Consider the following 72,089-nt stretch of genomic DNA (forward strand, 5'->3'; position numbering starts at 1 on the left):
AGGGTATGGTTATTGTATTACATAGGCAAAAGCAAAGGGAGAGTGGATAGAAACCCACCCAACTAATCATTGGATTCATAGTTTTTCCATGCTAAAGTCTCTGACTTCAATTACATTTCACTGAGTTTGCTTGCCAAGGTGATTTTCTTGAACTATAATCTCTTTCCTACCTGCTACAACAGTTTGACAAGAGAGAGAAGGCCTTACTGTTTGTAAATATTATGGAGGAGATTTTCAATGGGAAAAAGGGCACTAATGTGTATAATTCCCACTGAAAGCCAGAGGGAGCTCGGCATTCAATTACCATTCGTGCCTTTGAAAATCTCCCCTATTATAAGAGGACCCTTATATTTATGTTGCCCTACACTTTCTATTATAAAAGATTCTTGTGATCTTTTTTGAGATGCTTTAACACATCCAATGTTTGCAGCAGGCTTTTCAAATTTAGTAGGGAGAAAGCCCTAAAGCTAGAAAAATCTCTTATCTTTCTTCCATTAAATTCTGTTCAGGTTTAGCAGAGTTATGCACTGGAAATCTTTCCCTCCTGTTGCTTGCATGGTCAGAAAAATTTTGACATGCTGCCAAAATCATAACAACTGCACATGGATAGTCTAATTTATGTCGGGCTCATGCTGCCATAGCTAAAGCAGCAGCAGATAGTGACACTGAACTGGGAACCCTGGGAAGAGAAAGCTCAGCTGCTGCTGGGTAGCTGTAGTGTATCAATGGGGAGGGGCTTCTGAGTATGAGACTTTGCGGCCTAAGTAATGACGATTTTTAATAGTTTTTTCTAAAGTAAATTATCTGTAAGTTGCTAGGCACATCAGTGACACTATAAAACAATAGCTGTGTAGGTTTTTTATATGCAATGTGTATAATGTTATTCATATATGGCACAACAGTTTTTCTCCCACTTAATGATAGCTGCAGTATTTTATTTGTTGATGTGCTCTTCCATAAGGTGCTATGAAATAAAATGGAGGCTGTTGCTTTAAGTAAAGTTTAGGCAGTTGGCTAATTTGGCTTTTTCTCCCTCCTCCATGAGGAGGTGAGTCAATGGATTTAGAGAGAGAGAGAGATAAGAGCTGTATACTTGTATGTGTAGCAGAACTAGGCAGAGACATTGAGGTAGAACTCTGCATTTTGGTCTGAATGTCCTGCAAGGGCATGCTGCACGGGTGTGTTAGAGAAACAGATTGAAGGTGCATCCCAAAGGAATGTGTCATAACAGAATCTTGCCCTGTGTTTTGATCTACAGACAGTTGCAGTCAGGGCTGTCTCTAGAGGGGTGCAGAGCCCAGGACAAATCAGCCCCCACCATAGGCATGGGAATTAGGGGCACAGGGGTGTTGCAGTCCTGGCTGCTGGCCCTGAATGCCGGGGTCCTGGCTGCTGGCCCCGTGCACCTGGGGTTTCGACACAGGCCAATCACACTAGCCTGCGGGGCCCCCCAAAATGCGGGGCCCAGAGCAGTCGCCCCGATTCGCCATACCCAAGGGACGGATCTTGTTGCAGTTGTGCCTTGTGGCTGAGTGGCCACTGCGTGTGAATTTTCAAGGATATGATCTGTTTTCTTATATTAATGTCTGCATGTATTTTTGTAACTTTATATGCAAGTCTAATGTTGGTTGAAGGGGTCTATTGACAAAAAAATTTTCAATAATCTTTATACAGGATTAAATTTGAAGATGATTTCGATGTGCAGGCTGCCTCTTTTGTTACAGTGCTCATGTGAGGTGGCACTCGATGCATGAGAAGAAAGTTATAGTCAAGAAAAGGTATCTTTTGGAATTCACCTTTCTTAGACAGGAATAACATTAAGGAAACGTTAGTGTGTGCACATTGGATGAAATACACAGGCATCACCCCCAGCCCACCTGTGTCCACATTTCTGCAGCCATAACAAGGTAAAAATGTCGTGGAACTACCACAATTCCACTGTGCAGGAGGCCCGTTAAAGCAGAGGCTGTGTATGGAAACATGTCAGGCTGCTGGTCCCTGGAGCTAAGCTCTGCAGTGGCCTACTCCTCAGGAGTAATCTGTATATGTTATGAGACTTTATGGTCTCCGCCAGTTCATACAGAAAATCACAATTTCAGTGGATGCTCATTCAGGCCTTTTACATTCTTGGACCAGAGTTTGGCAATAGCATTCAAGGGGCTGAAGTGGCTCATGGAGGGCAGTGAACTACTAATAATAGCAGTGATAATGGGCCAATTGGTCTGTGAACTGCTCCAGGATCCACTAGCTTCATTCTTTAATAAATAAGTAATTGCTCATTTTAATTTTTATCACGTTCAATCACTTTAATTTGATGAAATTTTTAAAAATGTAATCTTACCTCGATATATTTTTTAATAAGTTTGGCCTTTAAAGAAGGAACTGGGAACCATAAATACAGAACTGGTATGCTGAGTAAGGAACTGGGAATCAACTTCAGCCTCTTCCCACATGAATGTAGTGGGCCTTAGTTGCTATTACAGCACGAGGGCTGTACTAGTGAATGTGATGGTCCCACTCCTGGCATAATTGTCCTGCACAAAGCCTGGTCACTTAGGCTTTTAGCAAGTGTTATTTCTCTCATTAAGATAATCTATTATAACCTTTGGATTTGTTTCTGTGTATTATACACTACAGGATACATGCATTTAACGTCAGTTCTGAGAAGGAAAGTAATATTACCTGAGATTTATCACTGGATCATTAAGGTTCCCATATTCTGGACAGTATATTTTATGCTTTCAATATTCTTTATCTTATGAAAAACTCAGGGTTCTATTTTTCAATCTTAGATATTAGTCTCTTGACAGTTACCTATCAAGTAGTTCCATGTAGCTGGTATAGAAGCTTGGCATCTAAGAACTGTATATTTTTGGAAGGAAGTATTGATTATTTTAGCAACTCCATTGTGCCAGGCACTCAGCAGACAAGTTTGAAGTCAGGGTCCCTGACCTGAAGAGCTTATGATTTAGAGAGACAATGTACAAACAGAGGAGGGGGACAGGATGCTGTTGTAAGCAGCTGGACTCAAGACTAAAGATGAACAGACATTTTGTTAGTTCCTTAGTTTTAAAAAGATGTGCTATGGATTGTGTTATTAATTTTATTTGTCTGTTTGGTTAGTATTGGGAGGACTAGCAATGACAGGCCACTAGGAAGAGATACATTTCAAAGAAGGACTTGAAGTGTGGAGAGGAAGGACTTCAAGGCCTATGGGGCAGTGTGGAAGAAGGCCTAGAGATGAGAGTGGGAGGAAGGCAGGTTCATGATAGTCTCTTTCGCAGCTGGATATACATTCTCTCTCACAACAAGATGCAGTACAGCTGTGAGATAAACAAATTTGGAGCTCAGCACTCACTGAAACAGAGTCTCAGAGTTAAAGTCTGCTCTTATTTTCACCATGGCAATTACGTCGATGACTGCAGGATTGCCCTGGTCTAATTGTGAGCAGAATTTGGCCCTCAAACGGAACAAACATCTGCAGTAATAGGTAGTTTATTTGTATAGCCACAACCCCCAAGTTCTCCAAGGTGCTCGGGGCACTACTCAAGAAAACCATCACAAATAATAAATAAACTAGATAAAAATAAATTAAAACATCATAGAATGCATCAAATATCTTGGAAAGAAAGGGTTTTTCAAAGAACAGCCTCAATTATGTTTGTGGGGCACTGAAGATGAAGTTTTCCTGTGAGCAGCTGCATGTAAAAGCCACAAGAATGGGGAGGGGAGTATGATGAAGCCAATGCAGGACATTACAGTGTGCACTAGGAGATTGGAAGGTGGTAGGAGGGCAAGGAGAAAGGTGTTCATGCAAAGAAAGCCATGAGGAGGTCACTGATTATCTGAAAGTTTGTGATTTTAATCAAGCTATTTGAATAATCAGCATTTACCCATCTATAGCGGCGTGACTTACCAGCGTGGCACCTCCTGCTGGTCATCTCGGGAATTAGCTCTTTCAGCTCAGGAGCACCCTCTTCAGGCCAGTGTCCCATTTGCCACTGGCCCCGGTGTTCCTCCCAGACCCTGGTGTCCTTTCTCTCAAGGTTCTGCCCCTGCAGTCTCTCTGGGTCTCCCCTCCCTCTCCCCTTTCCAGGGCTGCTTTTACCCTTCCAGGGCCAGTGCGGGGTGATCATCCCCCTACACCATCTATTGCATTTAAAATCTATATACCATATCTAACCTAGATAGTTGGCAGAAATCACTGTCTCCAATGGCAAATATTAGAACATTAATCTCTGGGTTTTCATTTTTTCACACATGCTAAATAGATAAGATATGTTGAAACTACATCTTCACTTGTGTCTTAACAATGCTATGAGAGGGGAGGGCATAAAATAATAATCCATTTTACCTCACTTAGAACCATTCAGAGCACTGCTAAAAAAAACCCCAAAATAAAACCTGACTCATTATTTGAAGCATGTCATTGCTCTGTGTTCTTTGACTCTTTCCTCCTTTTCCTCCAGAACAATGTCACTTGCCAAAAGGAGCACCATAGCTAAAAATATCTACTGTATCTCATTGGAGAATTAGGAATCATATCTTTCCATTGGTACACAGCATTAATTTCTTACCCTGATAGGTTACAAGATATCAGATCTTAAAATCATAATCTCCTGAGTCAAAGAATATTTTTTTTAGATTTTCTGTTAGCAACTTAAGTGTCTTAGTACTAATTTTTCTTTCTTTTCATCTGAAAAGTCAAATTCATTATCAGAGAGAGGGATACAAAATGTAATACCAATTAAAAAAATAAAATGCTGGTGTTTATTGTAGCTTAAAAGGTTTTTTTGGCAGTAAAGCACATTGGCAGTTTTTGGCAGTTAAGTACATTGGGATAATCTGGTTTTGCCACAGATAGATAATGCAGTCATCTCACACAATTGCCAATAAAAATGTTCTACTACCAAACAGAGGGTTGGCCTTTGTGTCAGGAATATGCCTTTCCTGTTCCTATGAAAATCCATCCAAATTTGGCTAAATTATAAATCTTTGAAAAAATCCAAGTTTGCACATGCACATGCCTGATATCTAGCCGGACTCTTTGAAGTGAGAGCAGTACAATTTTTTTGAACTGTCCAGTGATTTGAGGGAGCTGAATGACAGGGGGTGAGTCATGCATTCCAGCTATATGTGGGTCTTTAAAAAGCATGCAGGCTCCCAGTGGCTGGTAAGACACATTTGTAACAATAGCACCTTCCTGGCCAAGATGAAGTCTGCTCTAGTGAGCTGGTCTGATCAAGAAAAAGCACATGCAGGAATGCAGCAGGGAAACTTCCTTCTACCCTACTTGCACCTGTTCCAAATCTCCTGGAGTAAATACACACACATACTGGAATACTACAAAGAAGATAGGAGAAGGAAATATTTATTTACAGAGGGGTGAATGGAGAAAAACAACAGGGAGAGAAGATGGGGAGCAGTAAAACAGGGTAACATCCAACATAAGAACCCCCAGTGGTACCACAATATAGAAAGATAGACATTGAACACTGGGTCTAGACTCAGTTCAGGAATCCTGGGCAGAGTTCCAGTCTGGCAGTGAGTCTCGGATGCTCCTGGTGGTCTTTGGTGCCAGTAAACTTTCCCCAGCAAACCTCTCTGGTGCCCTATTCAGCTGCTCTTTGAAAACACACAGAGCCACAACCTGCCCACTTAACTAGCTACAACCTCCTTCTTACATTGTCTCCTCCTTATTCCCAATACAAGGTCACAAACCCCAGTATTTATGGCCCCATACAGTTCTGTACAATGGTGATACTAGATCCAGCTCCGGTTTGTCCTCAGGCGATTCCTTCCTTACACAGTGCTCCTCTTGACTCTGGACTAGGCTCATCCCCAGTCAGCCGCTTTGACCCTCCTGGGCTTTGGGCTGGTTCTCAGCTGCTTTTCTATATGAGGGCCTGCTGGTTGTAGGTCTTCTTGTCTGGAGCTACAGACACACTCCCCCCGTCAGTCTCTCTCCCTTCAGTTCCCTTATGTGCAACAACCAACACTTCCTCTGCCTTAGGATGAGGTTTTAAAGAGGCCATGCTCTCTAAATCCCAAGGAGTTACATGTGGCTGGTGAGATGAAGGCACATGGGAGATTAAGGAAGTTAACCAGAGGAGGAAGGCAGGGAGGTAGGTGCCCATCTCCTTCACCTCCCATTAATTTGCAGTTACTCTGCAAGGAAGAAACTGCAAACAGAGGACAATGGTGTGTCACCAATACCACTCCTAGCTCTTTCTCTGCCTGCACTTGTTGGGGCTCTCAGCAAATAGGCCTGACCATAGATGCATGTACCAAGGTCCTAGTCTTGACTTGTTGGGAATGTGGCCTTCATGTCCCTGCCAAAGATAGCCAGGCAGAGGGAACCACCCAATGTGTGAAGTTTCTGTGAGTAGAATCCCTTCAGCAGCAAGTAAGAGAGCTGTAGGAGAGCTGGATCATCTGCATAACATTCAAGAGCATGAGAACTTCATTAACAGGATGCACATGGAGACGTCTGGGATGGAGGATACTAGCCAACTACAGACAACTGCAATGGCACCAGAGGGAAAGGGGAATTGGCTGCTCTACAGGGAAGAAACTGGTTGCTGGCCACCTCAGTCTGTGAACAGTGCTCCCCACTCAGGTCTCCCATCCATCATGGTCAAGATGCGTGGGCTGTACTGGCAACAAGAGGAGAGGAAAAGACCCTAAGGCTGAGGAGGAGGAGACACCTGTCCCCAAGAGGAGGTAGTGTGGTAGTAGTCTGGGACTCACTTCTGAGGGGGATGCAGGAATCCATCTGATGACCTGATCTGAAGTCCTGGGAGGTATGCTGCCTGCCTCTAAGGTGTTACAGAAAGGTTGCTGAGGCTTGTCCAGCTTTCTGACCACTATCATGTTGCTCATCCATGTGGGCACTAATGATACTACCAGGCATGATCCTGAGCAGATCAGCAATGACTATTGGGCATACATAAATGAGGATAAAGGAGTGGAGGGTAAAGGAGTCAGGGTGCAGATTGTAATGTCGTCCATATTCCTTATTGAGGGTCAGGGCCCATGCAGGGACACACACTTCCTGGAGATGAATACTTGGCTATGCAGAGGGTGTTGATGGGAGGACTCTGGCTTCCTCAACTATGGGATGCTGTTCCAAGGACAAGGCCTGCTGGGAAGAGATATGGTCCACTTGAACAAGAAAGGGAAGAGCATCTTCGGGCACTGACTCACAAAGCCAGTGACGATGGCTTTAAACTAAGGTTAAAAGGGGCAGGTGACAAAATCCCCCAGGTAGGCATTAAAAAAGGGCTATATGTTAGGGGCAGGACATGGAAAACTACTGTAGGGCCATAGGAGCAACAAGAGGGATAACAGTGGGGGAAGCTGCTCAGCCTCATAGTTGTCTATACACAAATGAAAGAAATATGGGGAATAAATAGAAAGAATTGGAAATATTAGTACAAAAGCTAAATTATGACTTAATTGGCATCACAGAGACTTGGTGGGATAAACCTTGTGAGAGGCATATTGGTATATAGGGGTATAGTTTGTTCATTGGGAAGGACAGACAGGGAAAAAAGATAGGAGGTATTGAATTATACATCAAGAATATATATACTTGTTCTGAGAGACAGAAGAAGATGAGAGGCAGACCAGCTGAAAGTCTCTGGGTGAAGATAAAAGGGGAAAAAAACAGGGGCGGTGTCAGGTAGGGGTCTACTATAGACCGTCAAATCAGGTGGATGAGGAATTTCTACGACAAATAACAGAAATATCAAAAACACAAGACCTCATAGTAATTGGGGACTTTAACCACCAAGACTTCTATTGAAAAAAGTAATATGGCAAAACACAAAATGTCTGATAGATTTTTAGAATTGGTTGGGGACAATTTCTTGTTTCAGATGGTAGAAGAAATAACCAAGGGGGCAGCCATTTTATATTTGTTTCTGATCACAGGGCAGAATTTCTGTCAAATCTGAATGGTGAAGGCAATTTGGATGAAAGTGATCATAAAATTATAAGAGTTCATGATTCTAAGAAAAGGAAGGAGTTAGAGCAGCACTCTAAGGACAATGGATTTCAAAAAAGCGGACTTTAACAAACTAAGAGAATTGATAAGTGAGGTCCCGTGGGAAGAAATCTAAGGAAAAAAGGAGGTTAGAAGAATTTCTGACATTTTCTCAAAGAAACAATATTAAAGGCATGATGGAAAACTATCTTGATGTGAAGGATTGTTAGAGCCATATTGGCCTGTTGCTATTTTTTTCTATCAGGAGTTCTCCAATGACCTGAAAATCTAAAATGAATCCTACAAAAAGTGCAAACGTGGACAAATTGCTAAGGATATGTACAAAAGAATACCACACACAAGTTAGGGACAAAATAAAAAAGGCTAAGGTCAAAATGAGTTGCACTAAGCAAGGGACATAAAAGGCAATAAGAAGAAATTCTATAAGTACATTAGGAGCAAGAGAAGGGTGAATGAAAGTGTAAGTGCTCTACTTAGTAGGGAAGTAGAGCTAATAATGGACTACATCAAGAAGGCTGAGATATTTAATGCCTATTTTGCTTCAATCTTCACTAAAAAGTTAAATTGTGACTAGATACTTAACACAATATTAACAAGAAAGGCGAGCTAAAATAGAGAAAGAACAGATTAAAGACTATTTAGATAAGTTAAATGTATTTGAGTCAACAGGGCCTGACAAAATTCACCCTAGGTATTTAAGGAACTAGCTGAAGCAATCTTGGAACCATTATCGTTCAGAACTCATAGAGGATGAGTGAGGTCCTAGAGGACTGGAGAAGGGCAAACCTTAGTATTCCTCTTTAAAAAGAGGAACAAGGAGGGCCTTGGGAAGCACAGACCACTCAGAGTTTGATACCTGGCAAGATACTGGAAATAATTATTAAATAATCAGCTTGTAAGCATTTAGAAGGCAATAAGGTTGGATGTAATAGCCAGCATGGATTTGTCAAGAACGAATCATGCCAAGCCAACCCAATTTTCTTCAGGGTTACAGGCCTAATGAATACAGGGATGTGATGGGATGTCCACTCCACACAAAGCAAAGCAGATTGTTAGGAAAATTACCCTGATAAGCTGCACCTGGGGGAAGGCCATGGCCTGGAAGGCTAATTGATGATGAAACCCAACTGGGCAGGGGCAGGCTGAGCATACATAAATCCAGCAAGCTGAGAACAAAAGAGGGCTTCAGGGGAAGTAGTCTGTAGTTGCTCCCTAGGAGAAGGGAGGTGTGTTTGGAACTACAGGATCTGGCAAGAAGCCAAAGAATGGAGTAGTCTGCAGTTACTCCTTAGGGGGAGGGAGTTTGGGTTGGTAAACCCAGAAGAGGTGGCCAGAAGATAGAGAAGAAAAGTAGGAAGGAGTCCAGGGAAATAACATCAGGGTTGGGAACAAGCAGACTGTAGTTGCTGGACATAGGAACCCTGGGCTAGAAAACAGAATAGTGGGTGGGCCTAGGTTCCCCTACCAGCCACTGGGAAAATGGTATAGGATCTGGCCTTGGATCAGAAGGCTATCTGGAATAACATGCAATGGCTGATGCAGGGGGACTTTGATACACTGGAAGGGAAGTACTGTTCAGTGACCTGGTTGGAGGGCTGAATGATGAAGAGGGATCACTGTAAGCCTTGGTAAGCAAAGAGGGTGTGGTGTGAGCAATTGTCAGAAGGGGGGAGTCAGACCTGAATGGAGCTAATCCCTAGATGTGGCCACAAGGTGGTGCCCCAGTGCTGAGTGCACCCTGTTACGGGGGGAAGCAGCTGACATGATAATTTTAGAGCTGCTTTTGAAAGGTCCCACAGGACTTTCTTGTAAACAAGGTAGATGAAATTACTATAAGGAGGGTGCAAAACTGATTTATAGATTCTACTCAAATTGTGGATATCAGTGGTTTGCTGTCAAAGTGGGGAGACACCTAAGGGTCTGTCTAGGGTCCAGTATTAGTCAATGTTTTCATTAGTGACTTGGTTGAGTGGAGAATATGCTTATAAAATTTGTGGATGACCCCAAGCTAGGGAGGTAATTGTTCAACTCTATTGGGAACCAATGAGACCTCTGCTGGAATACTGTGTACAGTTCTGGGTGCCACACTGTAGGGAAAATATGGATAAATTGGAGTGATTCCTGGGAGAGCAACAAAATGATAAAAGGTTAAGAATATCTGGCATCTGTGAAGGGTTAAAGAACTGGGCATGTTCAGTCTTAAGAAAAGAAGACTGAGAGGGGGATCTAATAACAATCTTCAAATGTGTTAAGGGTTGCTCTAAAGAGGATGGTGATCAATGATTCCCTATCTGCAGCAAGGGAGATTAAATTTAGTGGTAGGAAAAACTAACTAAAGGGATAGTTAAGTACTGGAAAAGGTTACCAAAGGAGGCTTTAGAATCCCTGTCACTGGAGGTTTTTAAGAAGAGGTTAAACAAACATCTGTCAGGGAATGTCTAGGTATGCTTGGCCCTGACTCAAGGCAAGGGGCTGGACTAGATGACTCTTGAGGTCCCTCCTAGCCCTATATTTCTATGAGTCTAGGCTCAGTAGAGCCTTCTTAGAATTTAGCAGCTAAAATTTGCAAAGATTCTGTCCTCACTGAGCTCGAGTTATGACCAGACTGTACATGCCCCATCCAACCACCGTGAATGAGCATCCACCATCCCCTCATGGCTCTTGTGTGTGGCTGGACTGTATGTGCACATCAGTCCCCACAGTGAGACTGAGCAGTGAGTTTCACAGATAGTTGCTGACAACAGAGAAATGATGAAACTCAAAGACCTTGGGTGATATTTTACAGTTTGGAGGGAAATGTCCTTTAGTAATCACAGACCCTTCTGCCTGTTCCCCTGAGCTTGACCCCTTCTGCCCCATTCCTTCCTCATCCCAGTAGCCTTGCTCAAGAAGTCTCAGTTCCACTGCAACTCGTTGTCCCCGTCTCACAGTCCAGCCAATCTCATTTCCCCTATTTTGGGTCCTTGTCCAGTCTCTTTCTCTTTCCCTCCCACCCTGCACTCCCTGGATTCATTCACTACACACCTTTCAGCTTTTGTAGCAAATGAGGCAGGGGTCCTATCGCAGACAAATGCCTCCTTCATGACATATCCCTGCTTCTTTCCCAGAATATGGTCCATCCTGTGCACTGAATGAGGTTCTCAGGGGAAATGTATGCAATCATGTAATTAAAGACTATATTTGCTTCCAAACCACAGCATAAAATTTCCACAACTAATAATTCTATGAGGTTAGTGTGCAGAAGGGAAGTCTGAAAGAATGCAAGAGTTGTTATGCTTATAGTTTACAACCTTCGCACAACTTTGTCTTTAAATCAAAACCAGAGCCACTAGAGCTTAAACAGAAGTTATGGGCTTCAGGTTACTGGATGAGGATATTTGTAAGAAATCAGACTAGGTGATTATCGTGATTGCTGTTTGGAGTGGCTCATGACCGAGAGTGCCAACCTCAAGGCAAACTGTCAAAAACAGGGCATATACCCCAAACTGGTGAGATGTTTTATACTTAGATTTCACCAACCGAATAACAAATGTGAATGCCTAGCTCACTGTGACAGACTTACTAGGGAGTCACAGACACTCCCCTTGGGTTTTCTAATCTATCTTGCCATCCTGGCAAGCTGGACTTACTTGATGAATAGTCACTTACCCCCAAAATCACTAAATATTCAGGTTGCTTCCAGTTCCAAGAGACCAGTCACTTACCCCAGGTCAATTTGTACTTTAGGTCTCACACCAAAGATAACACCTGTAGACAATCCTGTAATTAACTAAAGGTTTATTAACCAGGAAAAGAAATGTTATTTACAGGCTAAAGCAGGCAATTTATATGCACAAAGGCGTTTACCTGTGAATCAAAAAGTGATAGATATAATCTGTCATCACTGAATGTCTATTCAGGGCTTAACTCAGGTTGACCCTGAGGATCTCTGCTTTTTTGTTTCTTAGCTCCAGCCCTTGAGACCAAACACCAAATGATGATAAATCTTCATGCCAACTATTTTTATTTCGCTCTTCCAGCATTCAAATGGATGGGACAAGGCCTTCTGCACGTACTCTCCATGGGTGGATAGGGCAGTTAACAAAGCTTTTGTCCACTGATCTCCTACTTAGTTTTTGATAGTCCTCTTGGATAGGCAGGGGGAGCCATTCTTCCTGTTTGAGTTCACATGTTCAGAGCAGACATTTTTACATTTATAAAACAAACTTGTTCAGAGGAGGTCACCTCACTCTTAAACTTTTTACTACTCTCACTAGAATGTTATGATCACAGAAATACTTGCACTTAAAATCCGAGCAGATGAAAACTTGAGGCTAGGGATCAACACACCTTGGAATAAATTGCAAATAGTATTGAAGCCAAAAAAACAACCATTTCCACACAGGGAATCCAGAGGGACATTTTCACCTTGGACATATTGCATAGAGAAATGTCACCAGAAAAATACCTTCCAAAGGGTAATGACAAATTTAATGAGTTGTGCAATGTAACCTCATGCATACTGGTCATTGGTCATATGTTGGTTGGGAGAAATGGTTTAGCAAGATGTTTACATAACAGTTTCACAGAAAAGAGATCCATAGCATTAAAGTCAGTATTAAGGTGATCATCAGCTCCTATAAAGTGGAATCCCCCACAAAATGTTAAACTCAGACTTTTGCAACCTTAGATTTCTGCAACAACTGACCAATAAGACTGAGTGATTTCAAAGGTAATGATATGGATATGGTTGAACAGTTTGACTAGAGGGATATCATGTAGCCATCAGTTCATTCCAGAATTTCTTAAGTCTGGTTGGAATTTAGGCAGACTCTGTGTGGTGACACTGTTCAGCCCAGGCTGTGTTCCCTAGTTTACAGATTGGAGAGCAATGGAATGAAATGGTCTGTGTTGTGTCCAGCATTCTGAATAATTCCCTGTGCGTTAACTATAACTGAATTCCACTAATGTGAAGAACACTACATATGGTACCAAGCACTCGTCTGACAAAAAACACCTTTAACAGAAAAGGTGCAAAAAGGTAATGTCCCTTTATTCTGCTCAGTATGGCCCTTTTGGAATTCATGTAGGTAAGACAACATGTGAATATCAATATCAATCAGATTATCTTGAGGTTCTAAAAATAACACACTGGGCAGAAACCATGTTTGAAATGGACTGGATACATGACAATATACCCCTCTCCTCTCCTTTCTCATTTCAGCCCATCAACGAGGGAGGAATTGCATAACCATGTATAATACCCCAGTTCAAACACAAATTATACCAATACAAGTCTAATTTATAATATATCTCCATTAAGCAAATTTTGGGCAGGGACCTTGCCTTATTTATTTATAAATAGCTAAGTGCGCCAATAAAACAAATAATAATTACACAATGGTAGTAAATGCTCTATAGTAAAAATTGAAGCTGGCTTCCTATTAAGTCTGATTTTAAAACACTGCCCCCCTCAAAAGAAACTAATCTCCTTGAAATTTTATAGTCCACAGCTCAGACTTGAATTTTTCTGGGAAGTTTGGAAAAATCAGAAAAGGAGTTTTAAAGTTGTGGCATTTAAACAGTGTCCCTCCTGTTGACTATTTGGACATTTTCTTACTGTAGTGGTTCATAATATTTCCAGCATAGCTTGGCATACAGACTAATTTGTTTGGTGGTAGTTGTTGTACGAGAGTAAAGTTATACAACAGCAGCTTATAATGTGGAGGTGGGGGTGCTAGACTACTCTTAGATAGGCAGAGAAGAGGTTAATTAGGGGCTTAGGTTCCAGTGTCTGGATGCAGTATTTATTTTCCCTTTTTTTACTCTTTTCCTGTTATTCCTGCCTATGGGCTGAGTCACACTGCTACAGAAGAGTTTTTACAGGTATACAGAGCAACATTTAAAATTACTTTGAGATGTTTGTATGTGTAAGCTGATCTATTGCTGATTTAGGGCTGTGTTGCTTTAGCTGGCCAGAGCCAGAGGTGGACTGGCTGGGAAGTAGGTTGGAGATGGGGGCTGGGGTTGTAGAAGAAAGGGCACAAGTCTGGCAGAGGATGTGAAGGGGCTGTGGACATTGAGAGGCATGGAGGAGATGACTGGATGGCATGGAGCTGTTACTTGGCTTTGGAAGATCTGGCCACCACCTCTGCCCAATATAGAGTGACTTGACCTCTGCTTGTTAAGTTGCTTCGACTCCATGCTGTCCTGACCCCTTATACAAATGTGGTCAGTAAACAGAACTGGTCAGGTTCTTTCAACAAAACATTGTTTTGGTCAGAAAATGCTGAATATATTAAAACGGAAACTTTTCATAAGAAAGGGTCAATTTCAGTGAAACATTTATGTTGTGTGTGTCCACCTGCCTGTCTCAGCAGTTAGGGCACTTCACCTGTGCTGTAGGAGAAGCAGGTTCAAGTCTCTGGTCTGGATCAGGCAGAGAAAGGATTTGAGCAGGAGTCTTCTACCTCCCAGATGAGTGCCCTAAGCACTTCACTGTTATGGAGGGAGGGGCTTGCTCAGTCTCGTCTCATGGAAAAAAAATTCAAAAGATCTTGGCTTTGTCCTGATATGGAATGGGAAAAGGTTTCAAATCTCAAACATTTTCATGAGACATCAAAAACATTTCCTGACCAGCTCTGCTGCTAAAATCATCATCTTAAGTCTAAGGCTGGCCCGGAAGATGAGGTCCACACTGATGAATGCTGACTTTGTCATAGTGATCCACATGTGTGATCTTGATGATGGATTACGCTAACTCAATATAAATAGGAATAAAAAGTGAAAATTGGTCAAAAATACAGCATTCCATAGCCTTGCTGCTTTGCATCAATGATGACCAAGGGCACATCACACTGCTGTTCTGTGTATTATTGGATCTTCATACAACAGCTCTGATCTTTGCCATCTACCTTTCTCTGCCTTTCTCTTGCCCCCGCCCCTCGCTCTGCCCCAGGCCCCACCCTTCTCTGAAAGCCCTTCTTCCTGCCCTTGCTCTACCCTACTCTGCCTGTTCTGCCCCTCTGCCAAGCATGCCCCGCCCTCACTCTGCCCCATCCCCCCAGCAGCTCCTGCACACTGCTGAACAGCTGATCATGGTGGGCGGGAGGCGCTGGGAGGGAGGGGAAGGTGCTGATCAGCAGGGCTGCCGGCGGGCAGGAAGTGCTGGTGGGGAGGAGGAGGAGCTGATCAGCGGGGCTGCTGGTGGGTGCTGAGCACCCACTATTTTTTCCCATAGATGCTTCAGCCCCTGAGCACTCACAGAGTCAGTGCCCATGTTTCTCTGCATGGCAATGATCTCTCTAAGTAGCTACAGTTTTTCAGGTACTATCAGAGTTTCATTCATTAGGATGTAACTCATGAGAATGGGAGAAAGACTTAGCAGCTGGCCAAGTATTAAGGAACTCATTTCTGATGGAGGTGAGAATGACCACATATCTCACCCCTTTCAGAGAAAGATGTAAAACTTCCTTCTGCAGTTTGTCTTCCCTGCAGCCACAGTAATAAAAGGGGAAAGAGGCATTAGGAAAAGGCGGAAGAAATAATAAAAATAAAATAACTGGCTGACACAGGGAAGGATGGAGAAATCTAAGCCACTTGAGACTCTATTAATTGTGGCTGTCAATCAATGTTAGGTGCTTAGATGTTGTAGTGAGGAGTGCTGATTAAACACTTAGACAGACAGCAGTATCTACAGTCACTTTAAAGGGAAATCAGAAAGATTGCAGAACTTTAGTGGGAAAAGGTGGAAATGAGAGAGGAAAAATGTCACAAAGAAATCAAAGCAATTTAACAACCAAGAATTCTGAGCATTATGACAAGCATTCTGTGACTGAATTCCAGCAGTAAATAAAAAAATTTCCAATCTGTCCTATAGCCTTACATTGTTTGAGCTTTTTCAAAAAGTCCTTTAAAAAAAAAAAGAAGTCTAACTCCCATCTTGTATAAGCTAGCCAAAGCCACAAACATGTACAGAATTCTCCTAATGGTTGGATTGTTTCAGACATTGGCCCTGAAAGGAACCCTTTTCAAGATTTGTCGATTATTACATAATACTCTTATTTATAATTTAGTATCAAATAAATGGCTTTTGACCACATTAGTCTACTAACTGCATACATGGAAAGATCCAATATAAAATATGCACACAAAACACCCATGAAGTTGATTTTGTGTGTTTATTTTTGGGTAATAAAGGATAGCTATGGTGATCTGTTGCCATCCAAATGCAGCTTTTAAAATTACTCAGCCATGACTAGTACTATGCAGTACATTCATTGAATTTGTTTAAGGTGTAATGTTTGTGATATAAATTAAGGGCGCTAGAATTTATTTTGGGGTTCTTTTTAACCCACATGTGCACTGTGAGCTCAAATTCCCAAGTAAACTAAACTTGATATTCATTAATTGTGTTGCCTTTTTAAGACTTTCTGAATATCTTTAAAATTACAGTTCTTTTATACCCTTCTTAGGTGGTAAAAAGTGGAAAAGTAGTACTGTCACTATGGGCTTTAGTAGTGCTGGCACCAGAGGTGATGTATGAGGGGTCACATAGGCTCATGTGTCCCTGCCCCGATTTCTGACAGGGTTTGTATATCCTGCCCTGAACCCCGCTGCATATCACCAGAACTTTTAAATTGTGTGTCTCCCCACCACCAACACTTATACATTTTCTCTGGTTGGCACTATGGCTTTATCAGTGCTGCTGAGAAGTGAAGTGAGTTTGATGGAAACATAGTGAAGAACTGATAGAACTGGGTGGATTAGAGGAAAATGGCATGAAGAAAAACAATAGAATCAATGGTGCTGATATGGAATAAACCTGGCAGATGAAAGACAACACACTTGGAAAGAGGAGGTAGGAACTTTGACAGTAAGCAGGGGAATATGTGGAAGAAGAGAGATGACCCTAGGATTCTGGGAACAGAAAACGGGGAAGAGACAAATAGTTTGAAGAGAGAAAGCTAAGAGGCCACTGAATAGAGTTGTCAAATCTGTTTTGTGGCAAATTTGGTCACAATAATTTGAATAATCCAGGTTGGATCTCAAAATTCTCTAATAATATGGCTACCAACTCTAATATAGTTTCTGTGGCAGAACTGGTAGAAGAAGCTACATTAACATATAGAGGTTAGTTTGATTGCCTTCACTTCTGTTAGTAATCTCAATAATAGATAGGGCACTACTACTAGATGTAGCACCTAGTTAGATTACAGATTGTGGATCACAAAATTGCAGAGTGTTGCTATTTCTAAGTGTGTCACATATAGAAGAGCTTATCTATGGGCAGGGTGACCAGATAGCAAGTGGGGGGTAATAGGTTCCTATATAAGAAAAAGCCCCCAAAATCGGGACTGCCCTGTAAAATCAGGACAGCCGGTCACCCTACCTATGGGACTTGCAGCCTGTGGAAACAGTATTTTTAAGGGGCCTCATGTCACCTGTTATTGCATTGAGCCTTTCCTATTTCCTCTCTTGTGCTTATGGCTGCTATCAGTAGTCTAGTTGTCTCCATTTTGTCAGTCACCAAGGTATTCTTCCTCCACTTGTGTGTACAGCTGTAGCCCCAGCACATTGCCATCCCATATCAGGATTTTGAATTCAGGTTTCATTAAATACATTCTTGTATCTTCGATCACTCTTTTAGAATTTTTTTGGGAAAAAAATCTAGCACCTCCCAGACCTAGTTAAATATAAAAGAGTAAAAATCCCCTTTCAGTTACACCAGTGCAACGCCCTTTTGTGCTCACTTTTCCAATTATACCTGGATCTAAATGAAGAGGAATTCATTGATATTGAAAAGAATAACGTGTTAAAGCCACATTCCATTTTGACTGAGGTTTATTGGATGACAATATCTTGAGACAGCATTGCTTAAAGTTACAGGTCTTTGGTACTTGCATCAATAATATCAATTCTTGGCATTTGCTGATCAGAGATAGAGGATTTGTCATTCTTACAAGTAGAATTCAGAAGCCTACTGAGATGCATTTAGTTTTTTGGCTTCAGTAAACTTCCACGCCACTTACTTGCAGCTCAATTCAAGAGTGGGGAAAAAGATCTGCTTAGAAGCAGAGCTCTTTTTAATCTGAAGAAAAATTTTCAAAAAGAGGATAGATTTTACTGATGAACCATAATTGATGTAAATATTGTAATATTATTATAGTGATTATAATTTGTTAAAACAGCTATTAACAAAAAAAAGTAAATGTCAGGTACTTCAGAAAACATGTCCATGTGTTTTTTTGGGTGCAGATAGAAGAGGTTTTTAGACAGTCATAGACTAGGTAATCCTTAAAAGTTAATCTGAAAAACATAGGGATTTAAAATGTCGTGTGTGTGTGTGTGTGCATGCGCACACACTACATTTTAAATGACACACACACTCAGTAAAATAATCACATACAAGACAGGACTCAGCTTTTTTTTTTACAATCAATTTATTTTGGGAGAGGTTGAATTAGCCCATCTTCTCTCAACACTGTTTGTATCAGATTTGGAATGGCTATTGTGATGGCAAGGAGATACTAAGAGTTATCTCTAATGACTAATCTGCTAACTGATGGCTGCTCAGTGGCCAATGTGAATGAATTGGTGGTCAAAGTCTAGTTCCTAATTGCAAGTGTCCACATTCTAAAATTATTTAGATAAAGGAGTTGTTGACCCTTTACTAAAACTTTGCTGGGGTTTTTTGGTTGTTCCTCTCCTTGTGCCTGGAGAAAGGGGAAGGACTGAAGAGCAGTTAGGGTTCTGTGATTGAAAGGGCCTCTGGCCAATCAGAGCTCCAGACCAGAGTGACTGGGAAGTAGCCAGCACCCCCAGTTAGTCTGATCAGACAGCCAGGCCATTCAGGGACCCCTGCTTAGGTCCAGGTCTCTGTGTGCGCTGTGGGAAGGAGAGACCAAGAGAGTAGCACCAAGGCAGGGTGAGAGCTGTGGCCAGAAGCCAGGGAGAGAAGCAGTGCGGGAGGCTGGAGAGGAGCTGCATAAAGGCACAGTGACGAGCGAGAGGAGAGGAAATCTCACCGTGAACCAGGTAAAAGATCCAGCAAAGAAGGACCTGCAAAGGGGACCGAACAGTGCTGGAGATAGGAGGGGCCTGGGGAATCAGAGACAAACTGTAAAGGGAATGAGAGACAATTACAGAGAATCCTGTGGAGGAGCAGGGAGGGGGAAGAGCTGTGGGAGCCCAGTAATACCCCCCTCGTACTGCTCTGAGACCAGTGAGCTGTAACTAGTACTGGCCAGGGGGAGTGCCTAGCAGCCTCTGAGCCCAAGGAAACGGCATTGAGTCCTGCGAGGTAACTTCAGCTGCTTTTACAGAGGCTTGTTTGGTCCAGTCCTGAAGCCAAGACCTGTGTGAGCTGTGCATTGCTTAGGACAAAAGTCACCCCATCCTCTCAGTAGGAGTCCAAAACTTTCTCTGTCCTTTCCAGTTGATGCTCGACTACAATAGGGGTAAGCAAACAGCTCCCCCTGGTGAGTACTCAGCCAGTGCATTCACCCAATTGGGTTGTCTTCATTCACTAAAGCCTACTGTGGAACAACATTCAGTGACCTTTCAAACCAGAGTGTCTGTTGTAGGGGGAGATTTTTGGCTTGCCCAAAAAAGGAATAAAAGGGGGTCTGGCAACTACTATGATAATTTGTGTGGAATTGCCAGTGAAGCCATAACATGGTGCGGGGGGCATCATCTTCATCACTAGGGCCCTACCAATTTCACCACCTTGAAATAAGTCCTTCCCCTTGAAATCTGATCTCCCTGAAATCTACTAGTTCAGTCAGGCTGGTGAGGAGCAAGACTTGTCTTTCCCCTGCATGGCTGTTGTGGGGGGAGATCAGATCCACCTCCACAGGCAGGTTCCTGCCAGGGATTGGGATGCTGGGGCTGAGGGCTTCCACCCCACCACTCCCTGGTGGCTCCTGTCTGGGCTCAGGGCTTCTGCCTCCGGCAGCTCCTGCCTGGACTCGGGGCTTCTGCATTTTTCAAATTGGTCGGGGCCTCTGGGCATGGGCTACATGGGTCCATGCATTAATCTGCCACTGGCAATGAGTAGCAGCTATATGCAGAGGGAGATAGCCATACCAGAGGGAAGGTGAAGATCTCTGCACTGAGGACTGATGCTCATAGGCCTGCTTCAGCTAATTGTGGCAAGAAGATAATCACAAGGAGAAGGATACCAGCCTATTCAAAGAAGTTGGCGCTTGCTGCTTGTTCAGCTCAGGACAAGATGATGACATTTAATGCCAAATCAGTGGTGCATGTTTAAATGGATAGTATTTGTAGCCTGTGTACCTTCTGGTATTGACAAAATCTGCATATTCAATATTTTTTGTTTGCATAGTATTTGCTAAATTGATACAGTGATAAGATTGTGTTTAGATTTATGAGGAGTCTTAGTTCACCTCAAATTGTCCTCTCATAAACTTAAAGATTATTTTTTTTTTAGTATGAGTAGGTTTACTACACTGTGATGTCTTTATTCCAAACTGGAGCAACTCAGGATATGGGTATCCACAAGTGTCCGAGTTTGCATATTTATCTTGCTGTTATCCACAGGTGGGAGTTCCACTGACAAAACAGACTGAATCCACTCACTGTTCCTACAGTCAAAATGCAATTTTAGTGCGTCCTTGTGTAACCAATATTTAGTTGGTTACATATGCATGAGTGCAGGAGCCAGAGAAAGGAATTTAATTGAGACAATGTTCACTTTTCTAGATTTTACATAGTGTCTGGTACTTACTTTCAGCAGCAGACTTCTTCTGTAAGGTACAAGCGAAGTATATACATTTCATAGACTACCAAGTGCAGTACACCAATGTGAAATACCTTAAAAAGCTCTGTGAAACCTTCCCATTGCTTGTCCCCAGGAGTGCTTGGTGGGTAGCCAAAGAATCCAGTTTTCAATTTGCCATATTATCCAGACATTTTCAGCTTGTGCGAGACATCAGGCTTCTTTTACTATGGGCAGTCCAGTGTGTGTTCCCTTTTCAAAAAGCACATGTAGACCAATCAGATCATCATCTCTGCTTCAAGAAGTGAGGAGTCCCAATAAGGATACAAGTTATGCTTTATATCACTTTCTTATAGACCAATGTAAAAACAGGGAGTCTTGGTTTTCTATTTTTAAATTCTTAGTGTGCTGTGAGCTTGATTTCCCAAACTCAAAGTCCATAATTTTTTCACATGCCAACATCTTGGGGCACACCAGCTCACATTTCAGCAACAATGAACACAGACTCCATGCTTTTTCCTGGATCCCCCTGTTTGCCCTAGTCAGCTCTGCACTCCTAGCAAAGCCTCTGTGGGTCCCCTTTTTGGTGTGGTTGCAATGTCTTTGGCTGACATGGCATGACAGTGTGTTCCTTTTGGTAATGCAGTGTGTCCTTTTCTTTGAATTTCATTGTCAAGATTTAGCTGGCCCTTATGTAAAATATCTACACGTTCTCTGTTTTATAACCTTATTTAATTACTCCATTATATAGCAATGTAAAGTCACTTAGGTCATCTCTTCTTTAACAGTTCCAGAGAGAATAAACAGCCATATAAAATTTAAATCTCTGTACCCATTTCTGTTTCTTCATTTATGTAGTTGTATTGCTTCCAACTAAGCAGTTAACAAGACTTTGTAGCCATGGCCATTCAATTTCTGATTACATACTTCGGATTTATTTTGGAAACTTTTTGTAAGTTAAATGATTTATCATAATCTCCATTATAACACAACTTTGTTTAGTAGCTGTTACCTGCGTTAATCTTCTTTCCTTTATTTCACCTAAGATATATAGTATAATTATGGCTACCTTGTTATAATTACCTAGCAACAGAACTTTCTCTGAAGCTGTCTTCTTGTCACCTGGTGGGCTCCGTTTGGACCTCGCACTTACTTTCTACAATTATTATAACAGGGTGCAGTGCTGGTGGTAACTTTTGTAGCTTCTCAGTCTGTGCCCTTCTGTTGAAGACAGTAAAGAGGGTCTTACAAAAAGGATCCAATAACTTGACAAAAAGATGAATGCAAACTTTGAAGATAGAGGTATAAAAATATTTCCCTAAAATTCAATATAATAGTGAGAATGCCAACAGCTTGCCAAGACAAGGGTTCTCCACCAGATCCCTCACAATGCAGAGCTTCTCTACTAACGCTCTCTCTCAAGCTTTCCTTGCTTGATTGGTGTTAGCATTTTCTCACTTTGTAAGAACACTCTCTGAAATTCCCTGTTTAAATAGAAGCTGAGCAAAGTCCCATGCCTCATTTTATTTATATATATATATATAAAACTCAGGAATATGTATTTATGTTTATCTATTATCATCATCAAGGCCTGTATACTGTAAGAGCCTGATTTTCAGAGGAACTGAACACTCACAACTCCAGTACCCTGGGGAAAGTAGGCCCTCAATATATATATAGCCCTGCCCCTATCTGAGTGCATCCCATAAGAAAGGCACTAAATGGCCTCTCTTATGGGCATCAATTCTAGCCAGATGGCAAACCTTCCTTCAGTGCATATTTCCCCAAAATCTTTCTGGATGACTGAAGTATAGACATTGTCAGAGTTATACTGAAGATCTTAATCATGTCCTTTCTTTATATAAGTTCATTTCCTATGAAAAGGTGTTTTGTTTAGTTCCTAAATCTCTTCATTGATTGCTTAAGTTTTTGTATGTTATATTATTTAGTAATCTGCCTATATTTTAATATGAGAATTTTCAACTTAGCAACTATAGAAAGTACACCAATTTGGAGGAGACAAGAGCATGGACAACTTTAGCAATAAATGCAGGTGGAAAAGGATATCCCTGGTCATTGATACTCACTACAGTCCCAAAGCTATGAATCATGTTAGCAAGGCATGAACTACTTCCATCATAGAAACAGAACTCTCTCTTACTATTTTCCTAAACCAACATCCTCTCTGGATTAAGCCTTAACTAATATGTGTTCACTTTTGTTACTGTTTTAGCCAGACTTTTGAAAACAGAAAAGGCAGATCTGAATGATACCTGTCTTCACTGTAATGGGAGCTGAGTCCTGAGCACTTTTGGACTTTGGCTCTAGATAAATTATCTGTACCCAGCAGCTTCTTTTTAAAGTTGCAGATAGGTAACTGGCATTGTTCTTTACAGACTTTGTCACAGAAATTACCATGTGAAAGAAGCCTACAGGTATCAATATGTGAGATTATTTTAAAATGAAGACAAATGTCATTCAGGGAAAAGTAAAATAAGTGGAAATCAAGGGTAGGATTTACTCAGACAGGAGCAACTCAGGAATATGTATTTATGTTTACCTATTATCGTCATCAAGGCTTGTATACTGTAAGAGCCTGATTTTCAGAGGAACTGAACACTCATAACTCCAGTACCCTGGGGAAAGTAGGCCCTCAATAACTTCAGTGCTCCTGCTGAATCTGATGATATTGATATCTTCTAGTGAAGAGCCATCATTCATCTCTTGTCAGACCTGCCTGACAGAGGCTACTTCATTGGCAAAATAGTTCTATAATCTTTCATTGTGCAGCAAAGAGGGAAGGAAAACTAAGTTAACTGTGTGGAATTGCAGGTAAGTGAAGAAAAAAGGTGACTATATGCTATGCTCCCCCACTACTTAGCAGACACTGGCAGCTTCTCTGTGAAAATGAAGGGGCACAGTCTGAAAGAATGCTAAAGGAATCAGTGAGAAGTCATGTGTGGCAGATTTGCATGGAAGAGTGATATCATTTATGTAGCAAATCATGGCAAAATTTTCAGCATGGATTCCCTTCTTTTGGGTCCCAGACACTAAGAAAGATGGTGTATTCACCAAGCCCAGGTATGAGGAGTAAATGGGAGTATGGCACTTGATCTGGCTGTGTGGAAGAGGTGGAGTCTCAGAAACTTTATGTACAGATGTTCACTCTTTGCCTCACTACCAAAAAGTAAGATTGCAGTGGAATCCCTCTTCACCCCAAGGTCATGAATCATTTCTTCTGATTTCTTCAATTCCTCCCCTTATGCGCATTCCTGTGCAGTGTGTGAGGATACAATCCAGGGAATTTTGGGGCCAGGCTTTTATAGCCAGAGTGCTGATGTTATATAATAATTATAATAAATAGCTGCATTTGCATGCTCAGGTATAATTGTTACACACAGAAACTGGGACGATGAACATGGGCAAATGAACTAACAAGCCATTCACATTCACTTCCTTGCCAATGAAGGTAACAAATAGGCTTCTATCTTTGGAAAATTTTCCAGTCCCAAGCAAATGCATTTCCTCCTTGAGTCACTCCAAAAAAAAAAAATGAATGTGTGCTGCTAGTGTGATGGGGCACAGAAGACAATACCAGACAAATAAGTGTGTGCCATAACATCATGTCCACTTCCAAGAAAAGCTTGTTGCTGTTTTGATAACATTGCTGACCCTTTGGTTCAAAGTTACAGCTAACAAAGCAAGTTGTACACTGCCCACCAGAATGTCTACTTCGTATTGGTGGCAAAAGTCATTGTACAAAGCATTGAAAACAAGCTGAACAAAAAGGTAAATGCACTTCCAGAAGAAATAGAAGACATAAAGTACTAGAAGAACAAAACATCAAACAAGCTCCTGTTATCAAGATGAATAACAAAGACACATCAGATGTTTATAAAATAATCTCCACTGTCACACCTGCCAAAACTAAAAGCTTTTTAACCGTTAGAGAGAAATTCTAGCATGCCCTTGCTAAGCAGAATGAACTTAAGATATAGGACATCCATCAAAGTTGGGAAAGAAGCTATAAAAATGAATGATTCTCCAAAGCAAAGCCTCTGTTTTTCCATGTTAGTAAGCTCATGATCCACTGTGTACACACAATACACCTCTCAAGCTTAACTCTAGAGCTGAATCACTATGCAGACTGAGAAGGGGGGTATGAACTCAAAAAGAGGTTTTGCTGGCTCCAAAATAATAATTCAGTTAATTTCTCCAAGAAAAAAAATGGAATTGCAGAACTGCAGGGACGTACAGGGAGGTCTACACTGGGACCCAAGACAGGGGGCAGGACACAGAGCTTTGGCTCCAGCCCACGCCTGAACATCTACATCACAATTAAACGGCCTCTTAGCCTGAATCAGCTGACATAGGACGACTGTGGGTGTTTAGTTGCAGTGCAGACATACCCACAGACCTTAGGTGCTCCAGAACAGCTCTTGGTGCACCAAAGAAGAGACATGGCATAGGTGGCTTTCTGCCACCTGATCCAGGTGGCTAATGGAGCTAAACCATTACCCAGAACAGGTTGCTCTAACTTGTACTACTGAATAATGGCTCCTAAAGTCTTGCTCCACTTGCCAGGATCACCAGGCACATTGCTTTACTTCCCACCCACCCCAGAACACTCCCCGGGGCTGAGGGAGTAACTGGTTTTGGGTTCCCATGTGGTGTAAAGGGGACTAAGAAGTAGCCAAGTATCTGGACCTGACAGCATTACTGTCCTCACTATCACCTGCAAATACAGAATAAAGCAACTGTGCATCTGCTGTAACTATATGATTTTCTTAAAATTATAAAATATTCATTAACTTTAACATAGAATTACACATATGGAAGCTGCAGCTGGGGGAGTATCATAACCTAGTCCCAGATTTGGACCTTAGCGTCCAAAATATGGGGGTTAGCATGAAAACCTCCAAGCTTAGTTACCAGCTTGGACCTGGTAAAGCTGCCACCACCCAAAAAATTAGAGTGTTTTGGGGCACTCTGGTCCCCCCAACAACCTTCCCTGGAGACCCCAAGACCCAAATTCCTTGAGTCTTATAACAAAGGGGAATAAACCTTTTCCCTTCCGCCCTCCAGGTGTTCCTGGAGAGACACACAGAAGCAAGCTCCGTGAATCTAAACAGAGGGATTCCACCCTCCCTGTTCCCAGCCTTGGAAAACAGAAGTACCGAGAGCTAATCTCTCTTTCCCCCTCACCCAGAGGGAATGCAAAGTCAGGCTAGTAAATCTAACACACACAGATTTCCCCCTGACTTCTTCCTCCCACCAATTCCCTGGTGAGCACAGACTCAATTCCCTGGAGTTCCCCACTAAAGAAAAACTCCAACAGGTCTTAAAAGAAAGCTTTATATAAAAAGAAAGAAAAAAATACATAAAAATGGTCTCTCTGTATTAAGGTGACAAATACAGGGTCAATTACTTAAAAGAACTATGAATAAACAGCCTTATTTAAAAAGAATACAATTCAAAACACTCCAGCAACTATACCCAGGTAAATACAAAAGAAAACAATAGAAATCTTACTGCCTTACTATATTTGTACTTACAACTTGGAAACAGAAGATTAGAAAGCAGGAAACAGAAATCCTCTCATAGCCGAGAGAGAGACAGACAGAAGACAAAGAACTCAGACACAAACTTCCCTCCACCCAGATCTGAAAAAGTCTGGTTTCCTAATTGGTCCTCTGGTTAGGTGCTTCAGGTTACTTTTTTTTAGGTGAAAGAGACCTTAACCCTTAGCTATCTGTTTATGACAGGGCGTGCTTAGTGACTCCTTGCCATACCTCTTTTAATTTTTCTTGGATCATTTATTACATGTTCAGACAGCAAGGCTAGATAAGAATGTGATTATAAGGATTCTTTTTCTTTCTGGTCCTGAAAGCCAATTGGAAGCTCATGAGCTTATGTTTTTAGTGGCTTTGGTTTTTCAATTAGTCAACCGGCTAGCTGTGCTTTCTGCTCCTAGGTCATGTAGATTTCACAAAACAATGAGGGAGAGACAATGCAGTAAAGCTAGATTATGGTCAGCCCTGGGTGAGTGGGGAAAAGGGGCGGGGAAAAGAGGGTGCAAAGCAAGTAACTTTTCCTGGTTATGTCCTTGCACAATGTGGTGGATGGAGGTAATGGGCTGGGAGAAGGAAGGTACAGTGCTCCATGCTGGTGCTAACAGCAGTACTAGCCTCCTCAAAGCCAAGAGGAAAAGGACCATGACCCCAGCACATCTGGCTATAACGGTACTACTGAATGTGAATAAGGGTGGCAGAACCTGGCCCTAAATAAATATAATTGCCTCACCTATTTGTTCTTTATCCCAAAGGAATACAAATGTCAAAGCTGTTATTAGGACTTCATGTGTGCATCAGACCCTCTCAGGCACTTTTTGTACCAGCTCCTTCTCTCTGTTCCAAAGAACAGATATTACAAATAAAATATATTTATTTTGTTTAGGGCTTTCCCACAGACTATTTTTAAATAATAGCCTTTGAAGAACTGTGCTGGCTGCATTTCAAGTGCTCAGAAGTAAGGCCAGGAACTTTCTTAAAACAGAGGTCCTTTCTGCTCCATGTGGACATAAAGGATGCAGGACAACTTTTGCCACAGTAGTTGACTCTGGTGTCCTTGGCCCAGATTCCCCCTCTCATTCTGTTGTGCAGCCTGTTGTGTAACTATCGGCTATTACTCTGCACCTTGGGGGTAGCTACATGTAATGTTTATATGTCTATAATTTATTATTCCTTTAGGCAATTTAATATTTAATCAATATTAACATTAGTTACAGTAACTGTTGAATTCATTGAAAGAGTATTAAAACACACAAACACAAGGCTAGATTAGGAATGCAACCTGTGTGGCTACACAAGAGAGTAGAGGATATAAACCCCACTGCACTGCTGTGCAGGACCTAGTTGGGTTTGAATCCGGTTGTGGGGAAAGAGCAGGGGTGCGCCATGTCTGAGACTTGTCCCTGAAAACAAATGGATGGGCAGGTGGGCAGTTACAGTTGGACTGATAGTAAATAGAGACATGGCTTCATCCCATCCCACCACCATACAACAGACAGTGGAGCTGTTGGATACAAGGAGGTGGGGGTGGGAAGTATGCTGTACCTGGTAACAGGTTGATACAGTATGCTTGTCCCATACAAAACAGGAGCTCCAGAGGAGCTGTTACACACAGGAGTGTGTCAGAATCACAGTTCTCTTCCAGAGCTCCTTGTAGGGAGGCACAGCTAACACAGGCCTGAGAATGAACTTCCCATCAGGCAGCAAGTATTACATATGTAAAATAGTAACATGCAAATAGATTGCAAGCTTATCTCTGGGATCAGTCCTACAAAAACTTACTATTGAGCTTACTGGGGTGTCCTGTCTCTTTAAATGGTCAGAGGGTTTTGTGCTCTCCCCAAGTTCATAGTCTCATGTTTTGTGTTAGTTTCAGTTTTGTAGCCAGAACAATAAAGGTACCATAGCAGACACCTCTGTGTCCATCCGCTCCCTCTGCATCTGTGTGTCTATCTCCTTATATCTAGCTCTAAAAAAATAACATTCGGCAACAAACAGTTCATATCTCACTAGTCTCCAGTGCTCCATTGCCTGACCAAGAAGTAAAAGTAAGCATAGAATACTATTGACAAAAGGGTTAAATTCCCCTAGAGGCACAAGGTGACAGACCGCTGTGTTTGTTCCTGACACAGCATGAATCAGCTAACTAGGGAGGTGGAAGTAAGGAAACAAAGATAGAACAAATGACTAGGCCTGGAGCTTGTGAAAAAGAAGACGAAAACAGGGAGTAAGCATCCATCTTTGTTGACCACGTGCAAGCAAGCAGAGGGAGGAACAGCCTTAGCCTGCACTGAGGGTCTATTGCCAACAGAGGGAGCCCAAGTACAGCCAAAGGCATGTGTAAACACACAGCCAGCAAAGGGTGATTGAGTGCAGATAGTGAAGTGTTGTGGTTTTTTTTAAAAAAGGGGAAGAAGTATTTCCTTGTGGACCAGAAGTCCAGGTGGACAGAAATCCAGCAGGAGAATAGAGAAATGGCACCTTTTGTAGGTATTGCGTGTGTGTTTGATGAAAACTGTGAATCATAGGGATATCCTTTGAACATTTTGAGCAATTTGTAACCTGAAACCCCATTCTAGATGGACAATGAATTTCAGTCTTACTAACAGTGATGAGCCCAAAGGCATAGGGACTGCTGTGTGACCTATTGTCTCCAACTGTGCCTAGAATTGCCATGTGTGCTACAATGAATGCAGGAACATTTTGCTCCTACCCCATGGATGATAGCAGAAAAATATTGGTTTAATCAGTGACATCAGGAAAGTGGAGAGTTAATAGTACGTTTTGTTGCTGCTTTAAGGAAGTTGTCACAGCGTTGTCAGTTTGTACAAGCAGTAACACATGTCCTGTGTGACCAATGAATCTCTGGATTATACAATGATCAGGCCTGGAAGAAGTTATTGACTATTGGTGCTTATATTTAGCAAGGCTTTTAAAGTAACAGTTGCAATGGAGACTACAGATAAGGATTCTCTGGAATTTAGTGTGAACTGAAAAGGTCATCTCCTGAATCGGTGAGACAGAAGACCACAGTAATGTAAGGAATTCCCATATGGCCATTGTATGCAAAGTGTGAACCCTGAGGATTGCTGGGCATGTCAAATTATTTGCAGAAAGTGCCAGAAGAAAGGACACATTGCTGTGACCAGCGGCACAGTTCAGCCACCAACAATATAGAGTAATCATACATCCAAGAAGACCCTATGAAGACTGAACCAAAGAAAGGATTGAATTCATAATGTGCAAAAAGACAAGAGCTCTAGTGATGCTGACCAAGACCTAGCACTACACGTCTTACTGGAAGCTGGAGTCAGAGATGGCATCTGCGTTATACCAAAGAACAGTTGGTCCCAAAAGTTCATTAGATGGAAAAATCAGTCATTTTACCTTTGTCTATGATAGAAGGAAAGTATCCACCATTAGTTGGCAGAGCTTGACTTGAGAATCTCAAGGGGAATTGTACCGCGATTAAGGCAATCATGAAAGTGCATAGAAATCTTTGAGAAATACTGGACAGACATTCAAAGTTTTTGAAAAAGAGCTTGAACAAATGTGCAACATATCAGTGAAGCTCACTGTTAAGTCTGACAGCCAGCCAAAATATTACAAGCCCAGAGTTATGCCTTATGCACAGAAGTCTACGATAGGAGCTGATTTGGGTCATTTAGTGCACATTGGAGTCTTGTCACCAGTTTCACACAGTGAGTGGGTTACACCCATTGTACCAAGAAGGATGGCTCAGTCCGAATTTGTGGAGACTTCAAAATTACTGTCAGTCTAGTTTTATGCTCAACTTTTTCAGAATGCTGTACTTCTTTCAGAAGTCTGATTTGTCTTGCGTACCCCAAGTTTCACCTCACTTAAACTACTTGCTTACAAAATCAGGCATAAAAATACAAAAGTGTCACAGCACACTATTACTGGAAAAATTGCCTACTTTCCCATTTTTACCATATAATTATAAAGTAAATCAATTGTACTTACATTTCAGTGTATAGTATATAGAGCAGTATAAACAAGTCATTGTCAGTATGAAATTTTAGTTTGTAGTGACATTGCTAGGGCTTTTTATACCACCTGTTGTAAAACTAGGCAAATATCTAGATGGGTTGATGTACCCATGGAAGACCTCTGTGTACCCTCAGGAGTACCTGTATCCCTGGTTGAGAATCACTGTCTTAGAAAATTATGTTTTTAGTTTAGTCAACACCCATTTACAATGGCCAGAATTTTTCCAAATGACTTCTACCATAACTTCTAAGTACCTTGTTTAGCCAGTTTGGTTTACCGTTACTGTTGTGAGCGACAGTGGATCTCAATTCTGTTCTGAAGAATTTTAGAGGTTCCTAGCTTCAACTGGGATTCAGTCTATATGCGCAGCTCCTTACATCCTGCTACAAGTGGACTAGTGGAATACTTTGTACAAACACTTAAGCATGCCTTAAAAACTAACAAATCTATTTTGAGTCATAAGCAGAAAATGGACAATTTCTTTCTTGTCTATGGGAACACACCACATGCTTCTATCCAAGAATCACCTGAAACTCTTTTCTTGAGGTGGTCTTTGCATATTGTTGGGACCTGCTGTGTCCTGCTATCGCCTCACATGTATGCAAATTGATGGATAACGTGAGACTCACTCTTTTTAAGCCAGAGATTTAGTATGGATGCACAACCATGATTGTGGAGTAAAATGGACAACTTGTAAAAATCATGGGACCTGTTTTGTTTGGGGTAAAATTTTTGATGGCATTTTATGGAAACAACATATCAATCAGTTGCATCCTCAACAAGTACCAGAGTACAGGAATGTTCCAGTAGGACTTTCTGTTGGTACAATTGAACCTCCTTCTATTACAACTCCTAATTTTGATGAGTTGATGGAAGAAATTTTCCATCAGATTCCAGTTGACTCCATACTAGATCCAGTTGACTCTTTACCACTGCCTGTTCTCATCGTACAGGATGCTGTTGTGCACCATCACCATGTTATCCCAAGAGAAACCAGCTCACTGCCTAAACTTATAAATTTCATTAGTGAGTTGCTATTCTAGGGAAGAATAATCCTTTTCAATTTAAGAGTCTGTGGTAGTCCATCTGCAACTTTTAGGCCTGGTCTACACTATGGGGTTAGGTCAAATTTAGTTGCGTTAGGTCAATTTAAAAATGAATGTGTCCACACAACCAAACCCTTTCTGTTGACCTAAAGGGCTCTTAAAATTGACTTCCATACTCCTCCCCGGCAAGGGGAGTAGTGCTAAAATCAACTTTGCTGGGTCGAATTTGGGGTAGTGCAGGCACAAATCGACAGTATTGGCCTCCGGGAGCTATCCCAGTGTGCTCCATTGTGACCACTCTGGACAGCATTTTGAACTCCAATGCACTAGCCAGGTACACAGGAAAAGCCCTGGGAACTTTTTAGTTTGTACTGACTTTGCTAGTTTTTTTTATGTTGCCTGTTGTAAAACTAGGCAAATATCTAGATGGGTTGTTGTACCCACGGAAGACCTCTGTGTACCCTCAAGAGTACCCGTACTCCTGGTTGAGAATCACTGTCTTAGAAAATTATATTTTGAGTTTAGTCAGCACCCATTCACAACTGTTTGGTCAGCGTGGTGAACTCAGCAGCACAGGTGACCATGCAGTCCCCCCCCGAATTGTAGAGCATAGAATGTTTCTATGCTCCCCCTATCATCTCCACCCCTGAGGTTATCTCAGATTAGAAGGTGAAAAAAACGCACTCATGCAGTCCTCCCACACTGATGGGGCACAGCTTAATTCAGTGGCAGAGGCCAGGAAAAAATTAAGTGAGTGCAAAGAACAGAGGCAGGATGCAATGCTGAGGCTAATGAGGGAGCAAACGGACATGATGTTGGAGCTGCAGGAAAGCCAACAAGAGCACAGACCTCTGCTGCATCCCCTGTATAACTGCCTACCCTCCTCCCCATGTTCCATAGCCTCCTCACCCAGATTTCCAAGAACACGGGGGGAAGGAGGGGGAGGATCCAGGCACCCAGCCACTGCAACAGATGGCCCAAGCAACAGAAGGCTGTCATTCAAACAGTTTGATTTTTAGTGTAGCTACAATAAGCAATGTGGTCTTGTCCTTCCCTCCTCTCCTACTCCATCCAGGCTACCTTGTCCATTATCTCATTTTTTTATATTAATAAAGAAAGAATGCATGGTTTCAAAACCATAGTTACTTTATTTCAAAGGTGGGAGGGTGGTTGGCTTACAGGGAATTAAAAATCAACAAAGGGGGCAGGTTTGCTTCAAGGAGAAACATACACAACTGTCACACCAAATCCTAGCCAGTCATGAAACTGGTTTTCAAAGCCTCTCTAATGCAACAGCAGTGTTGATGGCTCCATGCTTGCCGTGGTATGGTGTCTGCATGGGTAACCCAGGAAAAAAGGTGCAAAATGATTGTCTGCTGTTGCTTTTACAGAGGGAGGAGCTACTGACAACATGTACCCCAAACCACCCTCGACAATGTTTTTGCCCTATCAGGCATTGGGAGCTTAACCCAGAATTCCAATAGGAGGCGGAAATAGCTACCCACAGTGCACCTCTCTGTAAGTCGATGCTAGCCACGGTAGTGAGGACGCACTGCACTGACTTAATGCGCTTAGTGTGGACATATGCAATCAACTATATAAAATCGATTTCTAAAAATTGACTTCTATAAAATCTACCTAATTTCGTAGCGTAACCATACCTTTATTTACATTATATAGTGTTTCATGTTACATTATCATTTACCTGGCTATGTGTGCTTGAAAAGTTTTTGAAACTAGTGTGGAGGAGTGTCATATCCTATCCCTTTAAATGTTCAGAGGATCTGTGCTCTCGCCCTCTCTCCAGTACAAAGCCTCACTTTTGTGTTAGTTTCTGTTTGAAGTGAGAACAATAAAGCCACTACCGGAGACAGCTGTGTACCTCTAGCTCCTTCTCTGCTGGCCCTCAAAATATAGCACATTAGGTCATCCCATCCATTTCCTTTCATAGCATTACTCAAGGTACTGCAGTAAACTTTATGCTCTGAAGCATTTGCCATATTGGACCCTGTAGGGTAACGTGTGCCATTTAGGCATAGCCTGGGGGGCAGTGCGGAAGCTGCATTGCCAAAAAGGGAGGCCAGAAGCCTTTTCCTTACAGAGGCACAGTGCCTCCTATGGCTCCTTTGTTGTTTCTTTTGAGGGGGAAGAGTAATTTGTGTCTCCTCTTTCAGTGGTTCAGGTCTTTTTCAGAACGTAAAAGAATTCTTAAATTAGATCAGAATGTCTACCAGGAGTACTTGAAACTGAGGTATACACTGTTGTTAATAGTTAATAGCTAATAGCCTGTCTACATAAGCCTTCCTGTGTCATTCAGGAATGCCTACAATTCACAACAAGGAATAAGGATTTTGATGCTTAAAATGACCGTTAATTCTTGGCTAATATTAACATATTCAGTAACAAAAGTAAAAGAAGATTGGAACAAGGATTTGGACTGAGATGGTGATTAAATGGTGTGTAACAGTCTCAATAGGAATACAGTCAAATTGCCTGACTACATAAAAAAGTAGGCTTATTTCAACAGAAATTATGTTTAAGGTCTCACGGGACACTAAATAAAATAAGGGCAGGGATCAAAAATAATAATAAGTGTTAGAATTGTGGAGCAATACATGCAAACTCCAACCCACGTGCTGTGTAAATACCCACGTTTGTATGTTTTGGGGGAAGGATAACTATTAGGTTTAATTTAATATTGAATTTGGCTATTCCAGAGGAACCTACGTTTTGTATACTGGATATACTAGAAATCTGTCAAGTGTTACAAGGGCACAAAAAAATATTTTGTTAAGAGCTATTTAGTGGATTAAGATTAATATTTGAAAAAATGGAAAATGTTTGTATCGCTGCGTATTGCTGAGTTGTATATTCACCTGGCTAGCCTAGTAATGGCTTATTTTCATTTGATTTCTAGATCTGAAGGTTATATCTGTTTTTTTGGACAGTTATGATTTCATGTTAATTTTGAAGTTCTTAATTTTGTTCTCTTACATGTTTGGAAGTAGGTTTTCTGTTTGTTTATATATAATGCAGTGTGTGATATGTTCGCTTTGCACTATTATTATGCCAAGAGGTTGATCTGTGTGCTGTGCAGAGTACCAGACCGAGAGGCAATATTGAAACATAAGCTGTGTGAAAACTTTTTTTTAAAAAAAAATCTGTTTTAGTGACTATATTTTTTAATAAATATTATGGATGAAATCCTGGCTCCATTTAAGTCATTGACAAAACCTCCATTGACTTCAAAATGGCTGAGATTTCACCCTTTCTGTTTATGGTTGATTGTGATTCCATACATCATGACTCACAATTCAGATGTTATTTTATATTATTTATTATTATTACTTATTATTTGTATTGTCATAGACCAGGACTCCATTGTGCGAGGCACTGTAAAAATACAGAACAAAAAGGTGGGCCCTGCCCACATAATGCACCTTGATTTGTATATGATAGAAAAAACAAACAAACCATAAAATAACAAAATTAAAAGGCAAAAGAAGGAATCCAAAGTCAGGAAACTTTTGTGTTTCTGGGTTAGGCCAAAGGCATTCTTCCCTACTTGTTTCCTCTTGAAAGGGCCTCTGAAAATGGAACCTTGATGACAGAGGCTCTCCCTTCCCTTAAAAATATTGTTTATGATTTAAATCCCTATACTTAGGGTTGGTTATTACATCTGGGTATTGAGTACGAAGGAGGTGGAAGTGTGGGTGTTGCATTAAGACTACTCTCAAAGAAAGGGGAGACACTTGAAATTTAGGATTTATAATGGAAGTGTCTTCTCAGCTTAATCTGTAGCATTGCTAATACTACGCTACAATCCTTGTTTAGGATTCTGAGCCAAAGTTACTCCTGCAGTCTAAAGATGTGGAGAAGTCACCCCTAAAATGGAAGGTAATGGTAGTAATCATGTCTTTGCCCCTTGCGTGTTCCTCTATGGACAAGCAGTTTTAAAACCCATGTGGATCTCCTTGACAAAGGTTGCCTGGAACAGGTATTGAATCAGTGCCTCTCCCAGCCAGGCTGTCTCTACCTTTCTTGGTCAAATCTACCTGCTTTTGAGTCTGCTTCGGCAGGGACTGGTTGAATGGAGGTTGTTGCCAGGAGTCTGGAATCTGGTTTTGTTAGACTGTATATTGAAACATCAGTGGTGAAATGATCCTTCAGACTCTAAAACTTCAAACGTGCCACACTGAGGGGGTGAGATTGCTTTTTATTAAACTAGAAGTGTTGGTAAACAGACACATGAAGGCACATTGCATGCAGTATGTGCAAAAAAATGAAAGCAAAGAAAAGGAAAACCTTGCAAATCTATAAATGGAGAAATGGCCTTAGTGTTTGCAAGTCGTTAAACAACATTGTTCACTGGCTGTTCAGCATATTTTTGGATATTTGGCTTATCTCCTGTTTTTATTAGTTTCTTTCTGAAAGAAATTGGCTCTCAGTTTGCTATATCTCAAAAGCCAAGCTTTAGCTGAGCATTACATCAGCCTGTTTCCAAGCCCTTGGGAAATGGCCAGTCTGTGTGGACATATTACACAGCAGAGCCAAAGGATGAGGGAGATAATGTCTACTGAGAAACTTGGTCATTTCAAATTTCAGTTATTTCATTTTGAATGTTTTTTCTTATTATCGTTAACACCATTGTGTGTGTGCCATGTCTGAGGAGCAGAAATTTAAGAAAGTGTTAGTATGAGCCATGATTTCTTTACTTTTGTGGTTTGTTTGCAATATTCCCTGTTGTCTCTGTGGCTAGGTATTTATATGGCCCTCATCACTGAATATCCTCAGAAATATAAATGAATTTATCTTCATACCTCCTTCATGAGTCGGGGGGGTAGATGGGGGGCATCCCCATTTTACAGATAGAGCACTGAGCTGAAAAGATATCAAATGGGTTATTCAGATTATTTAAGGAGTAATTTAAAAGCATTACAAGGACAGGGAAATACATATGAGAAATGTTTCTCTATGGAAATTCCAGCAGGTTTGGCTGCTTGGAAAAATGAGTTTAATTTTGAACTAGGAGGAAAGGGAACAAATTAACAAGTTTTCTGGGGCACATTTGTATCATTGTTGTCTTGACTTCTGGGTGTGGAACAATCTTCTGGCTTCCTCTCTTTATGGTTTTAACTACAAGGCTGTTTTCCCATAGTACACAATATTATCAATTGTTTATCATGTCTCTAGCATGTGCATCACAATAGTATGTAGGCACCTCTGTTTCTGTACCATGAAGGCAATGAGCATCATTTATTTTCACAATAACACACACAAGCGCCAATGATATTCTTTCCCTGCGTTGACACTAGTAACATATAAATAATTGTTATTTATTTAAAAGATGGGGCAACAGTGACACTGCTTTTACTTCAGAAAGAAGGTGTGGTGAGTTTTTCTGGCAGCTATTCACTGTGATTAAAGAGTGAATATAGCACTGAGATGGGCGGTGTTCACTGGTGACGTTGTTTAGTGGTCAGGAGTTGAGGCCACTGCTCACCCTGACTCTACTCTTTCTCCTCGGCCACCATCACATACTATGGGGGGGATCTGTTTAAAAGATGGGGGTTGACCTGGCCTTCTGGTTAGGTCACCAATCAGTCTGATCTCTTATTGGTGTGACTGGAGTCCAAGAAAGATATGGAGGCCTTCCATTGGCCCAACATGTATATCCTGTCTCAGCTGAGAGTTTTCAAAGGTCTTTACCTGTTCCTTCCTTCCTTCCCTCAAGGAGGGTCTAGAAGTGAGGGGGGTTGTGTCCTTAACAAAGGAGGTTAGTAGGGGATCCCAGACCTCCCACTCCACTAGGCTCTGACCCAAGGCCCTGTAAGAGGTACCAATGTCCAGCACCCTGGAATGCCTTACAGGGCCACTTCCTACCACCCAGTATCTTGCCAAAATCTTACACTTTTCTTAAAATTAGTAAAGCGAGAGATAACAATGTAACCGTCAGCCCCTCTGGGCTCCACCCACAGACTCTGTCTCTCCAGAAAGATGCTTCTACAGCACCCTTCTCCAGAAGCTCTAGGCGTACATCTCTCTCCCTCCCCCATCAGGCCCCTTCTGAGCTGTCTGGCTCCCATTTACGCTCCACTCCCAGCTGGGACATGCTCTACAGGTGCTGCCGGGTGGGGTTGCCTGGGCCCAGAATTTGTCCTTAACCCCTTCAGTTTCAGTGCAGAGTTTATACACTCCGTCACAAGCACAACAAAGTCCAACCAGAGACCTGGTTTCACTATACTACATTGCAAGCTATTAACCAGCCAGTGAAACCATTTCACTGCATTGCATCAGGCATTTCTGTTAGTATGGTCTATGTCAGTGTTTCCCAAACTTGGGATGCCGCTTGTTTAGGGAAAGCCCCTGGCGGTCTGGGCTGGTTTGTTTACCTGCCATGTCCACAGGTCTGGCCAATCGTGGCTCCCACTGTCCATGGTTCACTGCTCCAGGCCAATGGGAGCTGCTGGAAGCAGTGGCCAGCATGTCCCTCGGTCTGCGCCACTTCCCGTAGCTCCCATTGGCCTGAAGCAGCGAATTGCGGCCAGTGGAAGCTGCGATTGGCTGGACCTGTAGACGTGGCAGGTAAACAAACCTGCCCGGCTCGTCAGGGGCTTTCCCTATGCAAGCGGCATCCCAAGTTTGGGAAACACTGGTCTATGTTACTGAAATCTCATCCTTACAACCCACATGGACCAAATCTCTCGGAAACTTAATGTAAAAAGATAAAAATAACATAAGTAAACAGCTAGAGCCTCTATTACACATAGAACTCCAATAGAGTCTGCAGGTAAACTGCACACAACACTAGTGATAAAGATGTCTGATGCGTCCTTTTGTGGCTGTGGTCATTCTGAGGGTACGTCTACACTACGTTATTATTCCAATTTTACATAAACGGTTTTGTAAAACAGATTGTATAAAGTTGAGTGCACGCGGCCACACTAAGCACATTAATTCGGCGGTGTGCGTCCATGGTCCGAGGCTAGCGTCGATTTCTGGAGCGTTGCACTGTGGGTAGCTATCCCGTAGCTATCCCATAGTTCCCGCAGTCTCCTCCACCCCTTGGAATTCTGGGTTGAGATCCCAGTGCCTGATGGGGCAAAAATCATTGTCGTGGGTGGTTCTGGGTAAATGTCTTCACTCATTCCTTCCTCCGGGAAAACAACGGCAGATAATCATTTCGCGCTCTTTTCCCCTGGATTGCCCTGGCAGATGCCATAGCACAGCAACCATGGAGCCCGTTAAGCTTTTTTTTTACTGTCACCATATGTGTACTGGATGCCGCTAACAGAGGCGTTACTGCAGCGCTACACAGCAGCAGTCGTTTGCTTTCGCATGATAGCAGAGACGGTTATCAGTTGTTCTGTGCCGTCTGCTGCCATTGTAAATTGGCAGTAAGATGACGGTTATCTGTCATTCTGTACTGTCTGCTGCTATCATGGGTGCCCCTGGCTGAGGTCGGCCGGGGGCGCAAAGGCAAAACTGGGAATGACTCCCTGAGTCAATCCCTCCTTTATGGTTTCTAAAAATAGAGTCAGTCCTGCCTAGAGTATGGGGCAAGTGTGCTAGAGAAGCAGTGTATCAGAGAGCACAGCTGCTCCGTGTCAGATCCCGCAGAAATGATGAGCTACATGCCATTCATGGGGGGTACCCCTGCAAAAACCCCACCCATTGCTTCCCTCCTCCCCCAACCTTCCTGGGCTACCGTGGCAGTGTCCCCCCCATTTGTGTCATGAAGTTATAAAGAATGCAGGAATAAGAAACAGTGACTTGTTAGTGAGATAAAATGAGGGGGAGGCAGCCTCCCGGTGCTATGACAGTCCAGGCAGGACATTAAGTGGTGTGGAGGAAAGGAGCCCAGCATCCTGCTGCTATGATAGTCCAGGCAGTACAGAATTTTTTTTTTACATAGGAAAGGGAGGGGGCTGATGGAGCTCAGCCCCCAGTTGCTATGATGAGAACGGTTACCAGCCGTTCTGTCCCATCTACTGGGAATGACCAGGAATCATTCCTATTTTTACCCAGGCTCCCCCGGCCGACCTCTCCTGAGGAAAGCCAGGAGCACTCATGGGCTGATGGTGATGACGGATATTAGTCATATTGTACCGTCTGCCACCAGGGAGGGGAGAGGAGTGGATACTGCTCTTCACTGCTGCAGCATTGTGTCTACCAGTAGCATTCAATAGACATAGGGTGACATTGAAAAAAGTCAAGAAACTATTTCTTTCCCTTTTCTTTCATGTGGTGGTGGGAGGGAGTAAACTGACAAGCTATACCCTGAACCACTCTGGACAATGTGTTTGAACCTACAGGCACTGGGAGCTCAGCCAAGAATGCAAATAGTTTTCGGAGACTGCTGTGGACTCTGGGATAGCTGGAGTCCTCAGTACCCTCTCCCTCCCTCCATGAGCGTCCATTTGCTTCTTTGGCTTTCCATTACGCTTGTCATGCAGCACTGTGTAGCCTGGAGATTTTTTTCAAATGCTTTGGCATTTCGTCTTCTGTAACGGAGCTCTGATAGAACAGATTTGTCTCCCCATACAGCGATCAGATCCAGTATCTCCCGTACGGTCCATGCTGGAGCTCTTTTTGGATTTGGGACTGCATCGCCACCCGTGCTGATCAGAGCTCCATGCTGGGCATACAGGAAATGTAATTCAAAAGTTCGCAGAGCTTTTCCTGTTTACCTGGCCACTGCATCCGAGTTCAGATTGCTGTCCAGAGCGGTTACACAGGTGCACTGTGGGATACTGCCCGTAGGCCAATACCGTCGATTTGTGGCCACACTAACCCTAATCTGATATGGTAATATCGATTTTAGCGCTACTCCTCTCGTTGGGGAGGAGTACAGAAACTGAGAGCCCTTTATATTGATATAAAGGGCCTCGTAGTGTGGACAGTTGCACAGTTAAATCGGTTTAACGCTGCTAAAATTGGTTTAAACGCGTAGTGTAGACCAGGCCTGAGGTACTAATCAATATCACCAAGAAAGATGACTTGGAGAAGAGCATGATGCAACATCAAAGAGCCTATTCTCATTTCTCTTACTTCAGTGTATCCCAAAGTGTGGGGCATGCACTGCTGGGCAGTCCAGTGGTCTAGCAGGCATGCCACAGAAGATGTATAAAGTAAAATGGGTAGTCCTTTAACAGCACTGGGAATGGTGGAAAGGGGGAAGGGATTACTTTCATTTTCCTAAAGAGAGGGGCTCAGCTGTCAAAAATCTGTGAAAGGTTGCCCCTAGTCCATCACTAAAGAAAATATTTAATATCTAAAAGCTCAACTGTGATACATTTACTCTCACTGATTAGTACCTTTCTCTGCAGGTGGTTCTCCATGGGATTGCACATGGAATAAGATACTATTTCTGAATAAGGATATCAGAAACTAGCCCTCAGACCTGAGTATTAATTGTAATTAAAGAACTTGCTGGTGTTTATTAATATTGCTGGTAGCAATGGCTACCAGCAGGGGCACTGGGAAGGGTTCAGGGGAAAGGAAATTTGATTCTCTCTCCTCCTTGTAACAACGTTTTACATACTTGAAAACTGTTATCATGTCCCCTCTCTGTCTTCTCTTTTCCAGACTACACAAACCCAATTTTTTCAATCTTCCCTCATAGGTCATGTTTTCTAGACCTTTAATCATTTTTGTTGCTCTTCTCTGGACTCTGTCCACATCCTTCCTGAAACGTGGCACCCAGAACTGGACACACTACTCCAGTTGAGGCCTAATCATCACAGAGTAGAGCAGAAGAATTATTTCTTGTGTCTTACTTACAACACTCCTGCTAATACATCCCAGAATGATGTTTGCTTTTTTTGCAACAGCGTTACTGTTGACTCATATTTAGCTTGTGGTCCACTATGACTCTCAGATCTCTTTCCACAGTACTCCTTCCTAAGCAGTCATTTCCCATTTTGTACGTGTGTAACTGATGTTTCCTTCCTAAGTGGAAAACTTTGCATTTATCCTTATTGAATTTCATACTGTTTTCTTCAGGCCATTTCTCCAGTTTGTCCAGATCATTTTGAATTTTAATCCTATCCTCCAATGCACTTGCAACTCTTCCCAGCTTAGCATTGTCCACAAACTTTATCAGTGTACTTTCTTTGCCATTATCTAAATCATTGATGAAGATGTTGAACAGAACTGGACCCAGAACTGATCCTTGTGGGACCCCATTCGTTATGCTCTTCCAGCATGACTGTGAACCACTGATAACTACTCTTTGGCAATGGTTTTCCAAGCAGTTTTGCACCCACCTTATAGTAGCTCCATCTAGGTTGCATTTTGCATCTTCAATGGTTATTTTGCATTACGGAGAGAAAGTCCGTGCTTGCAGCTTTCTGAACAGACCTGTGTTCCTAAAGATGTGGGCATGATGCACCTTCCCTAACCATCCCACGCTGATGTCGGTAAAACACCGACAGTGATCCACCAGCACGTCCAACACTATTGAAAAGTGTCCCTTTCTATTTATGTACTCTTTGGCAAGGTGGTCTCATGCCAAGTTAGGAATATACATACTATCTATTGCCCCAGTGCAGTTAGGAAACCTCATTGCAGCAAAACCATCCAATATGTTCTGCACATTGCCAAGAGTAACTACTCTTCTTAGCCAAAGGCGATTAATGGCACTGCACTGCCTGAATCACAACAGCCCCGACAGTGGATTTACCAACTACAGATTGATTTCCCACTGACCGGTAGCAGTCTGGCATTGCAAGCTTCCACACAGCGGTCACCATTCGCTTCTCCACTGTCAGAGCAGGTCTCATTTTAGTGTCTCTGCCCTGCAGGGCTCGGGAGAGCTCTGCATGCAGTACCTGGAAAGTGGCCTTTCACATGTGAAAGCTCTGCAACCACTGATTGTCATCCCATAACTGCATAACAATGTGATTCCACCAGTCAGTGTTTGTTTCTTGGGACCAGAAGTGGTGATCCATCGTGTTCAGCTGCTGCGCGACTGCCAGCAGCAACCATGAATTGTTTCATTCTATGGCTTCCAGCAGGGCTGCTTGAAGGACATTGCAATGTTCCACGTGGTAGCTCCTCTCACAGCTCTGGAAATACTGCAGGATAAGGCGCATGGTCTTTGTAATGCTCACAACTATAGTGCACAGCTGAGTGGGATTCATACTTCTCAGGATATGGCAAGCATGTGGCCATGCCAGCCTTTTGAAAAGAGGCGCAAAATATTACGGTTTGCAATTAATATCAGAGGAGGGGGTAGAAAACTGCATCATAGGACATTGAAGCCATGTTCCAAGTCCCCTTTGCAAAAATGTTTTGGTCCCATGAAACATTGTAAACCCGTCCCAAATCCCCCTGTGGTGAGTTGCACTGTGAGATAGCTACCCACAGTGCATTGCTCTCAGTATCGATGCAAGCGCTGCTAGTGAGGAGGTGCCTCACCGAGACAAGGTGTGTGGTATGGACACACACTACTGACTTAATTACTGCAGTGGCTGGATGTCGACTTAACTGAAGTCGATATAAGTTTGTAGTGTAGACATGCCCTTAATGAAGCTGCATTTGGCCATACAGCCCAGAAGTTTCAGTTTGTGAATGCATCACTGCCTAAAAAAGTAATAAATAAAGCCTATATACTCTGAATAACCCAACTTCACTGGCTAGGAATAAGAGCTTTATATACAGTAATTGATATTCACAAACAAACTGCCTTTTGCGGTTTACATAAGACCTGTACATATTCAAATTCATACCTGTAGCTTATCCATTTTTATGAACTTGTTCTTTGTCAGATACGCTTCTTTAAAATCTTCATGAAACAATGCAGAAAAGAATAGTGATGGTAGCCAGAAAAAGGGAGGCCTCTCAAGATCCAGTGGTAAAATAGTTAATTTTTTTTATTTCCCTTTATCATGAGTGCAGACGGGCACTGTTATTCTGTCATCTGGAAAACTGTAGCACTGTTCATTAAACGTTATGAGAAAGAGTCCACTATTCTCAGTTGTTGGATTGTAGCTTTTCTTTAGTCTCTAAACCATGGATTCAGCCTTCGATAACAGTATCAATACAGCAGATCGTCTGCCTTAAAGGATGGCGTTTGTGCACATCCAGTGCTAAACTTTCTCACCAATGTCCATATTCCGTGGGAATTAGCATGTATTACTGAAGTACACAAGGTGCATCCTTTCTGTCAAAGCCAGAAAAATCTTGGCAAAATAAGTTAAATTTTCAGAAGGTTGCAATGTGCTGGAATTCTCCTTATTTTATACTTGAGTGGCTTCTGGAATATCAAAGTACTGTATATTTCTTCATAGGAAAGTATAAAGTGATATGCTTGCTTCATCTTCACTAGTTAAACTAATAATAATACTTTGCATTTCTGTAGTGACTTCCTTATAAGGATCTTAAAGTGCTCTAATTATTTACGATCCACCACACACGTGAAATTAATCATATTAGCCTCATTTTACAGATAGGGAAAATAGGATAAAGACTGATATGGTTTCACAGGAAGTCATTGATACCAAGGTGACCTTCCCCCATCTGCTAAATTTCAAGTCCCTACTCCAATACAGAGGTGCAATAGCTTTTTAGTGAAGCTTCTGTAAAAATCTTCTAGCATGGGCAAAACAATATAAGCACCTTAATCTCATTCTGAGAAATGGGTGAACCATTTTTTGCTGACATTTTCTAAAAACAAATTTATCTTGAGGCAGCCACCCTTCATTGAAAATTTCACCCCAAACAGTTAATGTGTATCAGCAAAGCCTATAAACAACTGAAAATAGGATTTTATAATGGAAAGTGTTAGGCAACCTTTACTACCAGCATTGCCTATAATGATTGATTTGGGGATTTGATAATCTATCAGAAGTGATTTCTTTTGGGGTAATTGAAGATAGAAGGCTTTCTATGGACCATCTTTATAACAGACAACTGGTGATACTGCACTGATTTTTTCCCCCTGGCCATTTCAAAACACTGAACTTCTGTGGAGTGTGGGTGAGGGGAGTGGTTTACAAAGACTGGAAAGAAAAAATATGTAATTTATGTTTACATATATATGTAATATATATTTTTTAAAATGGTCAAATGATAGAGAGAGTTTCTCACAAAGATATGCCAGTACTTCTGACTTTTCTAGTGGACTACTAATTTTTGTTCTGTCTTTATTGGTGGGCTGGAAATGAACAAATATACTTTACTGCTTTTTTTCCTGGAGCTTCCCTGTGGGCTTTGTGAAGGGGGATTTCTTATAAGATCAGAGTATTATTTGTGTATTTTAAGCAATTGCCCTGGCACAAGAATATTTGGCACCTTCTGTTTTTCTGACTCCTCTCATAATTTAGACAATCCACACTGAGATTCCTCATGTGCTCTCCCAAGATATAATTCTAAGGCATGTACTTCTTCCGGATGGTGCCTCAGTTTAGTGCAAATACATGAACATTTCTGCACATTTTACAATCTGTTGCTTTTTGTTAAAGACATTTGGCAGGTATGTCACTGTCTGAAATATTGTAATGGGAACAAAGGTACTAGGGGCATTTTGCAGACATAAAGTCAAATTGTCATTGATTTCAGTTAGGGCTATTGATTAATCACAGTTAACTCATGTGATTAACTCCAAAAAATTAATTGTGATTAAAAAAATTAATCATGATTAATCGCACTGTTAAACCAATTGAATTGTATTATACATTTTTGGATGTTTTTCTACATTTTTTAATATATTGATTTCTATTACAACACAGAATACAAAGTGTACAGTGCTCTCTTTATAATATTTTTATTACAAATATTTGCACTGTAAAAATGATAGACAAAAGAAATAGTATTTTTCAGTTTACTTCATAACTACTGTAGTGCAATCTCTTTATCATGAAAGTATAATTTACAAATGTAGATTTTTTTGCTAATAACTGCACTCAAAAACAAACCAATGTAAAACTTTAGAGCCTACAAGTCCACTCAGTCCTACTTCTTGTTCAGCCAATCGCTAAGACAAGCAAGTTTGTTCACATTTATGGGCAATACTGCTGCCTGCTTCTTATTTACGTCACCTGAAAGTGAGAACAGGCATTCACATGGCACTTTTGTAGCCGGCATTGCAAGGTATTTACATGCCAGATATGCTAAACATTCATATGCCCCTTCATGCTTTGCCCACCATTCCAGAGGACATGCTTTCATGCTGATGATGCTCATTAAAAAAAACACATTATTTAAATTTGTGACTGAACTCCTTGGGAGAGAACTGTTCTGTTTTACCCGTATTTCATGTTATAGCAGTCTTGGGTGATGATCCAGCACATGTTCCTTTTAAGAACACTTTCACAGCAGATTTGACAAAATGCAAAGAAGGTATGTACCCAATGTGAAATTTCTAAAAATAGCCACAGCACTCAACCCAAGGTTTAAGAATCTGAAGTGCTGTCTAAAATCTGTGCATACAAGCAAAGGTTGAATTTGGGTATCATTATAGAGAAAGAGAGGTAAAACTATGAACGGCATCTCTAATGAATGTTCTATTTCTGTCTAATAAATTATGCTCAGTTTGTATGAGGGTCAGGTAGCAAAGGTGATAACCCAATATGTTTGTGTAAATTCAGTCTTTTCTGACAATAGCATATTGTCCATTGTCTGTCTTCTAGCCAGAACAATACTTTTTTACTTTTTAAACTGGTAAGTAGTAATGATAGTCTGTTTCAGTTTTATGACACAGATGTGTAGTGCTGTCAGGACATTGCCTCATTTCAATTTGGTTCATGCTTCTAATATCTCAATAACATCCCTTTTTTTGGCATTACTCCTGTAATCTTGCAGAGCATGTATCCAAGCTGTGAAATCAGTTACATACTGGCCTTATTAGCTTGCCAGCATTGTCGAGTTCCTTATCATGAAGATTTCCTAGGGTTTTTGTATACATGTTTTTAACCTCTGGATGAACTTAGCTCACAACTTCCGGACTGTGATAACTGCCTTACCTTGTATTTGCACTTTGGAACCCATAGTAGGTTATAGCATTACATTTTCTTTGGCACTAATGTTACTGAGTGCTTTTAAACAGATTAACTTCCCTTATGAACTTTCACAGGAAGTGAAATTTTTAAGGGTCATATAAATAGGGTTGAATATTGTCTTCACATATTGGAAAATGCTGATGTAATGCACATTATTTTTTGGATATATGCTTTTGGATACAATTGGCAGTATAAAGGAAAGAAATAAAGAATGAAACAGGCTAGAAATGAACAGTATATATCTTTGGACATCTTTGTCCAAAGAACCTTTCTGATTGACAAAGTAGGTTACTTTGATGATCACTACTAGAGATGAGTCAAAGTTGGAACCTTTGATTAGAAAGACCTCCCCAACCTCCTAAGCTTTGAGTGGTTTGTATAAAATGGAATTTGGATTCCAACCAATCCTGGTTTTGATTTTGCTTTTACGAACTAAAGCTCTTTTGTATGAACACTCCTGAACTTTGGAAGTTCAGATAAAATGGAACCTGATCCAAACTAACCTGCTTTTGGACTTAGCTTAGCAAAAACAAAACATCACCTCCTCAATCCAGCTACGCTCCCCTTGGTCCAAATTCCGCTGTTGTGCAGCCCAATGAAATAAATGGCTCAGAGATTAATTTGGATCCTTAACCTGACTTAATGAATTTGACTCCTTAATGTATAAAAACCTTGTAAAACATCATCAACCATTTCACCAGATAGACTTTTTTATATTAAGCACAATATATATTTATTTAAGTAAGCTATCAAAAATATGCAAGAGAAAGTGAATACTTTTCTCTCCATGTTTTTAAGTGATATTCCAGTGTAAAGCTACAGGCATTAGGTATGTGAAAAGTCAGTAGGATTTTCCTCGCGAATCATCATCATCACTTACTAAGCAACTTGGGCATCTAAGAAGTTTTACTCTCGGAGTGCCAGATTATGATACCCTATCTCAGGTTCGTCCACAATTGGTCCCATTAACTTAAAATACAACGTGAGTGAGGGTAGAGGAATCTGGGTAGAAATTTTGAGAGTGCTTCAGTAGAGGTATGTCTACATTGCAATGTAAGCCTGGGCTGACTGAGTCTTGAGTCCAAAGCCCCCTTCTGACTAAACACAAACCTCTTTGATTTGGGCTCAGATCCTGTCTAAAAACCTCTGAGGGTAGAGGGTTTGAGCCTGAGTCAAACTGGGATCCAGGATCCATGTGCTATCTCTTTGCAGAGTAGATGCAGCCCCCCCCAGACTCGGGTCCTGGGAGTCTGCCAAAAGTATCCCACAGTCCTATGGGCCAACTTCCTTTGTCCTCTCTCTCCCAATAATTGCCAGTCAATTCTAGGGAAACAGAAGCAACCACCAGTGTAATACAGCAGCTCAATGTGTCAGTGTTTAATTCACAGAACCATAGATTATCAGGATTGGAAGAAATCTCAGGAGGTCATCTAGTCCAATCCCCTGCTGAAAGCAGGACCAACACCAACTAAATCATCCCAGCCAAGGCTTTGTCAAGCCAGGCCTTAAAAACCTCTAAGGATGGAGATTCCACCACCTCCCTAGGTAAACCATTCCAGTGCTTCACCACCTCCTAGTGAAATAGTGTCTCCTAATATCCAACCTAGACCTCCTTCACTGCAACTTGAGACCATTGCTCCTTGTTCTGTCATCTGCCACCACTGAGTACAGACTAGCTCCATCCCCTTTGGACTCCCCCTTCAGGGGCACACTGCTGACTCATATCCAGCTTCTCGTCCACTGTAATCCCCAGGTCCTTTTCTGCAGAATTGCTGCTTAGCCAGTCTTCCATTCTTCTATTTTATTCTGACTGCCAAGTTGCAAACACATCTACAGAGAACCTTCTGTGTTTGCAAAAGACACCAACCAGAAGAAGTGCTTTGCAAAGTGTGCTGCTTCATGGTCATGGGAGGTCAGCTAGTGCAAGGCCAGCAAAACAGTAGATTTTAGTAAGAGCAACAGGCATGACCAACCAGAAAATAGCAAAGAAATTGGCAGTGTTGGAAATTTTCTGGACAGATGACCAGTGCAAGGGGTAGATTAAGTGGCTCAAGATTGAGTACAACCAGAACTGCACTTCAGGCAACTCACTGACACCATGACCATTTTATGATGAGTTTGACTGGGTGCCAAGTACTGTGCCAAGCACGGAGCCAATGACCTGCTCAGCTGGGATGGCCACCACTTGACCCCAGAATCCAGTGTGGGAAAATGATGGGAGTCAGCAGCAGGTGCTGTGTGTGGCTAGCAAAGTGATTTTGCTGCTGAGAATGGTCCCAGACTTGACTTTGCTGCAAAAACAGCTGCCACACATCCTGGGACCAGGCTTGGAGGAGCTTTTCGATGCCTACCCAAGGAATGGAACCAGCAGCAGAAATGGAAGAGGTTTCTGATATCAGGGTATGCTTCATAAGCCAAGGCAAAAGAGGGTTCCTGGGTCCACCAGAATAACAGTAGGAGCAGTAACTCTGTGTATGACAATGTCATTTTGTGGGAATAATGCCCATGAATTCTCAATCAGTGAAAAACCCTAGTGTCATGAACTTTTCTAGGGCAGCCAACATTGACATGCATAAATTGGCATTTGTGGCCCACGAGGGACTGCATAACATACACTGGAGGGTTGGGGCAAGCTGCTCACAGAGCTCCAGAAATGTAGCTTTCTTCATGTGAAAGTTCTGGATGCACTGCTGATCATTCCAAGTCTGCAAGATGATGTGGTTCCTCCAGTCTGTTCTTGTGGCCCTGTTCCAGAAGCGCTGGTCTATGTAGGGGGACATCAGCAGCTATACTGAGTGTCAAGAATAGCGTCAGCCAGTTCAAGTCTGCACTGTCTGTGTGCTCCTCCTCCTGCTCTGTCATTAGCTTTGTCAAGTGCCTTCAGTGGGTCAGAAAGTGCTGCTGAAATGTCCACCAGCATCTCATGAAAGCGCTGTCTGTTTCCTGAAGCAGGAGTGACAGTGCAAGCAAGAGAAGTTCTTAAAATGGCACCTCCTCCGTGTTGCTGGCTCTGGTTGCTCGAGCATACAGACCAAAATGTTGGCTTGGCAGGATGTGTTGGGAGGCTGTTCAAACTTCTTGTAATGTGTGAGGTGCACAGTCAAGTTTTCTCACACTGAATTATGCATAGGTGCTGACAATTAGCAGGTGCTTAGCACCTACCGGCATCCAGCTCTCCACCAGTGTCTCCTGCCCACTGGTGGCCCCGCCGATCAACTCCTCCCCCTCCCTTCCAGCACCTCACACCTGCTGCGATCAGCTGTTCCATATTCTACAGGAGGTGCTGGCAGGGAAGGGGAGGAGTTGGGATGAGGTGTGCTTGGGGGTGGAAGTGGGTGGGAAGAGGCAGGGGAGGGGCAGGAAGAGGTGGGAGGGGCCTTGGGGAAAGGGGTCGAATGGGAGCAGTGCCTGAGGCAGAGTGGGGGTTGAGCACTCCTGGGCAAAGGAAAAAGCCGGCGCCTGTGGCACCGCAAACAAAGGTCTAGAGTGGCCACATTTTGGGAAGGTGCTGGGAAGTCCGGGATATGGTTGGCTGGACTCTGTTCTGTGTACTGCAATATGGATGTGAGTTCAGGCCCGTGTAAAAAAATTCTTAATCTGGGTTGGCAGTCAGTGTAGATGCTCAAATCCTGGTTTCTCAACCCAGGGTCCATTGACTTGAGTCCCATTAACCCTGGGCTTACATTGCAGTGTAAACATAACCTAAATCTACACCATCTTCCACTCTGATGAACCCTGGTGCCAAAGTATTCCTGATTTACTTCCATGCTTAATCAGAGAAGATGTTGTGGAGATGTGGATGTGATGCTGCGTTGAGGGAGTGGTCACTGGTTGGGATAGGGCCAAATATCTTGTTTTTCACAGGTCTCCACAAAACATAAAGCCAAATCCTATTTGTGGGGTGAATTAATGGTCAATTAATGCAAATTCCAGGTACCCAAACTGAAAGAACATGGCAGCTGACAACATCCCCAGGATATTTTGTAATGAACCACCAAAGCATGCTCTCTTCATACTATGTTAAAATAGTGCGTGATGTTTTAAAATAACTATGGTGCAGTACAAAAGCTCTTCGGGGATCAACAGGCAAACCCAATAGCAGTGGGAAAGACCCCATTGTCAGTGTACTAGGAAATATGACAGCAGAGAAAGCCAACCAACTGGGAACACTTGGAAAGAATGATTCCAAATCCCCAGAATCTTGGCCAGCCTTTCAAGATCCTTCTCTAACCCTGCAGTTTCTGCAAAAAAGGTAGCTGAGCTGTATTAGCAAATCATCCAGGCAAATCTGGTTTGTGAACAATATCCCATTAGGACTGTTTTTAAAAACTTTAGGGATAGACAATTGGTTTAGATAAAATAGAAGCTGATCTAATTTTCCTCCCAAAGGAAGACTGGGTTGGGCTGGGAGGAGTACAAAATAGCTACGACTTCATCCAGAAAAGGCTGAGGCTCTGGTGGCTACCTGGGGAAACAGTTTTTTTTTAAGACTGTAAGATCTTTGGGGCAGAGATTTGCCATGTATGTTTAGGCACAATGGGACTCAACATGGTTTTGGTCTTTAAGTGATATCATAGTATAAATGTTAAAAAAGAATAATAACATGAAAAATGTCAGAGATGATATCAGCTCCCCCAACAGAGAGCTATGCCTGTCTTTGTCACTCAGATTTGCAAGACAAAAATTCTGTTAAATTCACAACTGCTTCTGGAGGTCCAGGTACAAACAGTGGCTGAGACCACTTTTTTTTAATAATCTCTGCATGAGTCGGAGGTTGTAACCTTATTTTTATATAAGCAGAGATCCATGCTTGTGGCATTTCCAAATTGTATGCTGCAGTATGCATGGGTTAAACTACCTGGAAAATATCAGCTGAGCAGAATGCAGCTGTGAAATTCTGTGCCTTTCACTAACTTCCAGTTCATTTCAGGATGCAGTATATGGTGGTAATTTTATCCTATAGACCACTAAATGGTTTGTGTCCTTACTACCTCAGAGACTAACTTTCTCTCTTTGTGATACTGGCCATGGTAGATAAGATCAGCAGAAGCTATCAAGCTAATAGCTCCTAGGTTTAAGTAGGAGGGGAGTGGAAGCATGGAGTTTTCAGTGGAGAGTTCTTGACTCTGTAACTTGCTTCCCCTGTTGGTATTGCAGCACCAAACTGTATTGACCTGTAGATCCTGCTACAAGATTCTTCCTCCTGGTATTTTCTGAACAAATGGGCTAAGTAGGTAGTGTTAGGTGGTGTGCTAGCCTTGGAAGGGGTTTATATTTAAATTTTGTACGTGCACCCAGAGCTCTGGGTGAGCTTATTTAAATACATCCAAATCAATTAAAAACAACAAACGCAGTGTATTTGACTCACTGCTATCCCATATCTGTGATCATTGGTCACGTGAAAAGTCAGATGGCCAAATCCTGGTTTGTTACTTAGTTAGTTTAACTATCTCGCTATTTGTAAAACGCCCACTGAACTCAGTGAGAATTTACCTGTGTAAAAATGGAGTAAACACTTGATGAAGACCTCAGAATTTGATATATACTTTTGATAAAGCTTATATTCTGTGTACAAGAAACATCTGAATAAATATTTGAAGATAAATAATGCAAATAACCTAACGCCTTTCCAAAATTAATGCAAAATATACAAATGTTGAGGGGAATAGAGCTCTAGTTGAGACTTTGGGTTCAACTAGTCAAACCTATTTGCAATCCACTCTTACAGTGGTACACTACACTACACTTATTTTGGCCATGTGTCTTATGAAATAATAAAAATGGTTAAGTCTTGAAAGAAGAAACTATTTCTATAAGGTGAGAAAGTCAAAACTGTTTTCTAAACTTATGTTGCCTTTTGGGCTTGGTTTTATATTATAACTGGCTATCCAAATGCTGTAATTAAAACCTTACTTCAGATTTCATGGAAACACAATGGGCTGGATTGAAAATGGAAAAAGCAAACTCCAAAAAGTTGTACTGGATCAATTTAACTGTAAATAAGATCTTGTGTTTTTATATGGAAATGTGAGGAAACTTTAGAGGCTTAAAACTTCTCTCTAGCCCCAAATACAAGTTTTAAAACAAAAATCCCCTTCATAAAAGAAACATCTAGCTGATTAAAATTGTGTTCACACTTGAGAGAACTTTTATATCATACCTCAGTATAAATCATTTTTGCAGTTCATATATATTCCATGTTTTCCCATACCCCCTTTTTGGTAATTATCAATTCACTCTTGAAATTCTGCCAGCCAGACTTACACTAAGGCCCTTTCACACCAGTCTGACAGTGTAAAGGGGCCTCAAAGTGGACATAAAATGTAAGGCCCCTTTACTCTGACAAAGTGGTGTAAAGGGGCCTTAGACTAAATGAAAATCTAGCTCTTGTCTTTTGACTTTGAAATCTGAAATGGTAATATAAGCTAATGGAGCCTTGATTTCTTTACCAGCTAAACAGATAGTAACTTGCTCCTGTTTGTGAGATTTTATTCTTATAATTGAGTCTTCCTTAACGTTTTGTTTTCAGTGCTGAAAACACACTGAGAAGCAGTCAACCATGATTCAAGCTCTCAGTTTCCAGAATGGTTACATTCTATTAGATTGCATACTAGTATTCAATTTCTTATGCGTCAAAGAAGCAATCCTGTAATTTTAGATAAGTTTGTCCACAGCTATATACTTTATTTAGTCTCTTACCCTGTGAGTGCAAATCATTCTGATTTAGTAGCATTGTCCACCTCCTTTGCACTGGTGTAAAGGACTGCATAAGATGCAACGCAATGGAGAATCAAGTCCCTAGAGTTTAGAATTAGAACTTTAACACTTTGCAAGTCCATAGAGTAACAGAGTTCCCCGTAGTATCCATAGATTCCATGTCTTCGCTTGGTAGTGCCATTTGACAACTGAGGGTGCATCTACATTGCTGCTAGGAGTGTGCCTCCCAGCTCAGATAGATAGATGCACGTTTGCTCTGCTTGAGCTAGCATGCTAGCAGCATGCACAGCAACATAGGTAACCACCTGAGTGCAGACCCAAGGGGTCAGGTTGGCTCATAGCCAGGCAGCTAGCCTGAGCTGATGCCCATGTTGTAACATCCACACAGCTATTTTTAGTGCGTTAACTGGGGCAGAGCTAGCATGAGTCTATCTACCCAAGCTGGGAGGCATGATCCCAGCTGCAGTGAAGACATATCCTTGATGAGCTTCATTCATGCAGCTTCTGTGAGGATGGTTATGGAAAATTGGAGAACAGTAACAGTGAATAGGTTTAAGGGAGGATTGCAGATCCACCTACTCTTAAACCTCAGCCTGCCTCTAGCTTAGCCTATCACTCCCCTTAAACTTCACTCATGACACTGGCTTTTATACCCTCTTTGTCCTGTTTTCCCAAGATGGCTCTATGGGAAAAGAGCCATCTTTGGGGCAATGACTCCTAGGAGTGGCAAGGCGGTTTTCAGTGTATGTTCTGTCCTTTAATCAATGTAAAATGCTACATGGGGGTCATGCAATTGCTTTAATATACAGATGGATTCTTCAATATGAAGTTTGAAGTATAAACTAATTTGGGGTGAAATTCACTCCACCTGACTGACACCTGTGTATCCAGACTGTGGGTGAGTGGAGTGCAAGGAGAATGGGGAGCTGAAGTTAACCCCATCCAACCCAGAGCCAAAGGTGCCAGGTTGCTGTGCAGCCCCCAGTGGTTACCGTTTCAGCAAATGACCTGGAATATCAGCTGCAGTCTATCTGTTCCAGTTGCACAAGGACTGGTCCACTGGACCCATGTGACTATAGATTCAGTGTCACTCCCCTCGTCTGAATCCTGGTCCACCTAAAAAATGGCCTTCTGCACCAACCCTGCATAAGTCAGCTTGAAGGCTAGTTCCACAGCATGTGGGGATCTCAGGGACTCTTGAGCAGCTCCCACACAGAAGTCTTGAGAAGTCTTCCACACAATCCCTATGCAAAAATTAAGTGATGCAGAAGGCTTTGTGCAGTCCTTTATACAGGAGTAAATTTCTCATTTAGTGAACGGGTTACTATGAGGTGATGAGTCACTCCTATGCTAGGCTCCAGCCAATTTACAAGCCAGAATCTGGTCATGTGACTCCCAGACCAGGCATACAAGCCCCAGAGGACGAGGAACAGCAGTTCAATCTGCTCCACTCTAGGACTTGGCACTCTTTCCTTCCTCACAGTGGCAACAGACTTTCTAAGACATAGCCTACTCCAGCCTTGCTCTTGCTCCAGCCCTGTTCCTAATCCTGCTCCAGCCTTACTCCAACCCCACCTTGGATGCCTGATTCCAACTCCAACCACTAGGCTCTGATTATTCTGACTCTGACCACTATGCTTGACCATCTCCATCCCAGTTTCTGACATTTATGTGCCATTAGTACTAGCCACTGACATTAGTGACAGCATGCTACTGTACTACCGTGTGAGCAAATGAAATAACATCAAGAAGCTGGTGTTTTAGTTGTTTGTACTTTTTTAATGCTGTAATAAGATAATATAAAGAAAGGAGTATTTTTTTCTCTTACAGAACCTTTGGGGATCATGTTACTATTAGCTCCAGTAGAACAGCAAATTACAAGATAGGTACAAATGAAAGTGAATATTATAAAGTTAAGAGACTCTTGCTCAGAAAAATGTTAACTTCAACACAAGCTAAGAGGTCTATTAAGAAACAGCATTTCCCAGTGTTAGCAGCAGTTGTATTTTTTCTAAATATAAAGTCAGAAATTATGTCTGAATCTAACATTTGTGTAGGTCTCATACTCCAACTTGAAAGCAGTATGACTGTATTGCTTACATATACATGGAAAACTGGTGGTCTATGGAGCATTTTCTGCTCATCCACAGAGCATGGGTTGGTTACATATACTGACTTTCCATTTTGTTTCCAACTTCTAAAGCTCATTAAATGACAATGAATGCTTTCCTAATGTACTTCCCTAATGCTTCTTTTCCTCAAGGATTTCACCCCAGGAAAATAGCATGTTCAAGGATTTTGAGGAACGAAGGAAGGGAGATGAGGTGGGAGGTAGAGAAGAGGAGCAGGAGGGGTCAGGGAGATTGTGCCACACACTAACTCCAGGAAGTACAGTCATAATATCATGCTATAGACTGATCTGAGTTCTACCTCAAGGTTAAATAATACAAAGATTAGCCACGTAGAGTGTATATTTGATATGTGAGGAAAGTTTGAATAATCCCTGTCAGAGCTATGCCATTCCCTTAAAAGCTTTGGCTAGACCTACATCTTTGAGATTCTTTTCCAAGCACCTATCTGCTTTTATTCAGACATGTCCTTTTTATGGACAGTTATAATCCCCAGTCACCATCTATCTATCTATCTATCTAGATATTCAAATCCTCACTCACCAGTTGTTTTAATACAATCTAGACCAAAAAAATATGTTTAATAAAAAGTGTACACACACACACACACACACACACACACACACACACACACACACACACACAAAATGTTCTTTTGTTAAAGCAGCATGTTTCCAGGATCATTTCACAAAACAGCCCCTATTATAAAATTTTGGCTGTACAATATTCCATTATTAAATACATACTTTGTTATCTATCCTAAAGCTGCTATTTTAAGGGTTAGACTCTTTCAATCACAGTCACAACTTACCTCCTCTTTACAGCTGCTAGAGTATATGATAAAATTCCCTAGTGGAACCATTCCATTTCTAGTTGATTTTCACTGCCTGCTTTAAAATGCATTTCTGAAATTGAAGCTATGTTTGGATTGTCCATTTTTAGCTCTTTAAATGCTTTCTTACTTTTTGCAGGGTGATTTAGGCCTTGCACATTCATAGATAGCACATTTTATTTTATCTTGTGCCATGGATCTCTTGGTGCTGCCAAGATACGTACTCATTTGCATTCATCCTATTTTGTTTTTTTCTCTCCAAATTTCTGGCCTCCTGGTTGAGCTGAATTTTTGTGCCTGAGTTGATCAATTCCATCCTTGTCTTGGTACCTTAAAGCATTCCATCTTCTCTTTCACATATTCCTTTCAATTTTCCTATCTCTTCCCCTATTCCACTTATTCTGAAAACCTCTCTCCTCTCTTCTCCTCCTCCTCCTCTTGCAGCAGTCCATCAGTTGCAGATATAAATTCTTGTCCTTCTCTTCAGTGAAGGTAGATGCGCCCACTTGCATGCAAGATTAACCATGCTTTCACACAATAACATCCACCCACAGGTCATATGAAGATGCAGCCCTTGCTCTGACCTTTATGGGTATGTCTACACTGCAATTAAAAACCTGTGGCTGCCCCATGTCAGGTGATACTGAATCTGAAAAGAGAACAGCTGTGGTAGGCCATCCTGTATCCAATGTAATGATAACAAAACAGGCTGCTCCCATACTACCTGTTCTTCCATCTTTAGATCTCTCAGTACATATTTGGTAGTGGTGACTCAAATTACCATGTATAAACTTTAACTGTCATATAGGACAGTGGCTCTCAACCTTTCTAGACTACTGTACCCCTTTCAGGAGGCTGATTCGTCATGCGTACCCCAAGTTTCACCTCACTTAAAAACTACATGTTTACAAAATCATACATAAAAATACAAAGATGTCACAGTGCACTAGCCCTGAAAAATTGCTTACATTCTCATTTTTACCATATAAATATAAAATAAATATAAAATATTGTACTTACATATCAGTGAACAGCATGTAAAGCAGTATAAACAAGTCATTGTCTTTATGAAATTTTAGTTTGTACTGACTTCGCTAGTGCTTTTTATGTTGCCTGTTGTAAAACTAGGTACATATCTAGATGAGCTGATGTACCCCTGGGAAGGTCGCTGAGTACTCCCTGGGGTACATGTATCCCTGATTGAGAACTACTGATAGGACAACTCTCTCTTTCTGTTTGTTTTATTATATAATTCTAAATCCACATCCAAAGAGGTATAATGTACTGCCCCATAACAGGAGATTTTAATCTCTTCCAGTCCTTCCTTGTCACTTGATTTCTTTTACCCCCATTTTAACTCTAAGAGCATGAATGAGTTTATTGTGATGGGCTACATTTCATCCGCTTAATTCCCAACATTCTTCACATATTTGTCCAGTAATCTTATCTGTGCTATTTCCTTTGGCCTTAGCCCAAAATGTCAGCTCTAACATTTTCATTTTTAAATTGATAGACATTTCTCCAGTAGCTACCCACATTACACTCGGTGGTGTCAGCTCTCTTCTAATCTGCGCATCCTCTCTTCAACTAACCATCCAGCTCCTGCCCAAGGGGCTTCATGATCATCTAAGACAGGCCCACCCTCCAGGTGCAATCCAACACCATAACTGGCCTCCCAGTCCTTTCAGAACCTGTGTGGGGCACACATCCTATCACAGGGCACTACCATAATATAAATGTTTATTACTGATAATAAATGTTATGCTTCTTTAAAAGGCTTTTCGTTCATCTAGAATATGCAGATTGCCTGTGTCTTTCTGCAAGTAAAATGCACTAATGGCACAAACAAAATGAGTAGACTACACTCTTTTTCACAGGAACCATCAGGTGATACCTCAAATGACAACTTACAGCAGGATTACCTTTGTTCCCCAAACAATTCTGAAAAAACAACAATTGTTTTACAGACCATAATATATATGAACTGTATAGGTTCATAGGCCTGCAAGAACAATTATGATCAAGCAGTGTAACCTTCTATATTACACAGGGCATAGAATTTCACCCTGTAATTCCTACAGTCAAGTTCATAACTTCTGGTTGAACTACAACATATCTTTTAGGAGCTCCAGTCCTGATTTAAAGATTCTGAGTGACAAAGAATCCACCACAGTCCTAGTTAAGTTGTTCCAAGTGTTAATTACACTCACCTTATTTCTAGGCTGAATGTGTCTAATTTCAGCTTCCAGCCATGTGTTTTGCCTTTATCTGCTAGATCTAATATCAAAATGTTTTCCCCCATGTAGTTACTTATAGATGGTGATCAAGTCACCTCTATACTTTCTCTTGGCTAAATTAAACAGATTACACTTCTTTAGCATCTCACTGGAAGGCAGGTTTTCTAGATTTAGAATAGTTTTGTAGCTCTTTTCTGAACTCTTTCCGGTTTGCCAATATCCTTTTTTAAAGTGTGGACACCAGAACTTGTCAGAGTATTCCTATAGTGATCTCAAAATGCTGTATACAGAGATAATATCACCTCCATACCTCCAGTCAATATTCCCTCTTTATATACATCTAAAGGATCCCATTAGCTATCTTAGCCAGTGTTGCAATGGAAACTCGTGTTCCGATAATTCGTTATTATTGTCCTTACCCTACTGACCATAGACTTTTCACTGATACCTTTAACTATCCTTATCAATTGTCTAATTCAGGGGTAGGCAACCTATGGCCTGCATGCCGAAGGCGGCATGTGAGCTGATTTCCAGTGGCACTCACAGTGCCCGGGTCCTGGCCACCGGTCCAGAGGGCTCTGCATTTTAGTTTAATTTTAAATGAAGCGGCTTAAACATTTTAAAAACCTTATTTACCTTACATACAACAATAGTTTAGTTATATATTATAGACTTAGAGAAAGAGACCTTCTAAAAACATTAAAATGTATTACTGGCACGCGAAACCTTACATTAGAGTGAATAAATGAAGACTTGGCACACCACTTCTGAAAGGTTGCCGACCCTTGGTCTAATTCATACCTGCTAATTTATAGTCATTACTATCAACTTGCCCTATTTTAAGTTTCTATATATTTGTATTTTAAAATTCTATTGTTTTCATTTCCCTTCATAACTAGGATTTTTTTAAATCAAAGAAGCCTTCTTCCATGATTGCAGAAGTGTGGGAGTTTTGGGCATTTACTGAAAGTATTCCTGAACAACTTCCTCCTATCATTCACATTTTTTTTTTGTTTAACATTTTCTTCCTGTCACAAGTTCATAGACTCATAGACTCATAGGTCAGAAGGGACCAATATGATCATCTAGTCTGACCTCCTGCACAAGGCAGGCCACAGAACCCCACCCATCCAATTTTATAACAACCCCTAACCCAGGACTGAGTTATTGAAATCCTCAAAATTGGTTTGAAGACCTCAAGCTGCAGAGAATCCACCAGCAAGCGACCCGTGCCCCACGCTGCAGGGGAAGGCGAAAAACCTCCAGGGCCCCTGCCAATCCGCCCTGGAGGAAAATTCCTTCCCGACCCCAAATATGGCGATCAGCTAAACCCTGAGCATGTGGGCAAGACTCACCAGCCAGCACTCAAAAAGGAATTCTCTGCAGTAACTCAGTCCCCATCCCATCCAACATCTCCCCGCAGACCATTGAGCAGATCTATCTGGTGGTAATCCAAGATCAATTGCCCAAATTAATGATCCTATCATAACATCCCCTCCATATACTTATCAAGCTTTGTCTTAAAGCCAGAAAAGTCTTTTGTCCCTACTACTTCCCTCGGAAGGCTGTTCCAGAACTTCACTCCCCTAATGGTTAGAAACCTTCATCTAATTTCAAGTCTAAACTTCCTAATATCCAGTTTATACCCATTCGTCCTCGTGCCTACATTAGTACTAAACTTAAATAATTCATCTCCCTCCCTAACATTAACCCCCCTGATATATTTATATAGAGCAAGCATATCCCCCCGCAGCCTTCTTTTGGCCAGGCTAAACAAGCCAAGTTCTTTGAGTCTCCTTTCATAAGGCAGTTTTTCCATTTCTCGGATCATCCTAGTAGCCCGTCTCTGAACCTGTTCCAGTTTGAATTCATCCTTCTTGAACATGGGACACCAGCACTGCACACAGTATTCCAAATGGGGTCTCACCAACGCCTTATATAAGGGTACTAACACCTCCTTATCCTTGCTGGAAATACCCCACCTGATGCATCCCAAAATCGCATTTGCTTTTTTAACAGCCGTATCACATTGGCGACTCATAGTCATCCTGCTATCAACCAATACCCCAAGGTCCTTTTCCTCCTCCGTCGCTTCCAACTGATGTGCCCCCAACGTATATCTAAAATTCTTATTATTAATTCCTAAGTGCATGACCTTGCACTTTTCACTATTGTATTTCATCCTATTTCTATTACTCCAGTTTACAAGGTGGTTCAGATCTTCCTGAATAGTATCCCTGTCCTTCTCCGTGTTAGCCATACCCCCCAGCTTTGTGTCATCTGCAAACTTTATTAGCACATTCCCGCTCTTTGTGCCAAGGTCAGTAATAAAAAGGTTAAATACAATCGGTCCTAAAACCGATCCTTGAGGGACTCCACTAGTGACCTCCTTCCAGCCTGACAGTTCACCTTTCAATACGACCCGCTGGAGTCTCCCCTTTAACCAGTTTCTTATCCACCTTATAACTTTCATATTCATCCCCATCTTTTCCAATTTAACTAACAGTTCCCGATGCGGAACCGTGTCAAACGCCTTACTGAAATCTAGGTAAATTATATCTACCGCATTTCCTTTATCTAAGTAATCCGTCACCTTCTCAAAGAAGGAGATCAGATTGGTTAGACACGATCTACCTTTAGTAAATCTGTGTTGCAATTCGTCCCAATTACCATTGACCTCTACGTCCTTAACTACTTTCTCCCTTAAAATTTTTTCCAAGACCTTACATACTACAGACGTCAAGCTAACAGGCCTATAATTAACCGGATCACTTTTATTCCCTTTCTTAAAAATAGGAACTACATTAGCAATCCTCCAGTCATACGGCACAACCCCCAAGTTTATCGATTGCTTAAAAATTCTCGCTAACGGGCTCGCAATTTCACACGCCAGTTCCTTTAATATCCTCGGATGGAGATTGTCCGGGCCCTCCGACTTCGTCCCATTGAGCTGTTCAAGTACGGCCTCTACCTCAGTTGCGGTAATATCCACTTCCATATCCACATTCCTGTTTATCATCCCTCCATCATCAATAGACTCCTCACCAGTCTTATTAAAAACTGAGGCAAAGTACTTGTATAGATGTTGGGCCATGCCTAGGTTATCCTTAACCTCCATTCCATCCTCAGTGTATAGCGGCCTCACTTCTTCTTTCTTTGTTTTCTTTTTATTTATGTGGCTGTAGAACCTTTTACTATTGGTTTTGATTCCCTTAGCAAGGTCCAGTTCAATGCGGCTTTTAGCCTTTCTCACTTTATCCCTACATGTTCTGACCTCACCAAGGTAGCTTCCCTTACTGATCCTGCCTTTCTTCCACTCCCTGTAAGCTTTCTGCTTTTGTCTAATCCCCTCTCTGAGTTGCTTGCTCATCCAGTTTGGCCTACAACTCCTGCCTATGGTTTTTTTCCCCTTTCTTGGGATGCAGGCTTCCGACAGTCTCCGCAGCTGCGACTTAAAGTAATTCCAGGCCTCCTCCGCATTTAAATCCACTAGTTCCTCCGTCCAATCCACTTCCCTAACTAATTTCCTTAACTCTTTGAAATTAGCCCTCGAGAAGTCGAAAACCCTAATCCCAGATCTACATTTGTTTATCCTTCCATCTAGTTTGAACTGAATCAGCTCATGATCACTCGAACCAAGGTTGTCTCCTACCACCATTTCTTCTACAAGGTCCTCACTGCTCATCAACACCAAATCTAAAATGGCATCCCCTCTGGTAGGTACTTCAACTACTTGATGAAGAAATCCATCCGCTATCACATCCAGAAAAACCTGACCCCTATTATTCTTGCAAGCACTCATCCTCCAGTCTATATCCGGGAAGTTGAAGTCCCCCATAATCACACATTTCCCCTTTGTGTTTACTTCATTAAAGACATTAAAAAGGTCTCTATCCATATCCAAATCAGATCCCGGTGGTCTATAGCACACCCCAAGCACTATCTCAGGGGAAGCTCTAGTTGCTTTTTTACCCAGTGTGATTTTTGCCCAGACAGACTCTGTCTTATCCATTCCATCGCTTATTATTTCGCTACAGTTAATTTCATCATTGATGTACAAGGCTACTCCACCACCTTTGCCTTTCTTCCTGTCTTTTTTAAACAGCACATAGCCTTCAATACCCGTGCTCCAGTCATGAGTACTATTCCACCAGGTTTCGGTTATCCCTATAATATCTGGTTTCACTTCCTGCACCAGTAGCTCCAGTTCCTCCATCTTATTACCTAGGCTCCTCGCATTAGTGTACAGACATTTTAATTTTCGGCGTTTGGCATCAGTGACATTCTTTCCCCCATCATGCACAGACCTTCTACCACCAGCATCAACCGTTACTCTGGTTTCTATTCCACTATTCCTCCTTGGATCAATTCTTTGGCCTGCAAGGGTATCCCCTCTCACTTTGTTTACTTCCCTCTCCAGGTTATATTCCGGCGTGGAGATCTCCCGAACATCTCCCAACCATCTCCCCCAACTTCCTAGTTTAAAGCTCTCTTGATGAGGTCGGCGAGCCTCCATCCTAGAATTCTATTTCCCTCCTTGCTTAGATGAAGTCCATCCTGAGCGAACAGTCGCCTATCCGTAAACGCTTCCCAGTGACCGTACATCCCAAAGCCCTCCTTGTAACACCACTGCCTGAGCCATCTGTTGATCGCCATAATCTTGTCACTCCTTCGTTGCCCTGCTCTAGGAACAGGCAGAATCCCACTGAAGATCACCTGAGCCTCGATTTCTTTGAGCGTCTTCCCCAGTCTGGCATAGTCCTCCTTGATACAGTCCAGCGAGTAACTAGCCGTATCATTCGTTCCCACATGAAGGATAATCAACGGATTCTTTAAGGCAAGCCAGGTTCAGTCTTGCTTGTGACTTACCACCTAGCCCCCAGCTGATGGTGATATGGCAACCTCATGACAATTAGTGACCCCAGCTGCAGGGAATCGGGAAGGACTACTTAATTATAACTGGGACTTAGTCTGAAGGGGAGATACTTCAGAGAAGGTGTGGCTTGCTTGAAGGTAGGAGAACACACAGGTTTGGGGTTAAGTTCCTGTAGGTAGGAGCATTGAGATATGGCTTACACAAGCAAAGACTCAGGGAAGAGGACCCATAGGGAGAAGCACAGGCTTTGGTGGGGAAGGCCTTGAGGTAGCACCACTAAAAGCACTTTAGTGAGCCTTTCTGGGGCAGAAAACTTATTACATCAGCAGAAAGGAAAAGATGGGAGGATCTAGGGAGAATCCAGAGGTCTGGGAACCAAAGCGAGGCTGTGTTAAACACATGCTGTGGGGAAGCAGCACAAGGGGGCTTGGAGGAAGTGACCCAGAGAAATAGTAGCATGTCTGAAGAAACAGACCTAACTACATAATACAGACTCTGTAGGCCACAACCCAGAGTATAGAGTGGCCTTAGCTTCCCGAGGAGGAGCCATGCAAGCCTAACAGAAAGGATTGAGCCCAAGTGGAGTTGAAGACTGACCTCAAGGGATAGGCCAAGGAATAGCCCAAAGGGTGAGAGGTTTGAAGGTTCTTCTGTGTTAGGGCTGTTAGTTGGACCTTTTATTGCCCTAGAAGGGGACTGAACTTTACGTGAATTGCTTAGAAGGCTGGAGGCGATGACTCCTTGCAGCATCACACCCTAACACAAGGGGGCGCTCTGGATGCAGAGTACACAGCCTCACACCTCCCAATCAATTTTGTTTTCAGATTTGGGGTCTTTTCTTAAAGCACCATATATATAACTGGTGGGGACTGTATTCTGCTTGCACCTAACAAAGGCAAATAGGTTGTAATTACTTGCAATCTTAACATTTTTGTAGTAACCCATACAAAAAAGCTACTAAATTATAACAGTTACACTCCCTAGTCATAATCTTACAAAAAACACATTCTCTTTACTAGAGTTGAAATCCACTATATACAGTATATATCATTGCCTGCTGTACACATTTTTTTCCATAGACTGTTGACTTCTCAGAAATCTGTCAATATTGTATGTGTGTGGAGAGACAATGTGGAGGGGAAATGCAGCTGCTTGATATAAGTTTGCTGGGAACAAAGAATCTAACTTACCCACTGAAATTTCAAGATGTCCATGCCACTGCCCAAAAAAGGGATGAGAAAGAAGAGGTGCATATCTTACCCAGTACCCGAAGCCTTAATTGCCTCCTGTGCATCAAATTAAAACCAATTCCTGTATCTTCCTGGGTGGCAAAAGCCCCAACTCGCTTATCTAGTTACCAAAACCTGCAGCTTCCCCCTGATCATTTCTACTGTGTAGTTATTCACCATCAATAAAAATTATCTCCAACATATTGAGAATTTTGGCCAGCATAAAGTAAATGTAATTTTGCATTTAACATGGGTTACTGTACTGGGAGAGGGCAGTAAGGGGGAGAGATTGACAGTGCTGTATAATACAAGAATTCTTCCCTCAAAATTCAGGTCCTTGCCACATAATTTAGGTGTAGTATGCTGCACTGGAAATGGTGCCTTGGTTAATATCTGGTTCTGGCATTTTTAAGTCACCCATCATCTTAGCATTTAGGCATCAACTATAATACTACTCTAGCAAGTTATATCATAATCCTTTAAAAATCCCATATAGGAATACTTTATAAAATAGGAAAACACAATTGTCATGGTAAAATGCCAAGATGTTGGACAGTATGCTTCTGTTCCTGGAGACTACAGTCTTGAATCCATTATCTAAACATGCTCATAGAATGGCATGCAGTATAGAGTTCTTGAGAAGTTCATCTGAAAGTAGGTGGTGGGGAGATGTTTTTCTAGCTCCCTTCAGTATTTTATGAACTCTGGTTAAACTGGCTGAGACATCTAAATAAATAAGTGATTGTATCTGGATTGCATTTTATAAAAATGGAAACATGCTTGCATAGGCCCATGTAAAATGTAGTCTTTAAAAACTGACTTGCAAATGCAAATGTGTGACTATAATGAGCTTTCTTCACTAATTATCATGAATAATGAGTCTGAAGTTCACATTGTGGTTTTGATGCAGATTTCAGTTTAAGAGAATACAATTTCCATAATCTGTAGCAGCTGGACAAACTTTGTTATAATTGGCTGGATTTACTTTGGCTTTATAAGCTATCCTTGTGCACGCTTTACAGTCACCTGAAATATCCCCTAAAATAGAAACTATTTATGCTTGAAATGTGTACATGAACCAATACAAATGAACCCCAAAAAGATCTGATTCACTGCTGTGCAGAATTTAATTCAGCATTACATGGTACTATATACTGGAAAATGATTGCATCCACGAGTCATCTGGGAGACAATGTTTTGCTATCGTACTAAGATAATTGTTTATAAGCCAATGTTTTTTGCTTTTTGGGGTGGGTGTTTAACTAACCTGACTGGAGTAGGGCAGGTAGGAGAGGACGTGGGGCAGAATCAAGGGAAGGACAGTTTCTTTTTGCCAGTGTGGTTTCTATTGGACAATCTGCCACTTTATCTCTTGCCATAATTGACATATTGTTTGCTTTCCTTACTATTTGCTATATTAGCACATCACAGAAATAGTCCTATCCAGTTGCCATGCTGTTCATTCACTTCCTTTCATTACTGGGGCCAAGTGATTACATTTTGCTTCCCTTCTTTTCTGAATCTGATCACTTGCTCACCATTTCCCCCAGCCCCCACCCTGTCTCTGTTTCCCTCCACTCACTTTGGCTTTTCACATATTTTCCTACCTTCCCTTTTTCAGTCATCTCAGACAAAATTACAGGAATCAGACAATTCTAGATTTATGTATAAAGCAATATATATATTATTTATAAAAATATGTATTATAGTATGCATGAATTTTGGATGACAGTATTACTCATGTGTGGTTTTTTGCGACATTGAATTATGCTGATTACAATATGCTGGTTATTTATAACAGACATATGTTTTTTCATAAACTAGAATTGCTAAGACAAACCCAAGAGAGAAACCAACAGGACTCCACTGGCCATCACATACAGCCCCCAGCTAAAACCCCTCCAACGCATCATCAAGGATCTACAACCCATCCTGGACAATGATCCCACACTTTCACAGGCCTTGGGTGGCAGGCCAATCCTTGCCCACAGACAACCTGCCAACCTGAAACATATTCTCACCAGTGACTGCACACCACACCATAATAACTCTAGCTCAGGAACCAATCCATGCAACAAACCTCGATGCCAACTCTGCCCACATATCTACACCAGCGACACCATCACAGGACCTAACCAGATCAGCCACACCATCACTGGTTCATTCACCTGCACATCCACCAATGTAATATACGCCATCATATGCCAGCAATGCCCCTCTGCTATGTACATCGGCCAAACTGGACAGTCTCTACGGAAAAGGATAAATGGACACAAATCAGAGATTAGGAATGGCAATATACAAAAACCTGTAGGAGAGCACTTCAACCTCCCTGGCCACACTATAGCAGACCTTAAGGTGGCCATCCTGCAGCAAAAAAACTTCAGGACCAGACTTCAAAGAGAAACTGCTGAGCTTCAGTTCATCTGCAAATTTGACACCATCAGCTCAGGATTGAACAAAGACTGTGAATGGCTTGCCAATTACAGAACCAGTTTCTCCTCTCTTGGTTTTCACACCTCAACTGCTAGAACAGGGCCTCATCCTCCCTGATTGAACTGACCTCGTTATCTCTAGCTTGCTTGCTAGCACACATATATATACCTGCCCCTGGATATTTCCATTACATGCATCTGAGGAAGTGGGTATTCACCCACGAAAGCTCATGCTCCAAAACGTCTGTTAGTCTATAAGGTGCCACAGGATTCTTTGCTGCTTTTACAGATCCAGACTAACACGGCTACCCTCTGATACTTGACTATCAGTCTGGTGATTTAATTCCAGAGAGGATGGCTTAATGAAACTCCTAGACTTTTTGGAACACCAATGCCATCCTTCATCATTCTGAGGCATATAAATTGGTGAGATCCTCAGTTAGTGTAAATCACTATATTTCTACCAAGTCAGTTGAACTATATAAATTGACACCAGCTCTGGACCTGGCCCATTTAATGTTATGCAGTTTACTGTTTGTAGCACTGTGATGCAGAAACCCCTTGGCAAAGCATCCTCTGCTCTTTTCAAACAACTCTCACCTCAGAACCAATAAACTCATTACACTAATCATGCAGTGTAACTGCAGAGGACTCAATTTATGTTCCTCAGAGTTCTGAAGGGTTTGGTTGGCCCTGATCAGATTTGTCCCTGCAGTTCTAGGAAGTCAAGGTGTTTCAAATCTTGATGTGTACCAGTGTTTCTCAAGTCACTGGCTTGTGATCCAAAAACAATTGGGGCATCACAAGGTGCTGAAAATGTTATTACATTTGAAAGAAAAGAATCTCATTCCTCCCATTCCCTGCACACCCATATTTTCTGTCAATCTTTTGCAACACACACAAAGTATTGCAATTTATAATTATAAATTAGACTTATTGTATTGATTTTTTTTACTCTTTATAGTAAATGTGAAAATGTTAGACTTTGAATAAGGAGTTGCCAATCCAAAATGGTTGAGAAATGCTGTTTTGTAGCATCAAGCTGTCCTCTCTGACCTCTGCAAGGTCCTGAGCACCTCATCTCCCATTGTCTCAACAGGAAACAAAAATGCCAAAGCCTCTCAGGAGATGCTCATACCTGTAGGATCAGCCTCCCAATTACCATGTCAGTGGAATCTGCTTAGTTTACATGGTCTTAAGGAAAGCCAGTTTAAATGACATTTTGTTGATTGAGGGTACAATCCAATGTACTAAGAAGAGAAGGTTATAACATTCTGTAGTTCTGGACCAGGATGACATGTTCCTACAGATAAACCAGGAATCTATCCAGGCAGAATTCAGACCCTTTATCTTGTAGTATGAGCTTCCAGCAGAGACAACTGATGTCTAGTCATTCCTGGAGTAGTATATTACATTGTCTTTAAACAGTGACCATGACCAGATGAAGAAAAATAAACAGTGTTAAGGAAAAGTCAGTGATATTTCCTAATAATCTGAATCTCTTTTCAGTAGTAAGGAATGTGTTCTGTAATAGTTTGACATTTGTATAAAACAGTACAGCAGGAGCCAGAGTATCTAACTTGAATCTCATGCTTTTATTTTTTGTATTGAGGTAGTATCTGAGCGCCTGAACTGAGATCAGTGCTCCATTGTACTTGGCATTGTAGGAAAGCTACCCTGAGGAGCTTATAGTCTAAACAGACAAGACAGACAAACAGTGGGAGAAATGAGGTGGTATTATCCCCTTTTTTACAGATGGAGAACAGAGACATTCAAAGATCATGTTTTGTCCTAGCTCAGATGGGAAGCTTGTGACAGTGCTAGAAACTGAATCTAGATCTCCTGAGTCCCAGTTCAGTGCTCTAATCATATGGCCATCCTTCCTACGTTTTAGGATTATGCCTTGAGTCAAGTGCTTATGTGCATTTTTGGATTATGTTTGTCCATTTTTCAGATACAAATAAGACCCAATAAACTGAGTCCCAGAACTTCTCCTGGAAAAGCCTTTCCTGGTCCAAAAAACCAACAACTATGCAAAGAACCAAAGCTGCTATGTAGTTCTTGTTCAGAAAAGTGCATGCTAAAAATTTTGGTATGAGTGTGAAGGAAGTAATCCTTCCCCAGGTGACTATTAAAACAAAAACTTTATATAAGTTTATATTAATCAAGAAAGTGACAATGAAATATGGGACCTCTCTATTCAGGGAAGTTGTTTCTTTCATCTTTGAAGTAAATCTGATTTTTTTTGACAGTTTTACCTAATTTTCTAATATATGATCTGAAAATGTATCACTTTTAAAGCATATCAATAAAAAAAACCCTTTTCTCATCTTAGCTAGGGAAGAGTCAACTTCACTGTAATCTGCCTCATGAACTGTCAAAAGTATCAGCTAAGTACTAACTTCATGATCTGTGTTATTGGCGAAGATGCAAAAAAAGCGCAGGGTTTTTCAGATACAAGGTGGGATTTACTGATCTGAAAATAAGAATAAAACATCTGTGGACTTTTAAAGTGAGTAAATCTTACCTGGATGCCCTTGAGAGACAAACTGCCAGTGTAGCATATGTCACAAAAGAACCTCTCACTCACCACAGAATTTCAGGTGCCTCTGGAAAGAAGGATAAGAACAGCCATACTGGGTCAGGCCAATGATCCATCTAGCTCCACATCCTGGCTTCTAACAGTGGCCAATGCCAGGTGCTTCAGAGGGAAAGGATGAGTTAATATCGTGAGGTGGATACTACCTGTCATTGATTTGTGCCTGGCAGCTGTGATTCCCCACGCTTTCTCTGCACTCCCGACTATAGAATGTTAAGGGCTCCAGAGGAGAAGGTATAAGCCCATGTGGTATCATCATCCCTAAAAACCCTAATGAAGGCTTTAAGGTTTCATTTTTCCAGCCCTACATTATAGAGGCCAACAGAGCCTGGAATATAGATATATGAGATGAGCGGAAAGGTAGATGGGCAGAAAGGTAGGGGCTAGAAAGGAATGTCAAGCTTAGGTAAGACAGTATGCATGTAGGTCTGTTCTTTTAAATCCATTTATCAGAGCATTTTCCCTTTGATTTTTGTATATGGGGAAGATAAAACCCCACAATCTCAGAAGCAACCAACCTTGTCACACACCTGCTTCTATTTCTTGGCATTAATGGTGCATGTTTCTATGTTCAGATTACATTTTTCCCCAGATATTTTTGTGGAGAAGTGGAAAATATCTATATCAGTATCTACAAATATCATACACTGAGTGGTATGTCTGTCTGATATGCCTGAATGCATAAAGTCAAAGGGAGTGGTTAAAGAAACCATCTTGAAAAGGAAAAACAATGGTCTAGATAAGAAATTTGCAAGCAAACACAATGGCCAGGCTTATAGCTGTGAAGAGGAGACCCCTAGGGCCCAGCTGTAACCAGGCCCTGGTCTGAAAGTGGGCAAGCTGTGGATTTCCACCTCACAAGACATAGAAGCCTGACACCTTTGGGTTGTACTTATAAAAATCCTAAGAAGGGACATAATGCAGCTAGCCTGGTACCCAAGTGCAAGGCCAATTGGGGCAGTGGAAATTTACAATAAGTGGCAACAGCAGTAAAAACAAAGTATTGCCAAAGGCAGAGCAAGAGGAGATGTGGCGTATGCTCTTTTCAGGAAGAGAGAGGGAAAGAACAGATATAGAAAATGTTTTATGAGCAACCCAAGAAAAGTCAGTTGGTTGTGTTATGCAGAGAGGCAACTAAAGTCTCAAGGGCTAACAAAGATTAACCTGCTATACCTGAAGAGTACCTCAACTAGTGGTGGAGATACTAGCAGACAGTGGAGTTGGAGGCCAGGAGGAGCTTGAGAAAGACAACTGGAGTGTAGGTGGGAGTAGCAGTGGTAGCCAGTCCTCTGTGCAGACTGTGTTCACTGACTCAAGTGAACTCAAGGAGTGGAGGAGACTGTTCTTGGAAGAGAAAGGGATGGCTCTGGGGGAAAAAAAAAAGAAAAAGCAGGTTACTGATTGGGACAAATAGATAGCATGACACTGGGGAACCAGGGACCCACTGGTGTGGTAAGTGGGGGTTGAACACATTCTAAGAGGCATATTGAGCTGAATTGTTAGCCCAGTTCAGAGGTGGGAGGTACCAAAGCCTAAGTCTCCTTCTTTGAAAGAGTTTATAATTTGAACCAGATACTTGCAGCAGAGAGGCTGTTTTGTCACCCAATCACTGGGTCCAAGGCAGACTGTGACTTAGGAATCCTTGAAGAAAGTATTGCTTCTTAAATGTGAACTGACCCTTGAGGCATATAGGAAAGGATCTCAGGGAGTGCAGAAGCATGAGGTAACTTATCTAGAAGTAGCAAACCTTGGTAAATGAGGAAAAGGATTGAGAATCCCTACCAGGGATCAGTTGTATGAAGTGTTTGAATTGAAGTATCCTCATGAATTAAGAATTTGGGAGAGCGATCAGAAGCTACAGCATTTGCATTCCGCAAGCAGTTTGGCCAATGAGTTTGTTGCTACCAGGGCTGGTTCTGAGAAAAGGAAGCAGAGTTGACTGGTCTTAATCATGCTTCCTAGTAGGGGGAACAAGTAGTAGCACTCCTGAAGTGAAAAGCAGGTCATCTTAAGCCAACTCCCAAGAGGTTCCAGAGATCTGCACTGTAATCATCAGATGGTTGGACACAGATACAAACTGTTTAGATGTTGGGAAGCAGGCACAGAGGGCTGGTTGATTAACTCACCACCAAACTGAATGTCATAAGCCTGGGGTAAACTGTTCAAGTGAACTCTTGAGGGAAAAAGGAACTATGCAGTCAGCTTCTCTGGGCCACACAATGCTCTGCAGTTGAGTCTCCTCAACCCCCCACCTCATTGTGCATATGGCATGTTGCACATCTGATTCATGGTAACAGTGGAAGGTGAAGTTAATGAAGAGACATTCAGAGGGTGGCAGGACATGGATCAGCCAAACTCTAGTCACACCTTATGTAGCTAAACTATAACTGCTGAAAGGATGTAACTATCTGAGTGAAGGTTCCTAATAGCAAATCATTTGCACCGCCTGCAGTGCAGATTTCTGTACAGACATAGGAAGGTGTAACAGTGCTGGTACTGGGGTTATTGGAAGATGTTCCTTTTGTCCTATTACTTGGAAATGATACTGTAACTTTTAAGGTAATCCAGCCTTGCTGTGAACGCAAGGGGGTTGCATGCGGTGCTGACTGGCTCAAGGAATGCAGCTTTTGGTATTAGTGAAAATGCAAATGTATAGATGGGAGGGCAAAGTGGGGGACTA

This window comes from Gopherus flavomarginatus, chromosome 2, assembly GCF_025201925.1.
Source record: "Gopherus flavomarginatus isolate rGopFla2 chromosome 2, rGopFla2.mat.asm, whole genome shotgun sequence".
Taxonomy (NCBI): domain Eukaryota; kingdom Metazoa; phylum Chordata; order Testudines; family Testudinidae; genus Gopherus; species Gopherus flavomarginatus.